Source organism: Heterodontus francisci, chromosome 13 (genome assembly GCF_036365525.1).
Source record: "Heterodontus francisci isolate sHetFra1 chromosome 13, sHetFra1.hap1, whole genome shotgun sequence".
NCBI classification, from domain to species: domain Eukaryota; kingdom Metazoa; phylum Chordata; class Chondrichthyes; order Heterodontiformes; family Heterodontidae; genus Heterodontus; species Heterodontus francisci.
This window is the reverse complement of record NC_090383.1, coordinates 54,184,610-54,256,698: the sequence shown is the minus strand read 5'-3', so window position 1 is coordinate 54,256,698 and position 72,089 is coordinate 54,184,610. Positions and strand designations below refer to the sequence as shown.

General features: G+C 44.1%; 1 protein-coding gene across 1 annotated transcript; it reads left to right on the top strand.

Annotated features, from left to right (window-relative positions):
- The first annotated feature begins 11,955 nt into the window (after window positions 1–11,955).
- LOC137376711 (chitin synthase chs-2-like) lies at window positions 11,956–62,480 on the top strand. Its single transcript, XM_068045686.1, has 19 exons — window positions 11,956–12,018; window positions 12,707–12,886; window positions 21,833–22,869; window positions 24,947–25,036; window positions 30,436–30,609; window positions 32,125–32,194; window positions 33,682–33,927; window positions 36,027–36,128; window positions 37,050–37,191; window positions 40,556–40,756; window positions 41,348–41,632; window positions 43,389–43,568; window positions 51,675–52,026; window positions 54,410–54,453; window positions 56,222–56,286; window positions 56,459–56,569; window positions 57,191–57,408; window positions 57,491–57,572; window positions 59,677–62,480. Exons 1-19 carry the CDS (start codon window positions 11,956–11,958, stop codon window positions 59,695–59,697), a joined length of 3,663 nt encoding a protein of 1,220 aa, XP_067901787.1. The 3' UTR covers window positions 59,698–62,480.
- Window positions 62,481–72,089: the final 9,609 nt, after the last annotated feature.

The window sequence follows — 72,089 nt, the reverse complement described above, 5'->3', positions numbered from 1 at the left end:
TCACAGAGAAACCAATAAAGACTCACCTCAATGCATGTAGTCTGTCGCCTCCTTTCCATTTATGTTCCATGCCTAGTGCCCAGCTGAACCATGTGCTAGTGCCCATGGGAGATTTAAATGAGGGCTGCGCTTACATTAATATTCCACTAAGGAGGAAGGGGGAAGTCAGCTACTCACAACTGAGGCATATAAATCACTTTTACACAGTGAACATTAATGTCTGAAAACACATGCAGTAGTTTAGAAACAGATTTACCTGGTGTAGGTGTGTTTGGCACAGTCGTATGAGCTCATGCTAAAGAAAACACCATGTGTTTAGAATTGTCTGTGAAAGAAACTGCAGAAATGTTGAAAGACTATAGGACTGTAGGGAAACACATCCAGTGAGGAACTTTTAGGCAGAGGCATGTTGCGAATGTTCAATCCCAGAGAAGTTGCAGCTTTATCTGGAAAAGGTCATACTGTTGATAGGGATGATAAGGCACATATATATATCACAGAATACACTAGAATGGGATGGTTTTTTGTACAGCACGATACGAATTTAAGACTGCGCAGAAATAATTCTCTTGTGTTATTGACCAATCAGCAAATTGGTCAACTGCAAAGCATCTTGACATTTCAAGGTCATTGTGTAAAGATAATTAAAGAGCTGTTTATTCAAGATGCTGCCCCATTCCAGAATCCAGAAACTGACTGCATTTCACATCTGCGGGTCTTCACAGGCATCTCTCCAAAGATATAAGCAGTGTCTACTGCGCAAGCAGTGGCCAACTCTGCAAAAATCAACATTGATGATATTGACAGATCTTACATTGCATACTTCCAAATTCTGTGGCTCTGAATTAGACCTCTGTTCATTTCAACAGTTAAACTGCATGCTATAATTATATGGCTACCTGTAACAGAGTGTTCTTGTGCAAATCTCATACAGAGCGATTCTCCATTGAAATTTTCACTTCATTCATGTAACTGTATTTTTGCGAAATTGATATAAGAACATGACAATGAACATGCGCCTCAAACAGACTTTCATTTTCACAGGGTGGGGGGTGGTGGGGGTGGGGGGGTGGTGTTCTCCAACCCTCGGAATAATGTACTTGGAATGTTGGGAATTAATTGATAATCAACTCCACCAGTGGTAATTTGGTGTAAGGAATTACTGACAAGCACCTTGTTCAGAGCAGGACCCCTATAGGGACTGGACAACATGGTTCCTGGTTTGCCTTATGCCATACTGCAGTATGCTCCAACTGCTGTGTCCTCACTTAAATTTAGAATCAACTCGCTTCCAGTGCATATTGGCCACTGGATCCACAAGTATCAGTTAACACGTTAAATGGTACCAGCGAAGTTGAATTGGTTCCAGTTAAATCAGATGGAAAAAGCTACCTACAACTGGACAACTGACATGCAACAGGTTTCTAGTTCCACTTGCCAGTTAACCCAGTTCCATCCAGTTGCCTCCAGTTTAAAATCAGTTGAGACCAGTTGAAATTTCATTTGAAATTCGGACTGGATCAAACTATTTTTTCCTCCTACTCAATTCCAGAAAGTTAGCCCAGGAACCAGGAACTGGCTGACACATTTTGCTTCAGGCCCTTACAGTCAGCAAACTGAAGAGATTATGATCAGTCAGGACAAACTTTGAATACAGTTTCCCAAAAGTGAAAGAACAACATTTTTCTTGCATTATCTTCCTGTAGTTTTATTTTAAGTAGCATTATAATTGGAACAAGCCATTTGATGACACTGAAGGCAAAATTGCAGATGGCAACTGGGAGTACCACCACGCACAGCTATAACTGTCAAAATACATCAAATCTTTTGACAGCCACAAAAGTCAGAAGATTTCAGAGGAACGCAATGATTATCAAGTGCTGCTTTTTTATAAAAAACTGAGATTAATCAAATTTGATTGGCACTGATTTTAAAGCAGGCTTCAGGCAAATCACTGTGGTAGTGAGGTCCTGCAACAGGTGTTAGGCCCCTTATTTGATGGAAATTTATTATATCTTGATTCAGGCCACTTCCCACAAAGGCTTTCACTTTCTGCATCCATTTTGGGACCTTAGAAGGCCATATGATACCTGTTAAATGGACACTACACAACTCAATTTCTAGGCCAATGATTGCGGCAAATGTGTTATGCCTCAGTAAGTAAGGAAGGGAAGGATCTTGGCTGCCATGACCTCACAGTGATCACCCTTTTTTATTCATTCATGGAATATGGGTATCGTTGGCTAGGACAGCATTTATTGCCCATCCCTAATTGCCCTTGAGAAGGTGCTGCTGAGCCATTTTCTTGAACCGCTGCAGTCCATGTGGGGTAGGTTACACCCACAGTGCTGTTGTGTCACGTTTCTCAGGAGGAGCACGAGTGCTTCTCCCCAGCCCACCAAGCTAACCAGTTTCCACTCCACCTGCAATCGGAATGCCCCCTCCCCACAATTGGAACCCCCACCCCAGGATTGGATGCCTCACCTCGAGATCAGAAACCTTGATCTACCCCTAAACCCACCCCAATCTCTCTGGTCCCTGATCGATTTGTCCGACCTCTGACAAATCTCTCCGCAGCACCCCTGATCTCTCCACTCAGACCCCAATCCATCCACCCCACCACCACCCCAGATGTAACCTTAACCCATGATCTCTCCCTCATTCCCTCCTCTCTGCAGTCTGGTGCCAGAGGCTATCCTGTCGAACAGACAGCCCAGCCTCTCAATACGAGTGTCAAATGGGAAATGGAGTTCAAACATTTGCATCAGTTTGGAAATCTGTCTCTGACAAGTTTCAGAATAACTGGTGTGTGAAATGGAAAAAATGCCACAAATAGGTAGTATCATACAGACTGTTCAAACAGGATGTTTCCTGGCTTGTTTTTTGCAACAACATTTTTCTCATTATGCCTGTGTAGGGAAAAGAGATTCATTTTTCACTCTTAATCTTAACCAATGACTCCTTCTGGAAAGTGCATGTTGCAGCAAGCTTGACTATGTTGCCCAACCTTCCCTCACGGAAGCTTTTCTGAGACTGATGCTGAAATATAGGAGTGGGTTTTAACCCAACCTGCCCAACACAAACGGAATGGGCAGTTTATTGAAATGGTGGGTGTGGTGGTAGCACTGCATTCTCAATGCACTCTTGTCCCTCTACCTTTTAATTCACCTCAAAACAGGCAGATTGGGGCCTTAGCTACATTCAAAAGACTCGGCCTGATGTTATCATTGGCACCATGCAGCTATTTTAGTTGGCAGCAGTCAGCTGAGTAACTAGAAGAGGCCAAGTTAGGTCCCTTAAGTTATTCAGTCTGAGAATTTACTTTGTGGGCCAGGGGTTAACAGGCCTCCCCAAGGGGTCTTATGCCTCCCCAATGCTGGTGGGAAGTGTATCAAACAGGAGATCAGAAATATAGGTTTCCTGGATGTCCTGCCAAATTTACCAGCAGGACCTGATTTAAATTTTTGGACTCCATTTCTTGGGTGACAGCGAGATTGAGAGGTACCAGGCCAAAACCAGAGAGTGGGGAGGGATGGATTGATGGTAGGGCATAACATCTGTTGAGAGATTGGGAGGGGCAGAGAGTTGGTGGGGGTGATGGATTGGCCAAGTGTCGGACAGTTGGGTTGGAGCCAGAGAGATTGGGAGTGTGCTGTGGATATGTCAAGCGGGTCCGATTGGGGGAAAGGTGTCTTATCATGGGGGAGGGGTCCTATCACGGAAGTGTGCATTCTGATTGTGTTGGTGTTTGATCGTGTAGTGCAGAAACAGGTTAGCTTGGTGGACTGTGGGGAAGACCTTTGCTTTTCCTGGCTCACAAACAGTACAGGAATGGCACTTACCTGTTGAATCAGGCTGTTCTCTCCTTCCATCAGCTTCTGGATTTCCCGAGCTGTGGGAAACCTGACCCAGAACCATTAAATTTAAAAGACAACTAAAATCGGACACACACAGCCTTATTAAAATATCTGAATTAGGAACACGCCTCTTATAAGTAGGTTTATCACCTGACTCCCAATTGACCTGAAACGTTAACTCTGCTTCTCTTTCCACAGATGCTGCCAGACTGCTGAGTATTTCCAGCATTTCTTGTTTTTATTTGCCTTCATTAAAACTGGTCATGGGTGGGTTGGAGGTGAGTTGGAGTTGTGTTTCCCATTTTTGAATTTTTCCCCCCCACCAACCTGGCTGTCCTGGAGGGTTACAGTTCCCTCCCTTTATTTGTTAATTTTTGATTTTTCTTTTGATGTTGCCAGATGTTGCATCTGCCTTTGTGCTATTTATTGTGGGGCTCCTGCACACACTCCTCAATTTCTGACAAGGTATAATTGAGAATTTCCCCTTCCATTGTTTTTGGGCAGTCGGTTGATCACACTCAACTCTACTTCTCCACTTTTCTTTTTTGTTAGACTACATGACTGAAATCAAATCATGGATGACCCAAAATGTTCTTCAACCAAACATTGGGAAATTTTACTCAGCCCCTGCCCAACATCCACAAACTTATTACTGACCTTATTTCACTCCTAAGCAGTGTGCTCAGGCTCCATTAGAGAGCATGCAATCTTGTCTTGGTCATTCAGAGGGTTGTGAATCTTTGGAATTCTCTACCCGGAGGGTTGTGGGTGCTTCATTGTTGAGTTTATTCAAGGCATCTGATGGATAGAATTTTGGGGCTGGATTTGGTTCTCCCCCAGGCGTTGGGGTCCATGGGGCATGGCGATGGGGGGGGGGGGTGGGGGGTGGCTGGTGGGTGCCTGAAGATGCCTCCAGGAAAGGGCTGCCACACACTTTGATGCCGGGAGGGCCTAGCCCAATATTACTGGCGGCGGCTAGGCCTCATGATGGCCCCCTGCCGCTTGACAATGGGACCCCCATTTACATGTCTAAATAAATTAAAATGAATGCATTAATGAAACTTACATTGTCGCCTGAGTTCCCGTTCCGATCTTCGGTCTGGTGGCCAGCACTCCCATGCCTTCAAATCCCTATCTGGGGAAATGAGACACCACACTAGTGGGGAGGGGGGACGAGGTAAGTTTCTCAGTGCTGTGGGGGTGTGGAAATGGGGTCAAAGTTACATTTTTGGTGTAGGGGATGGTGGGAATGGTTATAGTTTAAAGCTTATTCAGTTTTGGGGGTGGGAGGTGGTGGAAGGTCAGGTGGACAAGGTAAGTGTTTTGGGGGGAGAGGGCAAATAATTAATTAAGTTGTTATTGGGGGGTTGGGAGAGGGGCAGAAGAAATGTCTTTTTATTTACCATAGTTTTAAATATTTACATTTCCAGGTAGGGCTCAAAGCCCATTAAAAATGGCGTCAGCATCTGCACACAGGCAGCTGATGCCATTTCTGGGGATGGACAGCCCACCCCCTCCATGTGATCAGTGGGAGGGGGAGGGGGAACGGGGCAGCCCGCCCCAGCTATTATAATGAGCCGCCGCACAGAAGATTGCGGCGGCTCCGCGACATGTGGTCAGCGCCCCGTTCTCTTTGCCCGCCAGAAAATTCAGCCCTTGGTCTCTCAGGAAAGCCAGGATTATGGGATACTGGAGTTGAGGCAGAAGATCAGCCATTGTCTTATTGAATGGCAGAGCAGGCTTGAAGGTTTGTATGGTCTACTCTGCTTCTATTTCTTATGTTTTTATTTCACGCTCAATTCCAATTCTATAATCAAAGCAAAATACTGCGGATGCTGGAAATCTGAAATAAAAATCGAAAGTGCTGGAAAAACTCAGCAAGTCTGGCAACATCTGTGGAGACAGAGCTAAATGAACCCCAGTATTGCTTCAAACGTTTCCCCTTTATTCTTACTCCTTTTCTGTCTCTACCTGCATGTGTGTTTATCACATATGTATGTTAGCATGGTAGTGTCATGTATTCATAGTAGTTTTAACCGAATTGGAGTTTTAAGGTTAATAAACTCACATCTTTCTTGTTTAAATCTAAGAAAATCTGTCTGGTTGATTTCTTTGCCTTACAATTGGAGAGCAATGAACAAGGATTCACTGAGGGGGAGCTAAAAATACAGTGTTATTAAAAATTAAACCCTGTTACGGTCAAACCAGGCAAAGGCTGATTGGGAACCCCAGACCCCTTTCTCAACTGGTCGTAACACAAGGGTATCAAGCGATATGGATCAAAGTGGGGTTAATGGAGGTGAGGTAAGGATCAGCAATGATCTCACTGAATGGCAAAACAGGCTCGAGGGGCTGAATTGGCCTACTCCTGTTCTTATGTTTCAGGCACTCCTCTGTACCTTCTAGTCACAATTATCTTGGCACAAGCTTTGGAGGAGGTCCCTTGCTTCCTCCCTTCCTCAAAGTGTTATAGAGGGAACCTGCAAAGAAGATTAAAAATGTATGAAACAAATAAAACCTTTTGAAATAATTCAAGACAGCCTCACATGTTGGGGGAATACAGACTTGTGCTTTTGTCCTAATTGTTTGTATTTTGTCCTAAAATCAGGAACAGAATAAATGAACCAACTTTAGAATAAACATTTATACTGTATAAGCATCATTTAATTGCAGAATGAAATATTTCCTGTCGCTAGTTGGGTGTAACAGCTCATGTTGCGTAACCTACACCTATGCTTCAAGGATTTTTAGCAAGTTAATCAAGCAAAGACAGATTAAAGTCATTTAAAGAGTGTGAGCTGCTTTGACATCCTCTACATGCTCTTATGGCTCCTCCTGAATTTAACAAGAGGGTTAAAACAAAATGCAAACATTGGGCTGGATTTTAAGTACCTGCTGCCGAGAGCGGCGGCCGACGAGAAAGACAGCGGCCCGCACACATGAGCTGCTCCTGCCATGCCGCCGCGATCTCCCATACTGTGGCTCATTTAAATACCCGGTCGGCCCGCCACCACCCACCCCCACCCCAAATCACACGGAGGGGCGAGCTCTCCGATGCTGGCAATGGCATCAGCTGCCTGTGTGCAGGTACTGGCACAATTTTTAAAGGGCAGTCAGCCCTGCTGGTGAATTTAAATTTTTAAAGGGAAACACCTACCCCACTGTTCAAATCAAAATTCTATCGTCCCTTTCCCACCCCCACAATAACAATAAAATTAAGTATCTGCCCTTTCCTCCCCAAACACTCACCTTTCAAATATGACCTTCCCCCCTCAAACTGAAGAAAGTTCACACTTCTCCCCTTTCCACCATCCCCTACACTAATCATAAAGTTTGACCCCATTTCCCATTCTCCACCCCCCACTACCCCCAGAACTAAAAATCTCACGCTCCCCCCTTCCCCACCCATGCGGCGCCTGCTTTCCCCAGATGGGGAAGTGAAGGCACAGGAGTGTTCGCCGCCACTCTGAAGATTGCGGCCCGACCTTTAGATCGCAGTTAAGTGTATTTAAATGTATGCATTTAATTAATTACCATATGTTAATCCAGGTACCGTCGCCCAGCGGCTGGGAGGGGCGGGGTGGGGGGCCCGACACCAGGAGGGCCGCTGCCGGAATGATCGTCCAGCCCAGCCGCCCTGCCACAGAGCCTGATGTCAGGAGCCCTGCAACATCCAGCCCATTATTTTTCATTGTAATTCTAAACTTGTGGTCGCAATGCAGTATGCAATGGAGAACTGTGAAAAACAGTATTTATTTCAATCATGAAAGAGATTTTGGTAACATTGTTATGAGTGAGATATCTGATCTTTCTAACTTGTAGAATCAATTCTTCAGTTGCCCTTTATTTATTTTGTCCACTGTTTGGATCTAGAGGTTAACAAACAGGTCAGTGCTATGAATTTGTTATAGTGGCTGGGCCAACAACTGTGAAAAATGGTGTCACACATCAGCTACTTAATTTATACAAAGAAACAAGTAAAAAGGCATTGTGTAGCAACCTGGCTAAAGCTTCACGAAACCCACTCAGCCAAGGCAAGTGAATTCAACAAACAAACATTCCGAAAACTCAAGCTCTGGATTTCAGATTAATGATAGACATCAAATGGTGAACTGGGTGACTACTTGTTGAAACTGTTACCAAAGAAATCTGTGCAATTTCAGTGAAGATATACTTCTAATCTTAGTCAGGTTACTTAGTGCCCCCCACTGGCATTGAGTGTGTATTTATAATTATTGCAAACAACCATTAAATATTCGAATAAGTAAAACATTCTAATAATTAAGGAAATGGTAAGAAATCTTTTCTCTGTAGCTGTAGCTGGTTATGTAAATTGGTTCACTTCAAAAAAACTATCTTTGGCATAGCTGATAAAATAGGTGTGGCTGAATATGTAAAATGAACACCACACCTATAAGGAAAAATTGAAATATATAGTCATTCAGTGTGTTTAGCTTACTCGAGCTGAATACCCATATAGATAACATTTCTCAGCTAACTGTTGAAACAAAATGGAGAGTAAAGATCAGGATATCAATGAGGCGAAAAGAATGTACAGAAACAGGTAAATCATTTTTAATTTCACTACTGTGATATTAATTTATTATTTCCAAAAATGATACACAGATAGGCATATAAATAATTCTGTAAAATATTTGAAATGTGATTTGGCATTTGGCCACTAAATATTTGATAGTAAATATCAGGTTTTATAGCTGGTTTGGTAAATTAAAAAGTAATTGTAGATTTTAGAGCACCATGTCTGTCTATTTGAAACAATACATTTTGCTACCAGGTGGAGTTGAAAGTTTTGGATGCATTGTGTGAAGGGGAAATGTCTGTATGTAAAAATACTAAGGAATAGAAAAACTGCCAAACAATATGAAAGAAATCCCTTTACAATAGCAAAGTTACAAAAGACCCTAATATTTGGTTATGTGATGATTGGTTTTCTTTTGAAATTAAATTAATTGCAATGAATTTTGTTAAGTTAAATACTGTTGTTCAAGAATGTAATAGATGCTCTACTGTAAAGACATTCTGATTTGCACTGTTCATCTTAATGTCTCCTGTGCTTCAGCTATTAATAGTCATCATAATTTCATATATATGAAATGTTATGTAAAAATATTAGGCAATTTTACCGAAAACAAAAATTACCAAACCTTAAAATTACAGTGACTAATCTTCAAAGACCAATGTACAGCAGGGGCAATATGACATATATATTTTTTAAATTTAGTTTCAGGAAAACATGGGATCCCTTTCTGCTTAAAACAGTAAATGATGAAGAAGAAGTCACTGGGATATTTGTGCGGTTCCTGCAGTATATAGTCTGCTTTATCTTTGGAGTTTGTGTGCTGGGATTTATCTTTCTCAGCAAGGTCAGTAAATGCTTGAAAAAACAGTACTGGAAATAAAAGTAACCTTTGAATTGCTTAGTTTTTTATTTAATGTTGCAAACCGTTGACTAAGTTTGTTAAACAACAGTATTATGGTGCATTTTTTGCTACAGATCTGTGGATGATAATATGAAAAAGATCTTGTATTTATATAGCACCTTATCGAACCCCAGGGTGTCCCAAAGCACTTTACAGCCAATGAAGTGCTTTTTGAAGTACACAAGTAAAAATGAAATAAATGGCACTTCCAATCCAGCCCACCATTATTTATGCGCAAATCAGACAGAAGCTTCGGGTGAGCAGTTCAGATGCACAGTTAAACGTGAAAATCCAGAAGTTGTCATCTAAGATGCACTGCTGTGCCATAAGCTGCTTGAAAATGGAATCTCGTCATCTGACTCCCCATTGAAATGCATTAAATGGCATAACATTTCTGCACTGATATTGAAGATGCAAATTAAACTCCCACAGAAAGTTAGTACCCATTTTAATGGCATGGAAAATCTTAATGATTGCCAAATAACTTCTCTGTCACTGCAAATTAACTTTTACAAGTGTGGAGTCTCTTTCCTTCAGTTTTAAATTATTGTTGGAGATTTAAAATATCAGATTTACTTTAAATTTTAATTAACTTTTCTTGCTGTCTCTTTATTCATTCTTTCTTTCCCTCTCTTTTGTTTTCTATACCAGATTTGACATTGCATTCATTATTCGAACTTACACTTCCTGGTTCAGCCTCCATGCTGTACATTAACAATTCTTTAATCTAATTGGTGAAGGAGATACACAGTTGCTTGCCCTGTTTGCATAGTTCCCAGGTTGCCTGGAAAGGGCATTGCACCGTTTCCATCTCCCACTAACAACAACTTGTCACGCAAAAGCACATGGAAATTAAATGGGTGAGGGCAAATCTGACTAACAGCAGGTGCCGTTCATTAACTGATTAAATTCTGGTCCTCACATACTTACAATCAAACCCCAACCCCCCCTTTATGAACTTTATGATTTTCAAGATCTTCCTTGCATAATTGTATATGATATTCTCAAGGAATAACTAATGTAGTCATAATATAATGGGATCTCATTGAAATTGAGCATCATATAAAATATACATGCTTTGACTTAGATAACAGGAAATCTCAAAAAAAGAAAAATAACTTATATTTATAAAATGTCTTTCAGGACTTCAATTAACTGCAAAGTGCTTCACAACCACTGGAGTACCTTGAAGTGTAGTTGCTGTTGTAATGTAAGAAATATAGAAGCCCATTTGTGCACAGCCAGGTCCCAAAAACAGCAAAATGATAATAACCACATAATCCTTTCACCATGATGTTGGTTGAAGGATAAAGATTGGCAAGGACAATGGGTAGAAATATTCTTCTCTTCTTGTAATAGTAGTCATGCCCAACAAAGACATAACATATTTCTACTTTTATCCTAACTTTGTTCAATGTAGACTCTTTGAAAGTGACTTTTCTTTTAAAAAAAAGTGGACACTGTGCTGAAAGAGATAGCCACTGAAGCTCAAATGACATGGCCAGTGTATTCAAACACCGCTTTGCTGTCTCAAAAGGACAAAAGGTGTTGACTACACCCATCCTGAAATCATCAAGCGACATTCCTGAATTGAATTGTTTTCTTCTGAGACAATGAGGTGTGAAATAGCCACATCTTAACAGAATGATACTCAACTAGAAATCAATAGATAACAATGGATTCTACATCCAGGTCCATTGTGTGGTCACACCAGAGAAAAAGGCCATGTGTTGAATAACAGAAATGCTAATATGATGAACTGTGACCTTAAAAGGTAATCCTTAGGAGTGAGAGAAAGAGACAGAGAGAGAGAGAGATCACAGCAACCTCACAGAAGACAGCCTAACCAGGGGCTGTGGAAAGATCCAGCCTAAACAAGAAAAATCTCTGCTGCTAATTCTACCATTTAACTTGGTGCAGCTGAGAACTGAATGTGACTGCCACCACCAGTCTAAAATCTTAACCACCAGAAATCTACAACACCTCAGCAAGGTCAAGACTACAAACATCAGGCCTGCACCTTTATAAGAAACTGTCCTATTTAGAAGATTCAACAGGTTTACCATAAACCACCAGCACTGACCACACCTTGAACTCTTACCCTTTACCTTTTATCAATCTTCTCTTGAGAGTGCATGTGAGAGTGAATGTGTGCATGAGTGGTCTTGCAAACATTTTGGGAATGAATATTGTTCAATAAGTTGTTAATTGTCTGGTTTTAACTGACAAGAAAGCCTGTTATTTATCTATTTCTTTGATCCAAAGACAGTCAGGAGCTAGCTCATCATTTTAAACAAAACACGACTGTGGTCAGTTGGGAGGTGAACAGTGGGAACTACCCACACCCCTTACCACCTATCTATAACATAGTACTATGGGATTATTTACATCCACCTTGGGAGAGCAAACATCTTGTCCTGAAATCTCATCTGAAAATCAGCACCTCCATCAGTGCAGCACTCCCTCAGTACAGCATTGGAGTATCAATCTAGATTTTGTACTCAAGTCTCTGGAGTGGGAATTGAATGCACAACATTCTGAGTCAGAGGCAAAAGTGCTACTAACTGAGCCTGCTATTAACTGGCACCTAAGGAAAAGTAAACAGATCTCCAGCCCACTAGCCAATAAGGCCCAGGGGTAAAATCTTTGTGCTCGGTATGGTCTCTAGGTTCATTCCCATTTTGGTGCCAATCTCAAATGCTCATGAGGAAGAAAACATAGTACAGTTGTGTCAATGGCTTTCAATGCTCCTGAGCTAGCTTGGGAGAGTAACAATTGGTTGCTATTCTTGCTATTGATTGTTATTCAGTAACCTCTGTTAGAGAATGAGTGTGCAGATGTTAGTTGAAGGCAAGGCTAGGCTGAGCTATATACCCTCTCCAATTAAGTAAGCTATGAAGACATAAAGGCTCCAACATTCCTTGGTGCCTGCAGTGCACTCCTGATGTAAGTTGTCCTGCAGTACAGAGCAAACTCAGAATTTGAGCAGAACCCAAATTTGCCAGGTCTCAGTCTGGTCCCCAGCAATTGGCATCCAATCCAAACCTGGCTTATGACAGTGAATCATGCAGGACTGAGTGGAGAGATTTCCAGACTAGGAATTTCCTCATCACTAGGGTCCCTTCTACCCAGCAACCTGATGCTGTGATGAACTTGAGATAAAGGTCAGCTAAGAGGAGAAGTGGAAGCCTTTGTTGTCTCCAGGCTTGGAGTCCCAGCATAGAAGATGCCGGAAATTGTTCCATTATCTTTCACTGATTAGCCTCCTTATAAAGGGAGCTCATCATTTTTGATGCTGTACCTACTGTGGTAGTATCTTGTGAAATAAGAGCAACCATTTTGTACTTTTTTGCCATATTGAAGTGAGTGATGTCAGTATTGAGAAACATACACTTTTATTTTTTGCAGACCAGCCTTCTCTTATTGATCAGCACTTCAAACACTCAATCACCTTTTGCAAATAAGCCTTTCACTTACCTTGTCTTAGCTTGTGCATTACTGGTGCCTAATGTTCTGGCATTTGTCAAGGCCTTATGGAAAACATCATTTGGATCATCCAATGCTCCCCCCCTGAGTATTCTAGGAATGGTAAGCTGAACCTCCGATTCCTTAGTTTTCATTATTTAAAAAAAAAAATTCCGCGGTCATTTTCAGGTTTTCTTAAAAGAAAAATCTTGGAGAGAAACCAATGCTATTTTTCAATCTAGAATTTTGGGGACAAAGCTTATTTATCAATCACTTAGCATAGTTTTGTTTTTAGAACTTGAAATTATAAAGTAGTAAATGAGAAATACAAATGTTTAATTTATTCATTTTAAAGCGATTAAACTCTCTCTAAAATGACAGGGAGAGGAATTTCAGACGGAAGAATTCAGCACATATCCTCTGGTGTAATTTTATGGTTTTAATCACTCTAAGTGCTTCTTTACTTCAAAGAAAAAAAAATTGTCTAATTTAAATGTTGAAGTTATACAAATATTTTTGTACCTTTCGACGATGTATTGACAAGGGGTTGACACAAAGCAGGAGATTTAAGGAAATAGTAACTATTGATGAATCTGCTTTATCTGAGTGAAAATCAGTAAAACCTGACAAAGGGACAACTTTAATCTTCAGTGCCCTGAGTTCACTCACCTAGGTGTGCTCTTCTTGTAGGAATAACCTACTGTTCCTTTTTAGCTAACTTTTCAAAGTTATTTCTCAAAACACACATTGAAGGCAGAGGCAGAAAGAAAAAAGGTGAGTTGAATATCTAATCTATGATACATTAAATATGACAAGTACACCTCACACTCCTTATTTAGATCTCACCATTCTGTGGTGTGAAGTCCTGCCTGCAGCTGCACATTTCGACCACTAGATGGGGCTTCATAAACTCCCTGGGGTAGAACTTCAGCTCAGGTAGAATCTGATTGGCTGCCCCTTCTACACAGCACCTGATATTTAATTCCATTGACTACAATGAGCTGAAAATGTACCGAAGCAGCCAGCCCAGTGTGAGAGGAGTTTCCCTGTACTATAAAATTCAGAAATTATCCATCAAAACAGATGGAACTAACTGAACATGACCGAAGTATCTTATTCATCAACACGGCCTTTTGGCTAAGATCAAGTGTAGTATCTGTTCTTATCAGTGCTCATTTGATTGAGAAGAGACCATGATCATTGCCTTTTGATCCTGGGGAAGCTTTGAGTAAAATGGCTATAACCAATTTTCGAGCTTCGGGCCAGGGAGTGCGCAACACCGTTCGGGTGGTCGTGAAGGACAAGGAAGGAGATGCACCGGTCGATCGCACCTTCTTCATCAAGAAAATTCTCTTCGATTGCTGCGGATTTCAAGCGACGGACGTCTTCTGCCTGCAGGATTTCCCCAGCAGTGGATACTTCGACGTGACGTTCCGGAACGTGGCGGGATGCATCAAGCTCCTGAAGGCGTTCAAGGAGAAAGGGGACCGGGCGCCACTGTCGATCCTCACAGCGGAGCCGCTCTTCACGCTTCCGTCACAACGGGACCGGGTGGTGACGATTCACCTCTACAACTCCCATGTTCCGGTGGTGGATGTACTCACCTTTCTCGCCAGGTACGTCGAGGTGGCCGGCAGCAGCACTGATGTCAAGGACCCCTTTGGCATCTGGACCAGCAAGCGGCAGGTCAAGGTGACCTTGAAGGTAGATCCCAGTGGAGCCATCATCCACCCTCCCTCCAGCTTCGCTATCGGGGGAAGTCGAGGCTTCTTGGTCTACGTTGGGCAGCCCAGAGTTTGCCGCACCTGTGGCAAATCTGGTCAGATGGCAGCCAACTGCAGCATGGTTGTTTGCAAGAACTGCAAGGAGGAAGGCCATCAGACCAAGGACTGTAAGCAGACTAAGTGTTGCAACTTGTGCGGTGCGGCAGGCCATCTCTACAAGACTTGTCCAAAACGTTGCCTCAGCTATGCTCAGGCGGCAAGGTCCAAGGAAAGGCCGGGAGAAGGTTCGACGAAGGCATCCGCTGTTCGAAAGGAGACCAGCAACCTTCTCCGCAGTGAGGAACTTCAACCTGAGAAGGAAGGGGAGGCGGCTGAAACCAACGACCCAGCACCTACCCAGCGCCCGGAAACCCCTCCTCCACAGACAGAATCAATGGAGGAGGAGGCAGCAGATGGACAAACAGGTCAGTGGCAAGTGGTCCAGAGGAAAACCACAAAGAAAAAACATCCCAAAGCCACCACCCAAACCAATGGCAAGAGGAGGCTCTCTTCTGAATCAGACTGCAACAACTCCTCTTCACTGGACGGGGAAATGCTGGAACGACAGCCCCTTCAAAAGAGGCGGCAGAACTCCGAGATGGATGATAAAGCATCCCAGCCCCCGGGCACTGGAAGCTGTGATGGGCCCAGCGTGCCCCAACCCCAATGCCCCACACGTAACGAAGTGGCCAACGCATCTCAGCTCTGTGACACCGGGAGCAAAGACACGTCTGGCGCACCTGAGCTCCGGGAGACCGGGAGCTGTGATGTTTTCGAGGAGGAACAGATGGAAGCAGCTGAGGACAACCCAATCCTCTCTGCCTACAAGATCCCCCCGATGTCACCCGAGCGGCACAAACCCTGCATGAAAAATCAGGAGGGGTTTCTGAGCCCAACCAACGTGAAACTGCTTGCGCATACGATGGGTATGCAGGAACATCCCGAAGGGGAAGGACTGGGACTAGCGAGGACAAATGGTATGGGAAGCAACAACTAATTTTTAGTAAAAAATGGGTGTAAGAATTGCTTCCATTAATGTGCGTAGCATTAAATCGACTACGCGATGTGTTTCAACCTTGGATTACCTTGCCAAGGTCAAAGCTGACCTACTGTTTCTGCAGGAGTGTGGAATACCACACCTCAGCACCTACAGGCAGTGGTCGCGATGGTGGTCCCACGGGCCATCGATCTGGTCGGGGGGTAATGACTGCCGTTCCTCCGGCCTGGGTATTCTGCTGCGGGGAGGTAACTTCACCATCTCCGAAGTTAAGGAGGTGGTGGGCGGCCGCCTCCTCGTAGCAGACGTGATGTACAACAACGCTCCGCTCCGGTTGATCAACGTGTACGCCCCGGTACTACGCAGCGAGCGGCTGACCGTCTTCCAGCAGCTCCCACTGCTGCTGGCGACGTCCAGGCCGGTCATCCTAGGCGGTGACTTCAACTGCATCATCGATGCGGCTGGACGATCCGGCAGTGACGACAGCAAACTGGACGCTACGTCCAGATTCCTAGTAGAAACAGTTAAGGATGCCAAACTGCACGACGTCTTCAGCAAACCTGCAGACGGAGCGCAGCGCAGATACACATGGTCAAGATCGGACGGGTCTGCCCGTTCCAGGATTGACTTCCTGTTTGTGTCCCGTGCTGTCATGGTCGGATCCACCGACGTCAAGCCGGTGTTCTTCTCCGACCACTGCCTCTTACTGGCCGACTGTCACTTACAGGACGACCAGCGGGTTGGCAGAGGGACGTGGAAGCTCAATGCGACACTGCTGACCCCAGAGAACGTTGAGGAACTCAAAAGGGATTACAAAGGTTGGAGGACCGTGAAACCCCTCTTTGAGTCTCCAGTTCACTGGTGGGAAGCGATAAAGGAGAACATCAAGAGGTTCTTCATCCACAAAGGTGTTCAGAAGGCGAGAGAGAGACAGAGGGAACTGTCCCGACTCCAGAAAATTATGCAAAATCTACTCCGGTTGCAGTCAATGGGGGTCGAGGTCAAGGAGGACCTCCAAGAGGTGAAGAGCCAGCAGGTCTCGCTCTTTGCCAAGGAGGCCTCCAAGATCATCTTCCGGTCCAGAGTCCGCTCCATCGAGCAGGATGAGACGTGCTCGCGTTACTTCTTCCAAAAGGTACACAGAGAGAGCTCTGTTATCAGCAGCCTGAAGGAAGAAGATGGCTCGGTAACGTCTTCGCAGTCCGACATACTAAGGATCAGCAAATCCTTTTATGCTGGGCTGTATGACGCGAAGCCCACAGACAGCAGAGCCTCCCAGTCCTTCCTGTCATCTATCACAGAGGTCCTAGATGACAGCAGGAGGGAGAGACTGGACAAGCCGCTAATTCTGGACGAGCTGACACAGGCCGTCGAGTCTTTCGAGACGAGTAAAACCCCCGGGAGCGACGGCTTACCGGTCGAGTTGTACTCGGCCCTGTGGGACTGGGTCGGCCCGGACCTGCTGGAAGTATACGAGAGTATGCTCCTGGCCGGCAGCATGTCAGAGACCATGAGAAAAGGCATCATCACCCTCATTTACAAGCAGAAGGGGGAGAGGGCAGAAATCAGAAATTGGCGGCCCATCTCACTGCTTAATGTTGATTACAAGATTCTGTCCAAAGTCATAGCCAGTCGAGTCAAGTCTGCTCTGGAGTTGGTGATTCACCCCGATCAGACCTGTACTGTACCCGGCAGGAAGATCTCTGATAGTCTCGCGCTACTCAGGGATACGATCGCCTACGTACGGGACAGGAGGGTGGACACCTGCCTCATCAGCCTGGACCAGGAGAAGGCTTTTGACAGGATATCGCACACCTACATGATGGACGTGCTTTCCAAAATGGGGTTTGGGGAGGGAATCTGCAATTGGATCCAACTGCTCTACACAAACATCAGTAGCGCAGTGTCAATCAACGGGTGGGAATCTGAAAGTTTCCCGATCAAATCTGGAGTCAGACAGGGCTGTCCTCTGTCCCCGGTCTTGTTTGTTTGCTGTATTGAACCCTTTGCTGAGTCTATTAGGAAGGATGCGAGCATAAGAGGGGTGACAATCCCAGGCAGCGGAGGCACTCAGGTCAAAACCTCCCTGTACATGGATGACGTCGCCGTCTTCTGCTCGGATCCGCTGTCCGTGCGCAGACTGATGAGCATCTGCGACCAGTTCGAACTGGCCTCGGGAGCCAAAGTTAACCACGGCAAGAGCGAGGCCATGTTCTTTGGGAACTGGACTGACCGATCCTTTGTCCCCTTCACCGTCAGGTCAGATTACCTGAAGGTGCTGGGGATATGGTTCGGAAGTGCCGGGGCGTGCACCAAAACATGGGAGGAGCGAGTAGCCAAGGTACGACAAAAGTTGGGCATGTGGGGGCAGCGATCTCTCTCCATTGTGGGTAAGAACCTGGTCATCAGGTGCGAGGCGCTCACGTTGTTGCTCTACGTGGCGCAGGTCTGGCCCATACCCCACTCCTGCGCCGTGGCAGTCACCCGAGCCATTTTCCGCTTCGTCTGGGGATCTAAAATGGACCGGGTCCGGAGGGACACGATGTTCAAATCTCTGGACATGGGCGGGAAAAATGTCCCCAACGTGGCCCTCATCCTGATGACCACCTTCGTGTGCGGCTGCATCAAGCTATGTGTAGATCCCCAGTACGCAAACTCCAAGTGTCACTACGTGCTGAGGTTCTATCTGTCCCCGGTGTTGCGAAGGATGGGCCTGGTCACATTGCCGCGGAACGCACCATGCAGTTGGGCGGCGCCGTACCACCTATCCTTCGTGGAGCAGTTTCTGCGGAAAAACACCTTTGACCACCGGTCCATCAGGCAGTGGTCTGCACGGAATGTCCTCAAGGCCCTACGGGAAAAGGAAACGGTGGATCCTGTCGGATGGTTCCCCGAGCAGACCGTCAAAGTCATTTGGCGGAATGCCTCATCACCAGAACTTTCAAACAAGCACCAAGACGTAGCTTGGCTGGTGGTGAGAAGGGCCCTCCCCGTCAGATCCTTCATGCACACCCGAAGTCTCGCCCCCTCCGCACAGTGCCCCCGCGTTGGCTGTGGTGGGGAAGAGACGGTCGCCCACCTCCTCCTGGCATGTGCCTTTGCAAAGCAGGTGTGGAAAGAGATGCAGTGGTTTTTGTCAAGGTTCATCCCAAGCAGCTCTGTAACACAGGAGTCTGTGCTCTACGGGCTGTTCCCAGGGACGCACACCGAGACAAACATCAACTGCTGCTGGAGGACTATCAATTCGGTGAAAGACGCCCTTTGGGCTGCCCGAAACTTGCTGGTCTTCCAGCGCAAAGAGTTGTCCACCACCGAATGTTGCAGACTGGCACATTCCAAGGTCCAGGACTACGTGCTGAGGGACGCACTAAAGCTTGGGGCAGCCGCAGCAAAGGCTCAATGGGGAAAGACCACAGTGTAAGGTTCCCCCACCAAGCTGGACTGAGGGGCTGGAACCATGGAAAGCCCCTCGAACTGTATCGTTAATATTCTCAATTGCTGTAAATGTAAAACTGTAATTGACATGACAATTGTGAAACGGAAGGGTTGGGAAGAAACTCATGACATTATTGAAAGAAACTGATCTCTTTTGCAATGTTTGTATTTTGTCGTGCTGTTTGGAAACTGTTTGGCAATGTAATTTTTACAGATTTTTATGAATAAAGTATATTTTGGAAATAAAAAAAAAAAATCAACACTTTAAGATGGCTCGGTAACGTCTTCGCAGTCCGACATACTAAGGATCAGCAAATCCTTTTATGCTGGGTTGTATGACGCGAAGCCCACAGACAGCAGAGCCTCCCAGTCCTTCCTGTCATCTATCACAGAGGTCTTAGATGACAGCAGGAGGGAGGGACTGGACAAGCCGCTAACTCTGGACGAGCTGACAAAGGCCGTCGAGTCTTTCGAGGCGAGTAAAACTCCCGGGAGCGACGGCTTACCGGTCGAGTTGTACTCGGCCCTGTGGGACTGGGTCGGCCCGGACCTGCTGGAAGTATACGAGAGTATGCTCCTGGCCGGTAGCATGTCAGAATCCATGAGAAAAGGCATCATCACCCTCATTTACAAGCAGAAGGGGGAGAGGGTAGAAATCAGAAATTGGCGGCCCATCTCACTGCTTAATGTTGATTACAAGATTCTGTCCAAAGTCATAGCCAGTCGAGTCAAGTCTGCTCTGGAGCTGGTGATTCACCCCGATCAGACCTGTACTGTACCCGGCAGGAAGATCTCTGATAGCCTCGCGCTACTCAGGGATACGATCGCCTACGTACGGGACAGGAGGGTGGACACCTGCCTCATCAGCCTGGACCAGGAGAAGGCTTTTGACAGGATATCGCACACCTACATGATGGACGTGCTTTCCAAAATGGGGTTTGGGGAGGGAATCTGCAATTGGATCCAACTGCTCTACACAAACATCAGTAGCGCAATGTCAATCAACGGGTGGGAATCTGAAAGTTTCCCGATCAAATCTGGAGTCAGACAGGGCTGTCCTCTGTCCCCGGTCTTGTTTGTTTGCTGTATTGAACCCTTTGCTGAGTCTATTAGGAAGGATGCGAGCAGAAGAGGGGTGACAATCCCAGGCAGCGGAGGCACTCAGGTCAAAACCTCCCTGTACATGGATGACGTTGCCGTCTTCTGCTCCGATCCGCTGTCCGTGCGCAGACTGATGAGCATCTGTGACCAGTTCGAACTGGCCTCGGGAGCCAAAGTTAACCACGGCAAGAGCGAGGCCATGTTCTTTGGGAACTGGGCTGACCGATCCTTTGTCCCCTTCACCGTCAGGTCAGATTACCTGAAGGTGCTGGGGATATGGTTCGGAAGGGCCGGGGCGTACACCAAAACATGGGAGGAGCGAGTAGCCAAGGTACGACAAAAGTTGGGCATGTGGGGGCAGCGATCTCTCTCCATTGTGGGTAAGAACCTGGTCATCAGGTGCGAGGCGCTCACGTTGTTGCTCTACGTGGCGCAGGTCTGGCCCATACCCCACTCCTGCGCCGTGGCAGTCACCCGAGCCATTTTCCGCTTCGTCTGGGGATCTAAAATGGACCGGGTCCGGAGGGACACGATGTTCAAATCTCTGGACATGGGCGGGAAAAATGTACCCAACGTGGCCCTCATCCTGATGACCACCTTCGTGTGCGGCTGCATCAAGCTATGTGTCGATCCCCAGTACGCAAACTCCAAGTGTCACTACGTGCTGAGGTTCTATCTGTCCCCGGTGTTGCGAAGGATGGGCCTGGTCACATTGCCGCGGAACGCTCCGTGCAGTTGGGCGGCGCCGTACCACCTATCCTTCGTGGAGCAGTTTCTGTGGAAAAACACCTTCGACCACCGGTCCATCAGGCAGTGGTCTGCACGGAATGTCCTCAAGGCCCTACGGGAAAAGGAAACGGTGGATCCTGTCGGATGGTTCCCCGAGCAGACCGTCAAAGTCATTTGGCGGAATGCCTCATCACCAGAACTTTCAAACAAGCACCAAGACGTAGCTTGGCTGGTGGTGAGAAGGGCCCTCCCCGTCAGATCCTTCATGCACACCCGAAGTCTCGCCCCCTCCGCACAGTGCCCCCGCGTTGGCTGTGGTGGGGAAGAGACGGTCGCCCACCTCCTCCTGGAATGTGCCTTTGCAAAGCAGGTGTGGAAAGAGATGCAGTGGTTTTTGTCAAGGTTCATCCCAAGCAGCTCTGTAACACAGGAGTCTGTGCTCTACGGGCTGTTCCCAGGGACGCACACCGAGACAAACATCAACTGCTGCTGGAGGGCTATCAATTCGGTGAAAGACGCCCTTTGGTCTGCCCGAAACTTGCTGGTCTTCCAGCGCAAAGAGTTGTCCACCACCGAATGTTGCAGACTGGCACATTCCAAGGTCCAGGACTACGTGCTGAGGGACGCACTAAAGCTTGGGGCAGCCGCAGCAAAGGCTCAATGGGGAAAGACCACAGTGTAAGGTTCCCCCACCAAGCTGGACTGAGGGGCTGGAACCATGGGAAGCCCCTCGAACTGTATCGTTAATATTCTCAATTGCTGTAAATGTAAAACTGTAATTGACATGACAATTGTGAAACGGAAGGGTTGGGAAGAAACTCATGACATTATTGAAAGAAACTGATCTCTTTTGCAATGTTTGTATTTTTTGGTGCTGTTTGGAAACTGTTTGGCAATGTAATTTTTACAGATTTTTATGAATAAAGTATATTTTGGAAAAAAAAAAATCAACACTTTACTCCAAAGTTTGATTTTTAAGTGCATTGCAACATTATAATTTAACTTTTCTGACTTTTTTGTTCCCCCCGCCCCTTTTCTTGCCAGGTTTGCTTGATCGAAGCAGTTGTTGCTTTTGGCACTTCAGTCCTGGTGCTGGTCTGCATGCCTCACTTTGACATTATAACCAATCTGCACATTTTGAATGGTGTTTGCCTTCTTCCCTCACTTCTACAAGTAGCATTTCAGCTGAAACCCCTCAAACCTTCTATGTTACTCCCACTGGTAGGCTTTGGCTTTGTCTTCCTGGGCCTCTTGCTTTTTATTTTAGCTCACAACCCTCAACAGCATACAGAGGAGGTTAAATACATTCAACCATACGTGGCCCTTGCAATAGTTTCTTTAGTACTAGTATCTTTTAATTGGTGGGAAAACTTTACATTGTACTGTAAAATTGGTGTGATGGAAAATATAAGGGAAAGTTTGCGACACACCAGAAACATCACGTATGTTTGTACCAGTACAATTAGAATTCTAGTTACAGGTGCTGTAGTGGCAGCATGGATTCCAATAAAGGAGTATAACTGGGAAGATGTAAAAACAGTCTCGCAATTTGATGTAAACATTATCTTGAGCCTCTTTGGTGTACAAGTGATTTCTTCTGCTCTTTGCCACTGGTTTGGGGTTCTGGTGTGTAAAATGCATGCAGTCAGACGCAGCTTCATCATGCCTTCCATATTAGCCACTCCAATAGTGCTTTTTGCTTTTTTGATTGTGATGTACGACAGTTCCACTAAATATGGCGAAGCGGCTGCTTTTAACCTGACTGCCCTCTGCCACACTTTAAAAACCTCCAATGATAGCGACGCTCTACAAATCCTGCTTTTAGAAATCCCTCGCAGCCTTTGCAGAGCGCAGGTAATAGTAGATTCCAACAGAGTTGGCTTGGCACTGCTTGGCTCCTTGGCAATATGCTTTTGGCTTGGGCTGTTTTTCTCAACATTCTACGTGTGGGGCCAACACATTCAAAGGATTGAAAGGACATCCCAGCTGTTTGTTCGACGGCTGTACGAAGCAGCCTTCATGGAACAGTCAATGCTGCTCAACACACGGGTCCAGAAAAAGAAAGATGAGAAAATTAAAAGGTACAGTCGTCTGTTATACTTTCTCACTGATCTCTTAAAGATATCTTTCTCCCCAAAGTTATTTTAGAACAAGAGAGCCTGCATGCAATACATTTGACTACACTGTTACGATTCTATTGTGGAGATGGATTTAAGAGCTTGATGCCTTGAGTGACAAAAATAGGTGCCAAGAAATAGGGTGGCACAGTGGTTAGCATTGCAGCATCACAACTCCAGGGACCCGGGTTTGATTCTGGGTACTGCCTGTGCGGAGTTTGCAAGTTCTCCCTGTGACCGTGTGGGTTTTTGCCGGGTGTTCCGGTTTCTTCCCACAGCCAAAAACTTGCAGGTTGATAAGGTAAATTGGCCATTGTAAATTGCCCCTAGTGTAGGTAGGTGGTAGGGAATATGGGATTACTGCAGGGTTAGAGTAAATGGGTGGTTGTTGGTCGGCACAGACTCGGTGGGCTGAAGGGCCTGTTTCAGTGCTGTATCTCTAAATAAATACAAAAAAACAAATCTCATTCCCTTACCCCGAGGGAAATTGTTTTGAACAATTCACAGCTAAGTCTGCAGAGATCTTCTGTGCAACACAGTACTCACAGTGCAGTGCTGGATGACCAGCCTCTTCGTTTTTTTGAAATTACGTCTTTCTGTTCCCCACCAGGCCTGCTGCGGTGACATGGCCTGCTTTAGGGATTGTAACACATCTCCTTGTGTACATTTCTCTAAAAGCACCATCAGAATCGATAGTGAGTAATTTATGAAGTATGGAGCTGGTCGGATGAAAACAATTTCACTCTTCCTCGATAAAATATTGATATTGTGTGAAGCTGTAGACTATCCTGTAATTCAGCTATAACTAATTGTATTTAACCTAATTGCAGCAGACAACTATAAATGACAAATGTAGTGCATTAACGCCAATAAATTTACTTGTTGATGCTAAATAGAACAAATCTTGCATTCTCATCATTTCTAGTGGGAGTTAGAAGATTGAACATATTACAATGTTCCAGTTCATATAAACAGAGCCTGATTTCCTGGTGCCACTTTCTGCTCGCGTGCTGGACAGGTGCAGTGTGCTTGAAGAGCATTGTGCCTGTCCAGTCATACCCATGATACAGGCCTGCCTTCTGTGCAGGGCAGGTATTGGTCCTTGTACTGGTCAGGAAAAAGAGGTGAAGGGACTCGTAGTTGTGGGTCTAGTTGGCAGGCTGGGGGCCTTCTGGCTGCTGTTAAACAGTAACAGCCGAAAGACCCCAATACCAAAGAGGGTTTCCAGTTCTCCAAGGATGTCCTGGAGTTTCCAGGAATTAAAGGTTAATTCCCAGGACATTTCTCGAAGAAACCTAAGAAAAAAATCATAAAGACACTGAAATAATTTTCGTTGAACAGTTTAAAAAAAAAATTGGAGATGGTAAAAAGACTAACAGTCAAGGTTCATCCAATCAAGTAATGGAGAGTCTGTTTGCATTCTATTGGTATGGGAAGGTGGGATGACATGAAGATGGACAGGCCAGACAACCAATGGAGGGAGTGAGGGGTCAAGGTGCTTGGAGATGGGAGGTCATGTGATGAACTCTCCAGGTTACATCCAATGACAGCTGACAACCCTAATACTCAAACATGTGGCAAATGCTTTAACAAATGGCTCCTAATTTTGGGAATCTTCTTTGGCTTTCTGCCAGGACTTTCTGACCATCTGATATGAGGGGCATCCTGACTTAAATACCAGCGTCAGCTTTAACATCTGAATGCTGGGTCTGTGTCTACAGCAGATGCAGGCCCAGCTCATGGGAAGCTCCAAATCTGGGGTTAATGTAAAGTGGGGTAGACGGTTAGGGAGGAACTGGTGTATTAGGGGTCTTCCACCTTTTTCCTTTGTACCTGCGGAGTAGGCATTCCCTGGGGCCAAGCTTAGGAAATTTATCCCCATAAAATGTCTTCCAAATAATTGGAATTTAAAAATAATTTCCTGAAAGTTTAACTGACCCAAATATAATTATATAATCACAGTTTCTAAGAATTCCTAGCATTGTACATTATTTAGAACAAATTTAGTATCAGTAACATATGAAAACAATTTATTGAATAGGAAATCGGACCACGTCATGATATATCTGTGTGCAACAATGTGGCATGAAACAGTGGACGAAATGGGAAAGATCCTTACTTCAATATTCAGGTAAATCCTGTGGAACCAGTTTATGTTATCACTAACATCTAAACCAATATGGAAGTTTCCCTTCAAGGTTTTTAACCAAACAGCTACTGTTCAAACATTGTGTATTCTCTATACAAAGTAATAGTAACAATTAAATGTCATTGCTGAAGGTTGTTTATGTAGGTGAATGCTTTCATCTGGTATGGTGTCAGTTTGTACAACATCTCACCACATTGTGAGGATTTCGAACAATTTCCTTGCACCTGATTTCACCCTGCTGCTGTAACTTTGACAGAAGTGCAGTGACAACCCTGTCTGCAAGTGTAAATCCCTGATCTTTGATTTTGTTTCTGCTTCTTTGAAAGATCTGGAGTGTGTTGGTGTTACAATGCCTTTTAACAGCAGGATGTGGGTTCAGTGATACTTTCTCTCCAATTTTGGTTGTGTTGCTGGGGAATACATCCTGCAAAAACGAGAGAACATCGGCATCCAGGCCCTTGAACAGTTTTTACAGATGTGGCAACTTCATTAATAGGGAGGATTGTCTGCGAGGAGGTGGACTGCCCCAAATTATTGCTTATTATGGTGGGGGAGCAAATTAAAGTTAGAATATTGATCAAGTGGTTAAGCTATTTTTTTCTCTCTGGGAAGTTAGTCCCATCTCCTGTGTGCCTGACTCTAATTGCTGTGCTGCCTTCCGGTCAGATGAATTGCCAGCTCAAAGTTTGCCTCCAGTGCCTCTGTACCAGTCCAACTAAAGGTCTGCCCAGATGTGACTCCTTTGATATTTTTCTCCATTCCACTTATCTCTCAAATCTGTCTTTCATTCTGTGACTTTAAGCATTACTGGGCGAATATTCATTGGTTATCAGTTATTTAGCACGTTTCAGTTGTGGGTTGTTCATTATCCTCCTTCTTTGAGGAGGGAGCCATGTCACCAGGTTCCCCATCAATTTTGTAATGTGATTCTGTGAGACAGAGAGAGTGAGTCAGAGGGGAAACAGTGCTGGAGACCAACAGGTGAAAGCTGGGAGTCAGAGGGAGTGGGCTGCATTTTCATTCCAGAGTTGGGACTCTGACATCAGGACCATTTCTGGGACTTGACCCTGTTCCCTGTCGGTGCTGGAAGTCCAATGGTATTTTGAAGGAGGCAGCCAATTAGTGCCCCGATGGCACGTTCACCGTCTAAATTAGGGGTGGAAGAGTCAGGGTGTCGTCATGGCGTCGTCATGGCAGGCCCAATTTAAAGGGCAACCGGCAGCTATAATTGTGAATGCCAACATCCTGGGCGATGGCAGAAGCCTGAACGCAGTGGAGCAACAGCATGGCATGCATGGTTGGAAAGGCACATGCCTCCCTGGAAATGCTTTTACAGGTGGTGGCAGCTCAGAGGAGCGTCCTGTTTCTGGGGAGCGGCAGGAGGAAGCCAGCCAGTCAGACAAAGCAGGCACGAATGGAGGTCGCTCAGGAGGTGAGCAACTACAATGTGGTCAGCAGGACCTTGGTGCAGTGTAGGAAGCACTTCAACAACCTTCTGAGGTCTGGCGATGTGAGTGCAAAGCTACACCCAGATGACAAGCCTCCAGTTCTGGAGGCACCAGCAAACCGATGAGCTTAGCATGCTGAGGTTGTATAGTGCTCTGGAACAATGAGGACACGTGTGCCCAGGTGCACTGCTGAGCTGTGGGCAATGCTCAGTCCACAAACATTTGTGGAGGAGGTGACACTGGAGCCATGGACATCACATGTGAGTGAGCCGCCAGATGGGGTGACGGAAGCACCATGATCTTAACTGTCTCACTCTTGACTTTGGAGGTAAAAAGTGCACACAATACACGAGAAAGAGATGGCACGATCAGTGAAGTGGCGCAAATTGCTATACTGATGGCCATAGAGGGGGAGGCCTTTGAAATTTACAGGGTGGCAGGTCGGCAGGAAATTGTCGAGCATGAGATGGGTGTCCGTCCAAGACAAGGTGAAAGGATTTTGCCATTTCCATGTGATGGGAATGGAGCGCAGTCCTTGTTTGATGACTCCATGCCACTGCATAATCTGTAATGGGCAGCTGCAGCTCTGCAAAGCAACTACTAACAGAGTAGAGCTTTCCTCACCAAAGTCTTGAGTCTCCCGCAGGGCCAGTTGTGGAGGGGGAGCCTCAACGTACAACTTCAGAGGAGGAAGATGCATTCAAGGCAGCACTGTCACAGCAATCAAGTGCATCATCCACCAGAAACGCTCACCTGAGACACAGCTATGCTCAATTGGGGGGAAATGTAGAGTTGGGGGTCACATACAAGGCAGGTCGTTTTTTTTATTCATTCATGGGTTGTGAGCGTCGCTGGAAGGGCCAGAATTTGTTGTCCATCCCTAATTACCCTTGGGAACATGCTGGTGAGCCACCTTCTTGAGCCACTGCATTCCATGTGGTGTATGTACCGTCACAATGCTGTTTGGAAGCATTTCCAGGTTTTGGACCCAGTGACAGTGAATGAACGTCAAAATAGTTTCAAGTTAGGATGCTGCGTGGCTTGGAGGGGAACTTGCAGATGTGGTGTTTCCATGCATTTGCTGCCCTTGTTCTTCTAGGTAGTAGAGGTCACGGGTTTGGAAGGTGCTGTCGAAGGAGGCTTGGTGAATTGTTGCAGTGCATCTTGTAGATGGTACACACTGCTGCCACTGAGCACTGGTGGTGGCCGGAGTGAATGGTGAAGGTGGTGGATGGGGTGCCAATCAAGCAGGCTGCTCTGTCCTGGATCATGTCAAGCTTCTTGAGTGTTGTTGGAGCTGCACCCATCCAGGCAATTGGAGAGTATTCCATCAGACTACTGACTTGTGCCTTGTAGACAGTGGACAGGCTTTGGATAGTGAGGAGGTGATTTACTTGCCACAGAATTCCCAGCATCTGACCTGCTCTTGCAGTATTTATATGGCTGGTCCAGTTAAGTCTCTGGTCAACAGTAACTCCCAGGAAATTGATGGTGGGGCATTCAGTGATGGTATTGCCATTGTATATCAAGGGGAGAGGGTTAGTTTCTGGTCACTGACCTGAAACATTAAACCTGCTTCTCTTTCCACAGATGCTGCCAGACCTGCTGAGTATTTCCAGAATTTCTTGTTTTTATTTCAGATTTCCAGCATCTGCAGTATTTTGCTTTTATTTTAGGTTCTATCGTCATTGACTGGTACTTGTGTGGCACAAATGTTACTTGCCACTTAATAGCCCAATCCTGAATGTTCTCTAGGTTTTGCTGTATGTGGGCATGGACTGCTTCAGTATCCGAGGAGTCGTGAATGGTACTGAACATTGTGCAATGATCAGCGAACATCCCCACTTCTGACCTTATGATAGCAAGATGCTCATTGATGAAGTAGCTGAAGGTGATTGGGCCTGAAGAACTCCTGCAGCAATATCCTGGGGCTGAGATGATTGGTCTCCAACAATCACAACCATCGTCCTTTGTGCTAGGTATGACTCCAACCAGTGGAGCGTTTCCCCCCGATTCCCATTGCCTTCAATATTGCTTGGGCTTCTATGGTCCCACACTCGGTCAAATGCTGCATTGATAGCAAGGGCAGTCACTCTCACCTCATCTCTGGAATTTAGTTGTTCATATCCATATTTGGGCCACAGCTGGAATGAGGTCTGGAGCTGAGTGGCCCTGGCGGAACCCGAACTGAGTATCGGTTAGCAGGTTATTGCTGAGTAGGTGCTACTTGATAGCACTGTCGATGACACTTTCCATCACTTTGCTGATAATTGATAGTAGACTGATGGGATGCTAATTGGCCGGATTGGATTTCTCCTGCTTTTTGTAGACAGGATGTGCCCGGGCAATTTTCCACATTGTGGGGTGTTGTAGCTCTACTGGAATGGCTAAGCTAGGGGCACGGCTAGTTCTGAAGCACGTCTTCAGGACTTCAGCCAGGATGTTGTCAGGGCCCAAAGCCTTTGCTGTATTCAGTGCCTTCAGCCATTTCTTGATATCATGCAAAGTAAATCAAATTAGCTGAAGACTGGCATCTGTGATCTAGGGATCTTCGCAGGTGGCCCGAGAACGATCATCCATTTGGCAATTCCGGCTGAAGATGGTTGAAAATGCTTCAGCCTTGTCTTTTGCACTGACAATGCTGGACTTCTCCATTGTTGAGGATGAGGATGGTTGTGGAGCCTCCTCCTCTGGTTAGTGGTTTTATTGTCTACCACCATTCACGGCTGGATTTGGCAGGATTGCAGAGCTTTGATCTAATCCATTGGTTGTGGGATCACATTGCTTTGTGTATCGTATGCTGCTTCTGCTGTTTAGCATGTGTGTAGTCCTGTGCTGTAGCTTCACCAGGTTGCCACCTCTTTTTTTTGGTGCTGGTGCTGTTCCTGGCATGCTCTCCTGCACTCCTACCTGAACCATGGTTGATCCCCTGGCTTGATGGTAGTGGTAGAGTGAGGGATATGCCAGGCCATGAGAATACAAATTGTGGTTGAACACAATTCCCATGCTCAGGGTTATGAGTCATGGCCAACGGCAGAACCAGAGAATTTTAGGTGGTAATGGAGGAAGAGCTAGAACCTTGAGGGACAATGGCTGCTTACAGGTGGAGGATCCTTGGGAAAAGGATTTGTGTTTCCTTTCAAGCACATATGGGAAAGGCAACGGGAAACCACCTCATGTAATTTCCCTGAGTCATATTGCTGTTTTGAGGCCACGGACCACGTGCTGGAAGTTGAGATTTGATTGGGCGGCTAGTTTTTTCGGCTGGCATGGACACAGCGGGCTGAATGGCCTCCTTCTGTGCCATAATTTTTCGATGGTTCTATGCTCATTTCTCATGGAAATGAAACAATGGGAGGCTCTGAGGAGCAACTGAAGAGGAAAGTGAAGGATCATGAGGCTTGGAAAAATGAGCCGAAGACCAGCCCTTGGGCAGATCACCATTACCATTACTACTATTCTGTTGCTGCTGATGACCCACAGCACCTCATGGATGCCCAGTTTTGAGCTACTAGCTCTGTTCTGAATCTATCGCATTTAGCACAGTGGTAAGTGCCGCACAACATGATTGGGGGTATCCTCAGTGTGAAGACTGGACTTGGTCTGCTGGTCAGGTAGCCATCAACCTCCACACTCCCTCTGCCTTGGCACTCTGAAGCTGCCTCCTGGAAATAGGCCAGAGGTGAGAACATGCCAGTAGACTGGCACGCTGCCTGGTAGCAAGAGATTGCCAGCATGCCCGCTACCAGTCCCGCCTCCATCTCAGGATGAAAATTAAGCCCAGTGAGCCTGAAGGGAAATAGTGCTGGAAACCAACATGTAAAAGTGGGGAGTCAGAGAGAGCAAGCCTGAGGGAAATTGTGCCAAGACCTACAAGTAAAAGCTTTGGTATTTCTAAAGTTCATTTAGTCAATGTTACCTTTTTTTTTGCAGATTGGACAAATACAAACCAAACTCTTCAAAATTGCATAAAGACAATTTTGACTTTGAAGCGCACGTTTATTTTGATGATGCATTTCATCTCGCCAGTCCAGTTAACAATGTGCAGGAAAGAGTTGTGAATGAGTATGTGAAGAGCCTTGTTTGCACGATAGAGGAAATTTACAGGTATTGAAACTGTCTTGCATTCATTTTGAATTCATGGTCCCTGTATATAAAGCTCATCATAATATCAAGAAGCTACTGACTACCACCTGCATTTAATGTTGGAAAACAAACTCGGAAAATAGATATAAATTCTTGTTACAAGTTTCAGGACTGCCTTAGACATTCTCTTGGGTATAATGATACTCGTGACCCTAAGTACGTGGTGAGGGTTCTTTGTTCAGGTTTGTGCCCATATTGCTTAATAGCTAGTTATGTGGTGAAGTTACCCCAGGTTGTAGCAATAGGACCTCCAAGCATTCTGACCTGGTAATGTATCTTTCACAAGTGGGCATGTACAGTTCACTGCTCTTTCTGAAGGCGGATTGAAACGTTTACTGAATCATTAATCTGCTTAATTTTATAGACAGACAGTGAACATAACAGTCACAACAAATTCCATTTATTTCAATCAATCTCAGTTCTCTCCTTGAAAAATGGGAAAAAAGCCCCATCACTTTTGTGGGCTAATTTACCTGTCTTTAGAATCCCTTTCTTTCTGAACAACATCTAACTGGAAAAGCTGACCTGAATTTTAGCTTCCAACCCCAACCTAAAAATTGCCACTTGCAGTGTAACTGTCCCTGTGTCCCTTTTCCTCTATGTCCTGGCCAGTTACTCTAAGTTCCTTTCCATTTAATAATTCACCAGTAAGTCTCTCAATATCATCAGCTACTTCTCCCTCCTCCCGTTGGGTTATAAGTTTAAAGAAAATATCTTCTGCTATTCTCAAAATTGGAAGAGACCATCCTGGTTAATGGGCCAAGGCTGAGACAATAGACCCTCATTATGTCAGTTTCAAATAGAAAGTGAGCTATGACATTCCATAAATAGGCTCCTTTGGCTTTGATGCACACCTTCAAATCTTGTGGCCCAAGCCGTTTTTAAATCTGTGAAAATTGACTTTGTTCTAAAACACACTTAAACATAACTTGAATCCTTTCAGTGAGAAAAAAAATACCAAAAATCCTAAAACTATGCACTAGATTCTGAGATTTCATTCAAGTACTGAAAAGTCTAAACCAAAGCAAGATGTTTATTATCTAAGTGTGCAGAAATTCATAAAACATAACTTATAATTACAAATGTTGTTCTCTAATATAGTTCAAAATTACAAAATGGATACATTTAATTTATATAGCATTTAAATTAATAATTGTTCAGGTACTAGAACACAAAAATTGCCTGTAATTTCATTATTCTCTGCTTTCTGATAGTATTTTATAATAATGGCTGTTAACTGTATTAACATTTCAACTAAATATTGAATCAGCTAAATATGGCATGATAAAAATGAAAACCACGAGCCTTGCCTACCCTTACAGAAGTATCCACTTAAGATAGCATCATTATCATTACAGCTTTTAAAAACTAAATACTTTAAAAGAATAGGATTAATGAAACAGAAATATTATTCTTTAGTTTGTTTGTGACGACTGATGCCAATTTCATTTTGAAGTTTTGTTTTTGTTTAAGTAGGTGGTATTATTGGTGGGAGGGGGAACATTCCAGAAGGTGTTCAAAGGGACTAGCAAGTAGGACCACAAAGGTAGTAATCTCCAATTTCTCCTGGTGCCACGTGCTACTGAGTATAGTAATCGGAGCACAGAGCAGATGAATGCGTGGATGGAGAGACAGTGCAGGAAGGCAGGACTTAGACTCCTGAAACACTGGGATTGGTTCAGGGAGAGATGGAACCTACGTAGACAGGACAGGTTCTACCTAAATGGTAGTATCATTAGATCATAGTATCATAAGGTTTAAATTAGCTATAGAAAAGGACAAGGAGCAATCTAGAGTTAAAATATTTAATTGGAGGAGGGCCAATTTCAGTGGAGTGAGAACAGATCTGTCCCAGGTAAATTGGAATCAATAATTGGCATCTAAGTGTGAAGTTATCCACTTTGGTAGAAAAAACAGGAAAGGCAGAGTATTCTTAAATGGTAAGAGGTTGGAAAATGTTGATGTCCAAAGGAACCTGGGTATCCTTGTTCATGAGTCAGTAAAAGCTAGCATGCAGGTGCAGCAAGCAATGAGGAAGTCAAATGGTAGGTTGGCCTTCATCGCATGGGGTTTTGAGTACAGGAGTAAAGAGGTCTTGCTGCAATTGTATAGAGCCTTGGTGAGACTGTAGTTGGAGTGTTGTGTACAGTTTTGGCCTCCTCATCTAAGGAAGGATGTACCTGTGCATCGGGAGGTTCACCAGACTAATCCCTGGGATGATGGGATTGTTTTATGAAGAGAGATTGAGGAAACTGGGCCTGTATTCTCTAGAGTTTTGAAGAATGAGAGGTGATCTCGTTGAAACTTACAAAATTCTTACAGGGCGTGATAAGGTGGATGTAGATAGGAAGTTTCCCCCTGGGTCTGAATCTAGAACTAGGGGATTTAGTCTCAGAATAAGGGACAGGCCATTTAAGGCTGAAATGAGGAGGAATTTCTTTGCACAGCGGATGTGAATCTTTGGAATTCTCTACCCCAGAAGGCTGTGGAAGCTCAATCATTGAGCATGTTCGAGACAGAAATCAATAGATATCTGGATACTAATGACATCAAGGGATATGGGGACAGCACAGGAAAATAGCATTGAAGTAGATGATCAGCCATGATCTAATTGAATGGTGGCACAAGCTCGAGGACCTGAATGGTCTACTCCTGCTCCTATGTTCCTAAAACTGTAACAGAACGGTGGGCTGTCTTTAACGAGGACATGGTTTGCGTACAGTCAAAGTAGATTCCAAGGAGGGTGAAAAGTAGGACAACAACTAAAGCCAGAGCTCCCTGGATAACAAGAGAGATAGTGATTAGAGAATAAGATGAAACAGAAAAGAGGTAGTTATGACAGATGTCAGACTGGTGATACCACTAAATATAGAAAGTTCAGAAGGGAAGTAAAACAGGAAATCAGAGAGGCAAAGAAATAGTATTGAAACAGTTTTAGGAGCTGTGTGAACATGCAGTTGCAACGACAAGTATGCTGCAGTTCCATGAGAGTATGTAACATGTATCTGTCACACTGCTGAGGAATAAAATAAGATGGATTCCAATTTCCAGAAGGGACCTGCAATTAAATGTTTGGAATTAAACCTTTTATCATTCAGGATATTTTCACGTGAAAAACAGACTTCCGAGGATGAACAGGAAGATGATGACATGGTAAAGCAAACCATAATGGAGACGCCTTATGGTGGAAGAATTAGCTACACCCTTCCATATGGAAACACGTTCTATGTTCATTTGAAAGACAAGCAGAAAATTCGACACAAGAAGAGATGGTCTCAAGTATGTTTAAATAATGAACACGGCATAAAATTAATGTAGGCCATACAAATAGAAATGTGAAGCAGAAATCATTCCTACGAAATGTGAAACCTGAAGACTGATGCGGCAAGATGTCAAATATATAATTGTCTGGTGCTTTTAAAGTAGAATGTTGCATTGTGCTCTGAGACTATCCTCTCATGTGTTGCACTCCCCTCCTATTTACATCACTGAATCTTTTTTTTCACTTTTGGAAAAGATGAGCTTTTCTTTGTGCAGGAAATATAGTCTGAAGCAGTTTAATAACTTACAGAACTTAAGATTTGCTAAAATACGCCAAAGAAAGTTCTTCACTGAAATATGGCTGACATAAAGATAAACATAACAAATCTAAAATATATTTTTCCACAATGGGCAGTTGCTGTAATTCTCATTGTTTATAATTATATTGACAAATCACTTCCTCTTTAATACAGTCTTAGTACAATACCATGACAGTTTGTGGTAAGTTTTATGGGCATTTTGAATTTCTGTCACTTTGTAAATAAAGAAAATGCTTATTAAGCTTTCCATTTAGGATTGTGCTGCTACCAGTAAGATAATATCCTCTGGCAATAAACCTTCTGGTAAATAATATTGTTGATGGTGTTTTTGTACAGTTCAGTTTAAGTATGTAGCTGCTCAGCTATTGTATTTCCTGGATAACATAGCCCACTAAGAAGTAAACAATAAAAGAGTGTACGATCTGGATAGGTTTAGATATTGTATAAATCGAACTCATAAACTCAAGTGATCCTAACTGGAATATTGAAGATTCAGTGATAATAGTCAAATTATGCCAACTTGAAAAGCATTTGTTTTGACTTGGCATATTTGCACTATACATTCTAAATGTACATTTGTCTGAGGACACTAAAATAAAAGCAAAATACTGAGGATGCTGGAAATCTGAAATAAAAACAAGAAATGCTGGAAATACTCAGCAGGTCTGATAGCATCTGTGGAGAGGGAAGCAGAGTTAACGTTTCAGATCAGTTCCGAAGAAGGGTCACTGACCCGAAACGTTAACTCTGCTTCTCTCTCCACAGATGCTGCCAGACCTGCTGAGTATTTCCAGCATTTCTTGTTTTTATGTCTGAGGACACTGCCATTTTCAATATCATGATGAATCATGGTAAATGCCTTCTAGCAGGCTACAGAGCTATTACAATAAAAGCTGACTTTATGTAAAATCATGGAATCATACAGCGCAGAAGGAGACCATTTAGCCTATGGTGCTTGTGTTAGCTATCTGAAAGAGCTATCGAATTCGTTCCACTTGTTTGCTCTTTCCCCATAGCCTTGCAAATTTTCCTTTCCAAGCATGCAATTCCATTTTGAAAGTTATTATTGAATCTGCTTCCATCAACCGTTCTGGCCATGCATACACAACAACATGCTGCATAAAAAAATATTCACCCTATCGCTCCTCTGGTTCTTTTCTCAATTATCCTTTTATTATTCTGGTCACTTTTTTAGAACAGTGTCCAATTAACGGTGCTTTAGCTGTGGCTCTGATTTCCAGGAGGTTGATTGGGCATGCTGTTGGGAATTTGGGATGCTCAAGGTGTTCAGGGCAGCTGCATGCAGAGGAAATGGTCTGTGCCCAATTTAAAATAGTCAAGTGGTGAGTTGCAACAATAGATTTAGTAGTCTGCAAATGGTTGCCTATTGACACTTGAGATCAAAGCTGCCTTTGGTTCTCAATGTTCATATTAGTAGTAAGTCTCTTTTGAAATCTTGAGGTCTGGTGCACAAAAAGTATTGGAGATCTAAATTTGAAGCCTATTCAGGTATTTTTGGCTCCTGGACTCTGTTAGTAACTTGGTTGGAAACTGGAAAAACTCACCTTCAAAGCAAAAGAGGAGCTTGAGAGGTATTTTGAGATCTGAGCCCATGATCAACTGGATATGAGGCATGTGATTCATCTTTGTGCACTCTGACTCATTTATTTAACATTTCATGAGTTGAATAGCATGACTACAGCAGCAGTAGGGGAATATTCTATGAATTGGCCTGCCCTGTGTATGCTAACATTCTTATATATTTATATCATTTATATATTGTATATTTCTTTTCAGATCATGTACATGTATTATCTGCTGGGATGGAAGTTAAATAGAAAGCACATTACCTTGTCGGGCAAATTTGAAGATGAATCGCCTACTGCAAATGCCTTAAAGGTAAGGGATGAGTTCTGCTCTCTAGTGCCTCAAAATGATGATGTGTGATAGCAGTGTTTAGATACGGAGTGTGTTTCTCTCTGTTTGACATTTTAACTGAGTTATTAATGTCTTTGCATTAGGGGTGAATTCTAACCCAAAAACACCTGGGGTCGAGTCAAGTAAGATGTTAAAATGTTAAAAATTTTAAACCTGACTCCAACCCTCACATATTGGGGTTCAGGGAGATGGGACAAGGAGTGGGCTGCCAACCTTCTCTCAGGAGGCAGATTGGTGATTTAAATATTTTAATGAGGCTGGCAGCTATTAACCCCTCGCTGAATGCATTTCCCAGACTTTTTTGAAAGCTGGTTCGATGAGGACATCTTTGGAGAGAAGTTTTGCAGTACTGCTTGAGGCCAGGAAGTGCACGAATGCTTCCCCCTGCCCCACGCTTACTTTCTTTCCTTGGATCAAGCCCCCCACCATCAGTCCCCTCTCCCTCTTACAAAGATGTCCAAGGTAGGGGATCCCCTCCTGGGATCAGGAATCAGACCCTCCCCACCCTAAGGATTGAACCATCCCATGGGTTCCATCTCTCGCCTGGATTCGGGATCAGACTGCTCCCAGCTCCTGAAACACTCCTTGTAGCAGCTGCATGCTTCTTACCTCCTCACGCGTGCTCATCACCCATCTGGAAGTCAAGTCTTTTATTCAGTCTGACCTCTGGGAGGGGATCCTGTCCAAAACTCTGCCTCCCCCGCCCCCTGCATACCAAACCCATCCCTGTCAATATCAGGGCCTTTATGTCTCTGGTAACTCGAAATATTATACAAACAGGCTAAGCACTTACATGCTTCCATCATGCACAGTAAGCTTCTGACTTTTCTATTCAAGAGCATTATAGATCTCACTTTTTTATGTTTTTATTTTGTCTAAAAGGCTGAGAAGGAAAACACTTACATTCTGGCTTTGGATGGGGACACTGACTTCCAACCCTCAGCTGTGATCTTGTTAGTTGACAGGCTTAGAAGATATCCACATGTCGGGGCTGCATGTGGTAGAATACATCCAACTGGAACTGGTATGAAGTTATCTTTAGCTCTCTACATTAGCTACTTATTTACGTAACTTCACTTTGCAGTATACATAGCACAAAAAAACAGAAGACAGGATCTTAAATTGCTACATATCATTAATATCAATGTGTTTGTGAGATGAAAATAATGGTGCTGCCACTGTCATTTGCAGTTTAAGTAAAAGGTTAAAGCTGTGACTTAAAACAATCAACTCACCAGTTATCTCCACCTACGCAACATAGGACAGTAAATGAGCAAAAACATCAGCTAAAAGATTCTGAAATTCTAAGTTCCATTACAGGTTATTACCTGTTATTTAAAAAGTCCAGTTTTGTGTTTAGGAGAAAGACTGTAAATTATTCAATGCCAGAGCATTTAAATCCTATCTTTTTTTACTTGTATATAATTAATTGCACAATAAATTCAGCTACTGCAAACTTGGAGGCAGATGAGTACGTAGGCAGGGAAATTAACCTGTCAGGATGGCCTAGAGAGGGGCTGGGGTGAGATTTAAATTCCTATAAATGGGAAACTCTTTCCTCCCCTTTGCCCTCTCTTTCCCCCCCCGCCCTCTCTTTTCCCTCCTCGTCCTCTCTTTCCCCCGCTCGCCTTCTCTTTCCCCCCCTGACCCTCTCTCTTCCCCCCTTCGCCCTCTCTCTTCCCCCCCCCTCGCCCTCTCCCTTCCCCCCCCTCGCCCTCTCCCTTCCCCCCCCTCGCCCTCTCTCTTTCCCCCCCTCGCCCTCTCTCTTCCCCCTCCTCGCCCTCTCTCTTTTCCCCCCCTCGCCCTCACCCTCTGTTTTTCCCACCCCCTCGCCACCTCTTCAGCCCCCTGGTTTCTGCCTTCCACTGATGGCCTGTCTGCCTGACAGCTACTCAGCCTTCAATCTGGCTGGATGCCAGATGGTAAATGGAGAAAGGTGGTTCAAATGAGATTCTGTCATTAAATTTGGCAGACCTTCAATGTTCTCTGTATTTCTAGGTTTCTCAGCTACAAAATGCTACAAAACCCGACTCCTTCACAATAAATATTGGGACCTGGATGTTACCCATGTAGTAGGTTCCAGACAATTATCCTTCATCTCCCAAGGAAGTTCCAATTCACAAACAAGTTGCTAACTCTCATGCTAAAAGGGATATATGCAAGCATTATTGCTTGAGCAATTCTTGGAATATTTGCAGGTTAATTTGCTATGAGTATTGAACTGGTTTTTTGTTTTGTGCCTGGTGACAGTAACTCATGGGTAATTCCCTTGCTTATACCAGACTTCACGTAATAGTGAAAACAAACACAACTGCCATCAGGCAATCTACTTCCTGATATTGCCTTTGCTAACAATCTTACCGAGAACTGATTACTTAAAATACAACTGAGAGTGGGCACATGTTTAAGCCTGCACAGGTTCCAACATATTACACAGGTGTGGTGGTCATACACTTGCAGATATTTTTTCAGATTTTCTCCCCACATCATTAGGATGATTCTGGAATCCAGTTAGGAATGGTTAAAGCCAGTAAATGGGAACCTAGGAATTCTGTGGGAAGCAGAATGAAAGCAAGCTGTTGGTGGCCATGTTGTTGCATTGTCAAAAATTAGTGGTTTGCTCAGTGGTAGCACTCTCACTTCTGAATCAGCAGGTTGTGGGTTCAAGACCCACTCCAGAGACTTGGGCACAAAATCTGGACGGACAGTCCGGTGCTGCATTGTCAGAGTCTTTCAGATGGGACATTAAACCATGGTCCCTCTGCCCTCCTGGGTGGACTTAAAAGATCCAATGTCATTATTCGAAGAAGAGAGTGAAGTTTTCCCCAGTGGCTGAATCGACATCAATTAAAAAGATTATTTGGTCATTATCTCATTTCTGCTTGTGGAAATTTGCTGCACACAAATTGACTGCCACATTTCCTGCATTACAACAGTGATTCCACTTGAAAAGTACTTGGTTACCTGTAAAGTGCTTTGCTGAGTTTGTGAAATTTGGTCTATAAATGCAAGTCCTTTCCCTTTCTCCTTTTTATTTTAACATTTTGATTGTGATAGTTGGGCAAGCAGTTGATCCAAATAAAAGAACCGTTTTTTTTTATTGTGAATGTTTTAAAAATGCCAATGGCCCGGATTTTTCAGGCAGTGGCAAAGGAATGGCAATCGCCATTTATTATACTTTGAGCCGCCCAGCTTTCTGTGGGCTTTTGAGCAGCAATTTACAGTATTTAGAGAACATTTTCATCCTGGCAACCTCTACAAGATGTCTGTAGCATGTGTGAGCAGGGCAAGTGAGTCTCTTCAACCAATCAGATTGAAGAATCTTCACTGAGACTTTGTCATTCAAAATCCATAGATGATATGCAATGATGCCTGACTAACTTTGGAGATCAGAGAGTGACAGAGAGGACTGGATTTTACAGGGCCCCCGACGTCGGGCTCCGTGGCAGATGTGGGGAGGGCGGGGCTTGGGCTGGAAGATAATTCCGGCAGCGGCCCCGCCATGGAGCCCGACACCGGGAAGGCCGGGCCCAATTGTCCCGGTGGCGGCGAGGCTCCATGGCAGCCCTCCTGACGCCCAGTGATGGGACCTGCATATAAAAATATGTTAATGAATACGTTAAAATACACTTACCTGCCATGATCTTCAAAGCAGCAGCTGTCACTCTCATGCCTTCAATTCCCCGTCTGGGGAAAGCAGGCACGACACTGGTGGAGAAGGGGGTAGACATAAGATTTTTAGTGTGGGGGATAGGGACAGGATCAAATTATCGTCATTAGTGTAGGGATGATGGGAAGGGGTGAACTGTGATCTTTGTACAGTCGGTGGGGGTGGGTGATGTGGGGGGATGGTCATATGTGTAAGCTAAGTGTTTTGGTGGGGGGGGGGGGTGAAGGGCAGATACTTAATTTTATTGTATTGAGGGTGGGAAAGGGGCAATAGCATTTTATTCGGTACATTGTGGCGGGGGGGGGGAGGGGAAATCTCTTTAAAAATTTAAATTAACCTGCAGGGCTGGCTGCCGTTTAAAAATGGTGCCATGCCTGCACCCAGGCAGCTGACGTCATTGCCGGCGTCAGAGAGCCCGCCCCCTCTGTGATTGGTTGGGGTCTGGGCCGACTGGGGTATTTTAATGAGCTGCCGCACGGGAGATCGGGCGGGCTGCCATTCTTTTTGCCTGCTGCTGCACTTAAAATCCAGCCCAGAGTTTCTCCTCGGGCAGGGTACAGTCCCATGGTAAGGTTGATTGTACGTGGCCTATGGAACACGCAGGCTTGATCAACAAAATGTCTGTCTTTGTTCCATAGTTTCTTATGGTAAGTCACTAAATTTTATAAATATGGCAGAACTGTAAATTGTACATTTTGTAACCTCCTTCCTCTCAAAGGTCCTATGGTTTGGTACCAGAAGTTTGAATATGCTGTTGGTCATTGGCTGCAGAAGACAGCTGAACATGTGTTGGGATGCGTACTGTGTAGTCCAGGATGCTTCAGTTTGTTCAGGGCAGCAGCTCTAATGGATGATAATGTTGTGAAAAAATACACCACCAAAGCAACTGAAGCTCAACATTTTGTCCAATATGATCAAGGTAAAACTAAAGTATGAAATCTGCTGACTTTCACTTCTACAGTGGGCTAGAATTTCCACAGATCTCCCGCCACAACCCTGGCAGGCGATTGGAGGGAATAGTGTAAATGGCTGTTTGTTATTTTGAGGAAGGTTCTGCCGTTCTTCCGTCAAATGTATGGTGGGAGATTGGGCAAGCCCATGTGGTAATTCTACCTCATGTGTATGAGGACATGTCTCGGTAGGACAGGGAAAGCTTTATTTGGAAAAAATAATCAGTGAACTTCTTTCACTAGGAAAAGCTAATGTAACTGAGAGGCGACTACATCAAGTTTCCATAGCCATCGTTCACTGTCACCTTGTAATAATGAGCTACAGTCAGGAACAATCTGTCAAAAAGGACCAATTATACCATATGTGAGATTGTACAATTAGTTTAACCATGCACTAATTGTTTAGTATATGAATCACCTAGGATGCATATTTTACTGAAGGCAGGGATGTTCTTTGTATCAAGAGAATCTCACATTTTTGAATGATTTAAGCGATTGGTCTTAGTATGATGGGCTAGTACGCACCTTTTACAGAAATATGCACCAATCAATTCCAACAGGAGAAGACCGTTGGCTGTGTACATTATTACTACAGCAGGGCTGGCGTGTAGAATACAACGCAGCTTCAGATGCCTACACAAACGCACCACAGGAGTTCAACGAATTCTACAATCAACGACGCCGCTGGGGACCATCGACTTTGGCAAATACAATCGATCTTCTAAACAGTGGAGCACAAACGTCCAGGAAGAACCCCTCAATTTCAAAACTCTACATTCTGTTCCAGATTATTGGAACAGCAGCATCAATTCTGGGTCCTGCCACTGTGGTTTTGATGATAGCAGGTTACTGTGCTTTTCTGTGTCATATGGTGATATTTTCTTGCCTATACTTGGGATAATATACTGCAAACATAGTTATTATTTCATTTCTGCAATATTATCATAAAATAGTATCAGTGCCACAAATGTATCAGTGATTGTATTTAGCTGCACACAAATGAAGCAACACAAGCTTTCTTTGCCCCTAATAGTGAGCGTGCAAGTTTCTGCATCACTGAAGGGTGTGCCGGCACACAGTCATCCACTAATGTGCCGCATCAGGATCTGTCGAAGTAGTAAGATAGTATCTTGCATGCCAGATGGCCTTGGGGTTCTATCGCAGAAATGACACCGTAGCAGGTTTCTGCTGTTTCTGTACAGCCTCACGGAGACACACACCCCAAACTGTCCAACATTCAGAATCACAGCAAAGGTTTTCATTTAAAAAAAATGGTTCTGCAAACCTTGTTTGATTTGCATATAAACACATGAGCAATCCTGTGTTCCCAACAAGAAATGTTGCTTGATTGGAGTGTAAATTGCCTATAAACATGAAGCACTAATTCCTCAGCCCTCCATTCCTGTCGAGCATGGTTCCCAACTGGGAGTGTAGGATTGCCAGTTTACTATGTGGTATGTTGACATACATCAGACTGAAACACGTAATGGTGTCATTTTCACCTGTCGTCATCATCATCGATTTTCATTCTTGCCATACCGACACAATAAACACATTTTCATGCAGTCAGTAAATGCCCACCGAGCACTTGGCAAAGAATTTCACTCACACCAAAGCCATGTATCATGATGTCATACCATTAAGAGCCGATACACATTACTGTAGCAAAGTGAACCAAGTTGACACAACAGTAACAAATTTCACTATACAATAGCTTTAATATAGAAAAACACCCCACAGAGTGTCACAGAGAGGAGGGTGGGGGTGGGGGGGGGGGTGGTGGGGTGGGGTGGTGTGGGTGGTGGGAAATGGACACTAAGCAGCAAAAGTGGAAAAGACAAGGGTGGTGATCGAATCATGGGCCAGAAACTTCCTTCAAGTTGCTCCCACTTTGCCATCTTAATTTTGCCAGAGGTGCAATGAAAGATTTGTTTCCGGTGAAGTTAAGGTGGCCCAGGGTGAGTAACTTTGAGGATATTCCTAACTGGCCTAACACATCTCGAGAAGGCTATACTTGGCATTGGTGAATGAAAAGTAGGAAAGTCTCCAAATATGATATTTCAAATATTGATTAATACTAAATCCCTGGAGCGAAGGAGGCTGAGAAGGGACACGATAGAGGTATATAAAATTGTGATAGGCATAGATAGATAGATAGCCAGAGTCTGTTTCCCATGGTAGGGGTGACTAAAAATGGAGGGCATAGATTTAAGGTGAGAGGGAGGAGGTTTGAAGGAGATCAAAGGGGTAAATTTTTCACACAAAGAATAGTGGGTGTCTGGAATGAGCTGCCTGAGGAGGTGGTGGAGGCAGGAACAGTAGCAACATTTAAGAGGCATCTGGACAGGTACTTGAATGAGCAAGGCATAGAGGGATATGGAATTAATTCAGGCAGGTGGGATTCATATAGATAGGCATTATGGTCGGCATGGATGCGGTGGGCCGAAGGGCCTGTTTCTATGCTGTACGACTCTATGCCTAAAGTCATAAGACTGGTATAAGAATGCTTATTGGATAAATTTGTTCTTTGTTTTATCCCGTCTTAATAATATGTTTTTAATATAATGCAGATAATTTTTAACGAAACATTAACTTTTACAGGAGCATTTACCTTTGTGTTTAAATGGAATGGAAATGTTGCTCTGGCCCTTGGCATCATTCCTCCTGCCATCTACATACTGATCTGTTACAAAGTCAAATCAGATACCCAGATCAATATTGCTGCAGTTTTGAGCATCTTTTATGCCTTTCTAATGATTGCAACAATAATGTCCATCGTCGGTGAGTGTTTCATTAACTACACTTCTAGATTTAGAAATAACATTTATATTTTACAGGAGCTCTCTTTATCAACCCAAACCTTTGAAATTGATCATTTCAGAACTTTGTAATATTGATTACTTTTCAATGTTGATATTCATTTCTTAGTTAATACTGCATGTCATTATTCATCACCATTAGTATCCATATTGAAGATACATAGTGAACATCAAAGCATTCTTTTGACATCTGAAGTTGTCAGATGAGAAACTGGAAAATAACATAAAAATGTGATGCATAGTACTGAAGAACATAGGAACAGGAGTAGGCCATTCAGCCCCTCGAGGCTGTCCTGGCATTCAATTACATCATGGCTGATCTGTTTCTTAATTCCCATCTACTAGTCTTGGTTCCAAACTATTGTGCTCATTTAATAGTGCTCCAAATATCCCTCTTCCCTGTTTTGAGCAATTAAGTTATTTTTGGACTTGCATAAATCAATACTATATCAAAAAAATTAAATATTAAATTAAATATATATATGTATAATTAAATATAAAAAAAAATTAAAAAAATCTCCCTGCCCTCCTGCACGAGGACTACAGACTGTCCAGACAGTGCGGGATTGAACTAGGTCCATATCCGAGGCAAACCACCAGATGGCCCCACGGTTTAGCAAGATATCTCAAGCGATTCTCCAGCAGGGCTGCAAGGAAAAGGCGAGAGGTCCTCTTTCCTAAGGATGGCAAGAAGAGATCCTTGCACCTGATCACGAAAGCCTGAATGGAGATCGCAGAGGAGGTCAGCAGCCATGGGGTCACCCCCGGAACTGGCTCCAGTGCTGCAAGAGAGTCAGTAACCTCTTTCACTTTGCCAAGGTGAGTCCTCCATACCCATCTCCTATTTGGGGCTTGCATATGGCTACATGGGAGGGAATGACCACAAAGGCAGGGGCAAGGTGGTGAGGTATCACCACATCCTGCGACAGGTCACCTTCTTCCAGAGCTCAACCCATTACGTTCCCTGAGAGTGGATGTGGGGAGGAGCAATGTAGGAGATCCCTTCAAGGAATGAGGGGTTGCCACTAGTTCAAGCAGTCTGTTCTCCGTGCAAAGTATAGCTGTGTCCCTTTTTCCTCTTGCAGGAGAAATGGACCCATAACACCAGGGAAATATCAAGGACTGGCGGAGTATATCCTCTGACTCAGAGGAGGAGGCTCTGGAGCTAGCGAAGCCCAGGTGGCCGTGCAATTGCAGATGGTGAGACTGGAGTGTCCACACAAGAGTGAGGGATACTGTGTTCATGTGTCCTCCACCGCACTTCTGTAGATCCACATCACACATGGTTGGCATGGAGAGATCTGAACAACCTAACTCACAAATGTTTGTGTTCTCTCATGCAGGTCATGGCACTTTGGAGGTAAGTGCAACTGTTGGGAATGAGGGCCCTGTCATCGACTTCTGAGGAGGAGGAGGAGCAGTCAGAGGATGCACCGTCACATCATTCCCTGCACCCTCTACCACCGCAGATACATTCGCGTTAGTGGGTATGTGAGAGCATCACACACACACCCGAGCAGCTGATGGAGTCTGTGACAGCCGAGGCCACTGACAGTTGAGGCTACTGACAGTCAGAAGCCTGTGGGTGGCCAGGCCCATGCTGAGCTCCAGGCTGCTGATGAGCCTCTGGTGTTGGCAGCACAGAACGTGCTGGAGCTACAGAGAGAGGGCAACATCTGGCAGAGCTGCCAGAGGTCATGCGCAGTAATGAGCGGATGATGAAGGAGTCCATCCATGCCATGAATGCTCCCATATCTCAGGCATGTAAACACATGGCTTTCTCCATCGATGCTTTGGTGAGCCTCATGGAGAGCCAGATCCCATAGATACATGCAGACTTCTACACCATCAACTTGGCCATGAGCTCAACTCAGCAGTGGTGAGGTGAGAGAAGGACAAGATGCCTGGGGTCTTCTCCAGGTCCTCATTCTTCTCTGATCAGCAGGGAGGTTCAAATGAACCTTGAAAGGGAGGAGCTGACCTCCACGTCTGATGTCTCCCCTCAGGGCGCTCCCGAGTGTGGACAGTGGCACCTCAGCTTCAGTAGCCGCAATGACTGAGGACGCTCCTGCACTTGTACAGCAATCCCTCAGCCAGCCAAGGCTGTCCAGGCTTCATGCAGCCAGGGGATGCCCGCCAAAGTCATTCCAGGCCAAGCGATAGCCCAATTAGCAACCTTCCTCCGCCTCAGCTGCCAACACAGGGGTTGCACTGTATAGAAGCACACAAAAACGTAAAAGGAAGAGCATCGAGACACACTTGGGGCTTCACAGGTGCATTAACTGAAGCCTTTGCAATCGTTTCTGCAATTGTTGTAATAAATAGATTTCAGATTCATTGCTGTGAAAGGCTCATGCTTTCAAAGCTGAATTGTGAGATGCAACCTTACCTTTGCTCCCTCAATGGGCTGGTTTGGTCAGCGTCTCAGATGTGCCAAAGTGTGTGGTTGCTAGGCACCGAAGTGCAATAGGGAAGAGGTGACAGGCAGAATACAGTGAGGTGAAACTTTATTGATTTTGCTTTGAGAGGCCGTTGTGGTGGCAGGAAGCAGGTATGTATGAGATTCTTGCGTGTCTCTCAATGGCCCTCGCCTCTGGTGCAAGGGAAGCAAGATTCAATGGTGCCTGCTCATTAGCCTCCTCCACATCCACTTCATCAGATGAGGAATGGCGATTATGCAGAGCACAGCAGACCACCATATGTGAGACCCTTGCTGGGACAAACTAGAGCGCTCCGCTGGATTGATCGAGGCACTGGAATCTCATCTTCAGTAGCCCAATGGCCTGCTCGATGGTTGCTTGGTTGGAGCTGTGGCAGGTATTATACCTCTCTTCTGCTGCAGTGTGAAGGCTTCTCACTGCTGTGAGTAGTCATGTCTTCAATGGGTAAACCCCTGTCTCTGAGAATCCATCCCTGAAGGCGAGCAGGAGGCCTGAAAAGCTGTGGCACCTGGGACTGTCGAAGTATTTCCAGCATTTCTTGTTTTTATTTCAGATTTCCAGCATCCGCAGTATTTTGCTTTTATGTAGATGTTGTGGTTGCTTCCTGGGAAGTGGGCACTCACCTGCAGGAAATGCTTTCGATGGTCGCAGACCAGTTGGACATTGATGGAATGGAAGCCCTTCCTGTTGATGAAGGCGGTTGGCTGTTCTGAGTGTAACTTGATGGCCAGGTATGTGCAATTGATGACACCTTGCACTTGGAGGAATCCAGCGATGGTGCCGAAGCCGATGGCCCTCTCTGCCTGACTGATATAGTCACCGGCCTTCTTGAACATGACACTGGTCATCATCTTATTGCAGCGGTGGGCTGCTGCCTGAGACAGCCCACACATGTCCCCAATGAATCTTTGGAAAAGCCAGATGCCTACAAGTTGAATGCCATTGTGATCTTCAGACTCACGGGCATTGAAGCCTATTGGCTGCAGCATGTCCTGCAGCATGGCGCATAAGTCAGTGACGGCATCCCTGGAGAGCCACAGTCTTTGCTGACACTGCTGCTCGGACATTGGGAGTTAGCTAAGGCGAGTCTGGTACGCTCTTTGGCACATAGAAGCCCTTCTTGTGTGGCTGGCTGCTGCCGATCTCCTGTTGGAGATTTACGGTTGGGCCCAGCTTGATCCTGGCCCTCCCTCCCTCTGAGCTGCTGCTGCTGTGCAGTACGGTGGTCCACACCGGGGTTTGTAAGACCCATGCCAGCTGACTTTTACCCCTCCGAGTGTTGTACTTCCAAAGACAAACTTGCCTTGGGATCTTCCCATTGCTAGGCCCCTCTGAATATGCACGAATGCCCCTCAGTGCCTACCCTTCCAGAGAGCCCAGTACCTGAGAGTGAGCCCACTCAAGCCTTGCACCCAAGACTGAAGCCACCCTTGCAATATGTCCAGTACCACAGGACGACAATGCCCTTCACTCCCCCATCTTTGCTTATCCACTGCTCCCCATGGCTGCTTTCCCACATGTTACAAAGGCCTTGCCTCGATGCCACCACCTTTAAACCGGCAGGGATGAAGGCACATGGTCCAATGCACTGTTAACTAAATTTAAAGCCCTCCATAAAATTGTATTCACTTCAGTGCAAATGCATTCTAACTAGCTGTTCACCAATTTAAATTGCAGTCCTGCCCCGTTGGGGCAACAGCGCCACGTTTAAAATTTCCCACCACTGAAAAAATCCGCAACCCATGTCATGAGGTTGGGTTTCTGGGCGAACGTGTCCGCCCTAGTTTTTTGGCCCTGCGCCACCGCTCCTGCTCTTGCTGGCTGGATAAAATTCAGCCCTTCCTGTTATTTTATTCATTATCAGTTCCAATTTCCAAAGTTAGAATGGAAACTGCCCATGTGGAGTTGTGAGGATGTAATGGCATCCTGCCAGTGAAAGCACTACAGCATAATGACTTTAAACTGGGGATTGAATTACACCTGTGTGGTCTGCTCCACTTTGCCCTTGCCCTCACTCAAACCTTGATTCACAGGAAGACTACACTTTAGACTTAACTCCCTCGGCTTGTTTTTTGCAGCCGCGGGGTTCCATAAACCAGACCCAAAAGGTGAGGAAATTCCGCCCCTGTCCTTTGGGGGACTGTATCCTATGACACTTGGGCAATTAACTGCCCAGCGCCAGGATCCCCGTCCATTTCAGAATAGGGATCCTGCCTCCAAGAGCTGCTGGCCAATCAGAGGGCCGGCAGCTCAGCAATTCCATCAACGCCACCGAGGGCAGTCATTGGAAGCAGATCAGCCATGGAGACTGGACTGAAGGTCACGGACATGCCAGGGCCACTCGGGCAGGACCCGGTGAGAGGTCTGGTGGGCTACAAAGGCAGGGGGTGGGCGATGCCACAGGGGCAGCCTTTGTGGCAGGGGGCACTCCGTGGACCACAGATTTCCCACAGAAGGGGGATCTCCCAAGCTGCAGGGAGGCCGCCTTGTGTTACTGGACGGCCTTCTCACATGGTGGAGGCACCACCTGCTGCTGGTAAAAAAGGGCCTCGATTGGCCCCTGGGCGGAAGGCCTTCCTTGGCCTTCTCCAACTGGATTAAAGTGGAAACCTTCGGGAAGGTGATGGGCACTTCACCTCCTGCCTTCTCACTCAAATTTATGGGTCCCCTGCCTCCGTTCCGGTCCCTCTATGTGGAATTCCATGGATGTTTGACTACTGAATTTAATAAAATTTTGTCAAATCTTGTAACATCTGATGTTTAGTGGTTAATTTAAATATATTTGTACACAGACGCACCTACACATGAACAAGGAGGGCGTCTGTGCACGTGCACACTGTTATGTCGCAAATCTTAGTTCTTGTAATATTGTGTTTTGTGATATATGCAATTGCCTTTAGCACACAATACAATTTTTATGATAGTCATTAATATATTTTATAATGCTTGGAAGCTAAAACATGAAAACATGAGTACAGGATTGTTTGGTAGTGTCAACACAACCAGATCTTAGTAGGTCTAGTTGCAACTTAATCTCATATTATGTTAGTAGCACTGAACACTCCAACAAGGTACCTTTCCTGTTGTAGTAAGTGAAACATATTGTATAGAATTTGAAGGTTAGGCTTTATTCAATGAAATTTAACTTGTCAATTTTGCTGCTGAAAAAAACAGATATCATGTGAAGCAGCAGTATTAAAAGCAGGGTCAGGTAAAGCCATTAGAAGAGCCTTAAAGAAAATTTGGGTGAGTTCTTTAAACATTTAGGCATGAAAAGGGGACAAAGGATGAATGTCCATTTTTCTCTGCATTCCTAAATGGGTTCCTTTAAGCGGTATTGACAATGAAAACAGCACAAAAGATAGAAAAGTTGTATCAAGGCTGAAACTGGGAGGAGTAATGTTCACAATTTCCTACTTTTTCAAGATCTACTTCCCTCTTTCTGCCTCCTCATCCAGGGAAGAGGAAGAGGTAGAATGAATTAAAGGGAACTTTTGCGTTTAAGTAATGAAACGAATTTGCAGTTGGGGCCTCAGGCCACCCTTTGATGAGAGTTTTTCAGATGGTGTTATTTTTTAAAATCTGCGAATATTTGTTAGTGCTATATATCCTCCCAATTTGCAGACCAGCTGAAGTACATTTTTTTTGCCAATACCGCACTTTAAATGTGTTGCCAATTGCTTCTGTTCTGCTACCTTCTTCTGCTGAGGCCTTTATTAGCGGGTGTAACCATATCAGTATTTAATTACCAAACCAATGGGTGGGATTGTCATAAAATTATTACCCTAAAATGTCAAGATACCTTTCAATTAAAAAGAACAAAGTACCCACTGTGTTTAAGAAGTTGACTGAACAGATGTCATTACAGCAAGAGAACCATTGACTTACAAAGATAAGAATATGAGGGAAAAATTAAACTCTCAGCTGCCCGCTTCATGCTTGAAAAAAGGGGTAGACAGCTGTTAAAAATTGTGGGTGGGAGGTCGGATGGAGGAACACTTTGATTACCCTTTGACACCCTGCCTGTTTTAGGCCGGCCTGTAAATGAGCGAACAGCCTGCCCACCTAAAACAGTGCAAGAAGCTTTATATATGCAAATAGGGATTCTACGTTGTTTGTAGGACCCTGATTGGAATATTCTGGCACAAATAGGTGGAGCATGGCCTAACCAGAGATCCTTAAATAACTAGAAAAGTGGCTTCATGTGAACATAAACTCGTTCTCATACATGATGGATGGTGTCGTCGACAGTGCTATTAAGCAGTGCTTGCTTAGCAATAACCTGCTCAGTGACGCTCAGTTTGGGTTATGCCAGGGTCACTCAGCTCCTGACCTCATTACAGCCTTAGTTCAAAGATGAACAAAAGAGATGATGTGAGAGCGACTGCCCTTGACATCAAGGCAGCATTTGACCAAGTATGGCATCAAGGAGCCCTAGCAAAACTGGAGTCAATGGGAATCCTGGAGAAAATGCTCCACTGGTTGGAGTCGTACCGAGCGCAAAGGGTTGTGGTTGTTGGAGGTCAAACATCTCAGCTCCACAACATCACTGCAGGAGTTCCTCAGGGTAGTGTCCTAGGCCCAACCATCTTCAGCTGCTTCATCAATGACTTTCCTTCAATCATAAGGTCAGAAGTGGGGATGTTTGCTGATTATTCCACTATGTTCAGCACCATTTGCGACTCTTCGGGTACTGAAGCAATCTGTGTAGAAATGCAGCAGGACAATATCCAGGTTTGGGCTGATAAGTGGCAAGTAACATTCGTGCCAGGCAATGACCATCTCCAGCAAGAGAGAATCTAACCATCTCCCCTTGACATTCAGTAGCATTAGGATCAGTGAATCCCCCGCTATCAACATCCCGGGGGTTAGAGTTGACCAGAAACTGAACTGGAGTAGCCATATAAATACCGTGGCTACAAGAGCAGGTCAGAGGCTAGGAATCCTGCAGCGAGTAACTCACCTCCTGACTCCCCAAAGCCTATCCACCATCTACAAGGCACAAGTCAGGAGTGTGATGGCATACTCTCCACTTGCCTGGATGGGTGCAGCTCCAACAACACTCAAGAAACTCGACACCATCCAGGACAAATCAAGCCGGTTGATTGGTACCCCATCCACAAATATTCACTCCCTCCACCACCGATGCACAGTGGCAGCAGTGTGTACCATCTACAAGATGCACTGCAGCAACTCACCAAAGCTCCTGCGACAGTGCCTTCCAAACCCACGACCTCTACCACCTCGAAGGACAAGGGCAGCAGCTGCATGGGAACACCATCACCTGCACGTTCCCCTCCAAGTCACACACCATCCTGACTTGCAACTATATCACCGTTCCTTCACAGACGCTGGGTCAAAATCCTGTAACTCCCTTCCTAACAGCACTGTGGGTGTATCTATCCGTCATGGACTGCAGCGGTTCAAGAAGGCAACTCACCACCACCTTCTCAAGGGCAATTAAGGAGGCAATAAATGCTGGCCTAGCCCGCGACACCCACATCCCATGAATGAATTAAAAAAAAATTCACAACCACTTGTACTATGTCGGCAGAAAAGATGAGTCATAATCTCTTTCTTTACTGTTTGCAGTAAAAATGCTAACATTATGTTATGTGTTTTTTTAGGTGACATAGTCAAAGAAAACACATTTATTACTCCAACTGGCTTGTTCTTCATCTCCATGATGATCCTCTACATCACAACAGCAATGCTGCATCCCCAGGAATTCCCCCTCGTTTTTTACGGACTGCTGTACATTATTTGTATCCCCAGTGGATATTTGCTGTTGCCAATTTACTCCATGGTAAACATGAATAATGTTTCATGGGGCACACGTGAAACAGTCACTCCAAAGACACTGCACAAAAAGAAGCCTCAACAGGTTTTGAAATATGAAAAGAAATGCAAATGCATCTGTTGGGATTTTGAATTTGTAGTAAAAGAGGATAAAAAGGACCGAATTCAATTTGCTGACAGGTAACTTACTTTGAAAACGATTTGTAATATTAAAGGGCAGTATCTCTTGGTGCAGTGTCCATATAAAATTCTAATAGGAGGTAATAGTATCTCCCAGTTCTCTATGTTTGTGATTCTTTTGTTCTGAAATAGGTTTAGTTATTGTTATCTGATACATTTTCTTTAGTTTAAATTGCTTCTCACATTGCCCCTGACAAGCTCACCAGGATGGATGATATAAAGGGCTGGATTTTAAGAGCCTGGCAGCGAGCTCAAAAAATGGAGTCCTGCATGTGTGGGCCGCATGCCAAAGAGCCACAGCGATCTTAAGCATGTTTAGTTTTAGTTTAGAGATACAGCACTGAAACAGGCCCTTCGGCCCACTGAGTCTGTGCCGACCATCAACCACCCATTTATACTAATCCTACACTAATCCCATATTCCTACCACATCCCCACCTGTCCCTATATTTCCCTACCAACTACCTATACTAGGGGCAATTTATAATGGCCAATTTACCTATCAACCTGCAAGTCTTTTGGCATGTGGGAGGAAACCGGAGCACCCGGAGGAAACCCACGCAGACACAGGGAGAACTTGCAAACTCCACACAGGCAGTACCCAGAATTGAACCCGGGTCGCTGGAGCTGTGAGGCTGCGGTGCTAACCGCTGCGCCACTGTATCGCATGGTGGCTCATTTAACTATCTGGGGTGGCCCACTCACCCAATCTCGTGGAGGGGGCGGGCTGTCCGTCCCTGGCAATGGCGTTAGTTGCCTGTGTACAGGCGCTGGCACCATTTATAAAGGGCAGCCAGCCGAGTTGCCCAATTTAAATTTTTAAAGACAGACCTCCACCCAATATTAAATAAATACATTTCTAATGCTTCTTCCTTCCCCTATAACAATTACATTAACTATTTGCACTTTCCTCCCAAAACACTTACCTTTAACATCTGACCTTTACCCCTCAAACTGCATGAAGTTTACAGTTCAATCCTTCCCACCTTCTCCTACACTCATTACATTTATTTGACCTCGTTCCCCCATCCTCGCCGCACTTAAAAACTTACCAACTGCCCTCCCCCACCCCCCCCATCAATATGGCACTGCCTTTCCCCAGACAGGGATCTGAAGGCGCGGGAGTGCCGGCAGAGCTGCGCCGAAGATTGCGACAGGCCCTCAAGATGGGAGATAAGTGTATGTTAATTCATTCATTTTATTGATTTGAATATTTTAATTGCGGTTCCCTCGCCCAGCAATGGGGGGAGCTGCCACGGAGCCTCGCCGCCGGGATAATCGGGCCAGGCCCTCATGTCATTGAGCTCTGTGGCATGCCTCATCTGGAGCCATCATCAGGCCCCCCCTGCCACGGAACCCGACACCTGGGAGAGAACAAGATCCAGCACAGAATCTCGGATCTTCCTGCTCCTTGGGAGAGATCAGTCTTTATCACAGGCCTCTTTATAAAGTTTCTCATGTTCTCTTTGACCTGTGATTCTCTTTACTTGGTATGGGGTGGGCGATTGGGCGGGGTGGGTGGGTGGTGTTGCTGCGTATGGTGTGAATGGCTGGTTGGCTGCTTGGAGACCAAGCTTTGCATGGGCTTGATATGTTAGGTGTTGCCCTGGCTCTGGAGATTGCTAATTGGCGCTGGAGTTTTGGTCCTTCCAGAGACAAAATTTACCCTCCTTAAGTCAATGGGATTCCTTTTGATTGGTTTCATCAATTGAGGTTGGGATCCTGATTGTTCATGGGATTATACTCCTTCAGATATATTTTTGGTTGGGTTTGTGAATGGGAGAGAAAATTCTGTTTTCAAAGGGAGATTCTGACTTTTATTCTTCCATTTTAAAGCATGAGAAAGATTAGCCATATGTTTTCTCATTAAGTGAGATGACAGGCATCCAAGCACACTATCAAAGTGATGCAGGGTTTGCATGAGTAAATTCTTCTTCACATTGTACCAATTAATATTTTATTCAAGTATACTTGAAAGTATCTGTATACATCTAAAGCTTTCTACTCCTTCCCATCACTAACAGCAGTCTTCTCACCGCACTCAGAAATATGGCGCCTGATTTTTAACTCATTCAAAACCCGTCAACTTGTGCAGAGTTAGAACTGCCCCCATGGTCTCCCCCCATTATCCCTAATTTTCCATTCTGTTTTCTGCTGCTGAGAATTCTGGGTATATCTTTGGCATATTTTGTCCCCTGAGGGACTTTCTTCCTTTGATTTGTTTTTATTAGGTCATTGCATTGAATTTTAAAAATTGATGTAGTTCATTTGAGGTTTTTTCTCTGTGTATATTTTATAGATCCTTATTATATTTCTTGATGTCCTATATTCAATCTACTTCAATTTAAAAAAAAAATCAGATTTTTTTGACTTTTTGTTTTCAGTGTAATTGACGATGATGAAGAAATAGAACCCAGAGTCGAAGATAGTGAGTATTAATAAGTTTAGGAAATTGGACTTGTTGCTAATTAACAGGCTGTCCATAAATAAATAAGTAAATGTCCAACACAAGCATAGCTGACGTTACTATTGCAGCATATTTTTAGGCCAGAATTGTTTTCTTCAGGTTTTCCCTCCTCCTTTCCTGGAAACACTGATTCATGTTGTTTACAGTTGCACCTGTGGCACAGACCTTCCATTACCTTGTCCAAGTGCCCTTTTGATCTGTCAGCCAAGACATTCAGCGTCAGCAGGCTATCTGACCATGTCCTTGCTGAGTTCAATACTATGTTTAACCAATGTTAACATAACCCCTGTTCGGCACATAACAGCAATTATGCCCTTCAGGCCCTCATGCTCACTCAGCCATGCTATTAGATAATGACTGATCTGTATCCTAACTCCATTTATCAGCCTTGGTTTCATATCTCTTCATCCCCTTATCTAACAATAATCTATCAATCTCAGTTGTGTCATTTTCAATTGATCTAGCCTCAACAGCTTTTTGGGGGAAGAGTTCCAGATTTCCACTACCTTTCGTTTGAAGATGTGCTTCCTGACTTCTCCCCGAATGGCCTCGCTCTAATTTTAAAGTTATGCCCCTTGTTCTGGACTCCCTTGTTTTCTAGAAGGAAGGAGGATAGTTCCAGTAATTCGGAACAAGAGGCACCATCTGTACATTTTAGCATAAACAACAGAAATACTGGAAATACACTTTAGATCATTCATCATCTTTCAACAGAAAAGAAAGATTATTGATGTTTCATGTGTATCCTTGATCAGAACTGAAGACAGGAAGGTAGATGGACATTTCAGTAAGGTTGGAAAAAATGAAGAGAATAAAAGGAGAGGGGATAGAACCAACAGATTGTGTGGGGGTGGTGGGTAGGTTAATTGAAATGCAAACTTTTTTTTAAAGACAGCAGTTAGATAATAAAAGAAGATCAGAAGTGACACAATGTAAAGACATAAAAGGGCAAATGAACTTGCAAAGAGTGCAGACTGAAAAGTCTACACAACTTGTTGCTTTATCCGTTTACTGATTGGGTTATATTGGGGTTTGTAATGTGCAATAGTGATGGTGGAGGGTGTGGGTGCAAAAGGGACTTATTACCTGGAGTAGCTTTAAAATCTGGATGTTACCCATGGCTCAGTGGCAGCACTGAGTCAAAAAGTTGTGGTTTCAAACCCCAATCTAAACACTCGAGCACACAATCTCGGCTGACACTCCAATGCAGTAGTGAGGGAGTGCTGTATTGTCTGAGGTGGCATCATTCGGATGAGATGTTAAACTTTGGCTCCATCTGCCCTCTCAGGTTGATATAAAAGATCCCATGACACTATTTTAAGAAGAACTGGGGGGTTCTCTCCAATGTCCTGTCCTTTGATCACCTTCACTAAAAACAGATTACCTGATTATTTATCTCATTGCTGTTTGTGAGTCTTTGCTGTGCGTACACTGGCAGCTGTTTCTCCCTCCATTACAATCATTCAAAAAAAGAATTTTGTCAATTGTGCAGCACTTCAGAATGTCCTGAGATTATGAAAGATAGAAATGAAAGTTGTGTCCATGTATTTTTTGAACTGCTGGAAATACACTACCACAGAGACTGATAAGCTTGATTTCTACTATATATTCAAATAGAGTTTTGAGTCTTCAGCAGAATCAAGGTCAAAATGAAAGATATTTTGTTGCTTAACTAACTAGAATGCATTGCTGCTAAGAATGATCTCTTTCTTGCACTTTCATGATGTAGATTGGATAAGCAACTTGCAAGAGCAGTCATTCCATATATTGCTTGTTGAAGAAACACTTGATGAAGTAAGTTGTTGCCTCTGACATTTTTCTTAATTGTGCATTCATTTCACTAAGTAGTAAGAACTCTGTTGTATGTAGTTATTCACTGTAGTACACAGCAAAATATGCCATTCAGATAGACGATTAGAATAAAACATTTTTATTGACCTCAATATTTTATATTTTTTATCTGCAGGCAGAAGAACCATTCTGGAATGACCTCATCAACTTGTATCTTAAACCAATTGAAGAAGATAAAGAGAGACAGGTAGAGACAGCGAAGCAACTGAAATGTCTCAGAAACAAGGTAAACACTGCTTACCATCTGTTCTGAATCTGATCCCTTGTTCAATCCCAAAAGGGGAACTGTGTTGATTTATATTTATGTGGAAGGAGGAAACAAAGGGGGTATAGAAGGCACAGAGAAAGTTGTCAGGTTTCAGGGTCTAACATTAGAAATGGATTGCCAACTTTTCTCATAGTCAGTTTCGCTCTCTGAATATAACAGAACAGCCATTATTTCCACACAGTCTTGTCAATGCTTGAGCATTGTGCAAAATGACTTCTTATTGAAAGAAAGCAAAATGCGTGTGCCATCAAGCTCATGGACTAAAGGATAAATTTTGTGAGGTTTCATTCCCAGGATGAAACCTTGCTCAATAAGACTTTGAATTGGAGAATCAGTGTTGGTGCAGATTAGCACAATCAATGCATACAGTTCCTGTTTTCTCAGTGATTAAAGTAAATCTGGAGCACCCATTGAGCACCTGCACTGATTAATTATGTTAACTTTTGTTCTTGCATGGAGAGAGCTCCAAAAAACTATATGCCAGGAAATGTGTATTCACTCATGTTGAACTGAACGGGAACATTGGTGTTTTGCACCTTATAAAGACATATTATGAATAAACCCTTCCATTCTTTTCAGGCCACTTTTTTGTTCTTCATTATTAATACTCTGTGGATTGTTTCAACATTTTTCCTACAAGCAATTGGTCCTGAGATACACATAAAGATCCCTAAAATCCTCCCAAATGGTACTTTTTCAAAAGATGAAAGTCTAAGCATCGAACCGCTCGGTTTTATGTTCCTGATATCGTTCGCTGGGCTGTTGGGAATTCAGTTCCTCACCATGTTGTACCACAGGTATTAATAAAACAATATTTTATTTTAAAAATGATTAATACAATGTTATAAAAGTGGTAACAATTTTATTTACTTTTTTCAGGATTAACACACTCATCCATTTTATAGCGTACAAAGGAACTGAAATAAAACCTCAACAGAGTGTTGGAAAGTATCACCAAATGGTAAGTCTGACAAATTTCACAATGCATGTTATTGAAAGGCATGAAATTATCTATAATATATTAAAAGTTTTGCATCTAGTGCCAACCTCCTGTATTATTTCCACTTCCTGTCACGCTGCCCTCATGTTACACTTTAGCCACTGTATATTATTTCTTGGTTCAAAGTAAGACAGCAGCAAATCAGAATTGAAGATGCAGGGTATGCACATACTGAAAGCAAAGAAAGTTTCTAGAGGAATCATTAGGTACATCATTCATCACACGCCATGACATCCAAATGTTTGCCCAGAAATAGCAGCCAAAATTGTGGCAAGTTTACTGTGTGTGCATTTATTAATGTGAAAATTGTCCATCAACTTGTGGCAAGGAAGAAATAGCCTACCATCAGCCTTAACAATACAGCAACTTGCCTTCAACATTCCCATGCTTTTCAAGAAATTGCTACATTTGCACAATTGAAACTAGAGTTTAATTTCTACGAGTGGTAAATTGTTCTTAGAGATTTATAATAAAATTTTAAATTTATTTTTTTCTTTCATTTTCCATATGTTTTCCCTCTTAATCCAATCTTTCTTTAACTTTTTTATTTCTTTCTGTATCTGATTTGACTTTAATTCACCATATTTCCATCGTGCCTGTTTGTTTCTCAATCTTAAAAGTGGATTAAGGAGATAGACTATTGGTCCCATCCTTCACCAAGGTCCCAGATGCTCTATTCTCAGCTCACACTTTCAGCAACTTACTGCGCATGAATTTATCAAACTAAAGGATGAGGGAAAATGCCTAACGAACAGAGTAGCCCCGAGATGCCCTGTTGCAGCAAAATCTAAGCTGTTATAATGTTTTATATTCTCAAATTTACCATGAATAGCACATAGAATATGTATTCATTAATAAATATTTATGGGAAGGACAGCAGATTTGGTTAACACATGCTGTGGCTGGCCATGACATACATTTTATTTACAACATTTTTGGTCTGATTCCTTGATCACTACTTTTAATAGATGGAAAACCCAGGTGCAGGACAAAGGAAAATCTCCCATTATACCTAAAGAATTGAAAAAGGCTTTAATATTTAAAGCATTATAGGACTGAGGATGAAGCAGTGGCTATGAGTAAATGATTAGTCACTACATGTCACAGGAGATTCTATTCTGCAAGTTCACTGACCTAGGAAGAGTTATTATTCCATAATTTTTGCCAAATTAATGGTGAGGTGAATGGCACTCACTGTTATTTATATGAAAATGCCACAACAACTTCAAGTGAGGGCAGTTGTGCGGTTAAACGCGGAAATCAAAAGTTGCTGTCTGAGATGTGCCTTTTTGCCTGCCTCTCTCTGCCTCACCACTAAAATACATTGAGAGATATGAAGTTCCTGTATTTGCACCACAGAAACAATGAGAGTTAGAGCTGGTCTGAAGTGATGCAAGGAGCCTGTTTTACAGCCATTTTCAGTCCATGCAAATTTATTTAGCTGTCAAAGATTCTTTAATTATATTCTAGTTGTTACTTATTATCAACCTTTCTGGCACTGAAAATTAACTATTACAAAGATGGAGATTCATTCCTTCAGGTTTTCATTGTTGTTGGACAAATTAAAAATGAGAATTTGAAATTTATTTTAACTTTTCTGTTGCTTTTTTTTCTCTCTCTTAATCCCATCGTTCTATTCCAACACCACCCACCACCCCCACCCCCCCCCCCCCCCACCCCATATTTCTCTTTCTGTACCCGGATTGAATTCAGCCACACTAAATTACACTTTCTTCTCTGTCCTTGCACTACTCTCACAATCCTTCAATCTGATTGGTTAAGCAGATATGCAGTTGTTTGTCCTGTTCACTCGGGTCCCAGATGCTCAGTTTCCCTCGCTGAAAATTATAGTCTCACACTTCCAGCAACTTGCAGCACAAGATATCGTAAAAATTAAATGGGCATTTGCAAGTTTAACCAAAGCAGTTACAGTTAGATTCACTCCTACAGCAAATTTTGCCTCAGTGTAATTTGACTTTTGTTTCTAATGTAAGTGAAAGCAATTTTGGTTTTCAGGCACAAAATCCAGAATGGAAATTGAATATTATTTAATTTTCTTTTTTAGTATAAAGATCATGAAGTTTGACATTGTGCAGAAGGAAAATCACCATAGCTCTAGAAGAATCAAATTGTATCTCGCTAGCTTCAAATTAATGCTATTATTATCTGTTTGAAACACAACTGACAACTACTCAGGGATATTACAGCAAAGATGTGTTGCTCATATTGCAAATCAGAAATGTATTGAATGAGATAGTTATTTTTCAATATATCAACATTAGCCCAACAGTCTCCTAATGCAAATAGGCCTCGAAATTCATTGGCACTGCACCCATTTCACAGATGTAAATGGGCATCTAAGTGCCAATATGGCTGGTAGTGTTGCAAGCACATTCCATTCCTGCCCCACTCACTGTGTCTCTCCCCTCATCCTGGAGTCTGCTTAGCACTTAGGTTGGCATTTAAGCCAGCCGTCCCTCATTTTTCCTGGGATAATCGAACTGTCTCTGAGACTGTGGCTGGTGCCCACAACTCACTGGTTCGGGGAAGCCCGACGATTGGCTGGCTTGGATGACGACCTAAGTAAATTAGGCCAATGGACCAATTGTGTGTTGTTCTGCCACCAGTCTCATTTGGCACGAGCAATGTGTGCTTACACCTCGTTTCAGAAGCCACCCAATTATTGGGCTATAAAATTAGTATTAACATATATTTCAAGTGAATAAACCTTTCTGAAATATTGGACCTATATTGTCAGATCTGATTAATGGTCCCTACATCTAAGCTTATCTTAATATGTAGAGAATAATTTTAATAAGATAATCATCTCCACAAGTTAGGCAGACCAAATAACTCGGGGATGAATAGGTTTTGATCAGCCTCATATTCTACTTATGACACTCACTAAATTGGAGAACTGGGGGGAAAATTCTCTCCACGTGGTATGTATTGCAAAACTGTAACTACATTATTTATAAAACATTGACAATTTTGATACGTATATTGGCTACCAAGGAAACCCTTTTTCAAGGAGGCATGCAGAGTTGCAGCAGTAAGTCTTCATTCCTTCTGTGCTGTTTCTCTTTGTTAACACCCGGCCTACTGATTCCATGCTGGATATGTGTGGTGGGGGCAGGAATCGACCCTTGCATTAGAACATATTTTTCTGTTATGCCAATCAGCTTTATCCAAATCTTAAAAGTGAACAGAATTTGCCTATAGCCAAGAGCTAATCATTATCAGTGGATATATAAAGGGATTATGATACTTCTCTGTTTGTGCAATAACTATCAACTGATACAGCTAAAATGTATATGTGCGAAAGAAGATAAAGATAATTTTTTATTCAAATACATGGGCACACAGACACATACACTATGTGTATCTTGCCAAACATAAGGAATCATTAATGTGCAATTATGATACTTTACAACTGATCATGAATTCATGTATCTCCATACCTTTGCACAAAATGATCAGTTGTTCCAGTCTCTGTTTACAATAATCTTGTGGATGCAAAAGATTTAATGCAAATAAAAATGTTAATTTATGACACAATGAAGTTAGTTATTAAATGCATCATCTATCAAATGTGACCTGTTACTTATTTACATTTTAACTACAATTGTTTGGGATGATTTTTCTGTGCACTTTTCACATTATAAGATGCAGTTGGCTCGGCAGACCAGCATTCTTGATGAACACACATTTCCGATTCCAATATATCAAATTCTTCCATTTTCGGTCTCTGTGCAGAATTTTAAAGCACCAAACACTTCTTGTTCTCTCCAGTTTATAGATTTCCTCCTCTAAACAAAAACACAAAATCCTGCCATGATCATAAGATGTTCCTTATTAACATGCAAATATACGAATTAGGACCAAGAGTAGGCCACTCGGCCCCTCAAACCTGCTCCACCATTCAACAAGATGATGGCTGATCTGATTGTAACCTTAACTCTACATTCCCGCCTACCCCAATAACCTTTCACCCCCTTGCTTATCAAGAATCTATCTACCTCTACCTTAAAAATATTCAAAGACTCTGCTTCCACTGCCTTTTGAGGAAGAGCGTTTCAAAGACTCACGACACTCTGAAAGAAAAGGTTTTTCCTCATCTCTCTCAAGTAGTGACCCCTAGTTCTAGATTCTCTCACAAGGGGAAACATCCACCCTGTCAAGACCCCTCAGTATCTTATATGTTTCAATCAAGTTGCCAATTACTGTTCTAAACTCCAACGGGTACAAGCCTGGACTGTCCACCCTTTCCTCATAAGACAACCTGCCCATTCCAGGTATTAGTCTAGTAAACCTTCTCTGAACTGCTTCTAATACATCTACATCCTTTCTTAAATAAGGAGACCAATACTGTACACAGTACTCCAGATGTGTTCTCACCAATGCCCTGTATAACTGAAGCATAATCTCCCTACTTTTATACTTAATTCCCTTCGCAATGTTCCACTCACAGACTATTGCTCATGCACTTTTAACTGGCAACAAGCAGTGCATTTTAGAAACAGATTTAATTTTATATATACTCTTGTGGGTTTTTGCTTTTAAGATTGATTTATCGACTGTACAGCTAACTGATATACAGTACACATTTTCAAATTGTCTAGATTTGTATATAATTTTCAACTCAGTGTGAACTTGGTCTGAACAATACTCCTTAACAACTTGTGACCTGCTTATTATAATTCTTCAATTGTGCTTTAATTTTTGTTCCATACATATTGATACTAATGTGAAAATGACTGCTATTATAGTGGATTGTTTATGATGCCTGCACTAATAACTGTATTTATGAAATTACATGTTGCATATGACAGGGTGAATGTTTAACCTCATTTTCAAGATCCCTAATCATTGGTGTGTGAAACCTTTGCTTACTTAATAAACTAGTCTTGTTAAATTTAGTATTTCCATTTGATTATTTATTATTGGACCGATATAGGAGACCAGTTTAAATAAGGAATGCACCTTTACAATTCTCAATATTGTCATTAGCATATACAAAGTATGGTCCAGCAGTGTGTTATTAAAGGGTTAACTGTGGGTTTTTGAGAGAATTAACTCCTGCTGCTTTAGCCCTGATATTGCTGATTTCAGCACCAGAAGAAAAATGTGTGTTATAATGCCTCCACAGTGAACTGATCAGCAGAGTGGTAGAAATAAGTGTAAGTCTGAGCAGTGGTTTAATGTATTAAGGGGAGACCTGGATTGACTCCTGGCTGTGGTGGAGATCACATCATATGACAGCTAGGTTCCAAATAAGATAAATTACAGTCAATGTGATCTCCGGGACTAGTTTTGAGCACTTAGAGGGATTAGAGGGGATTTTTCCAGATTTATTTTCTCCCGAATTGACCAATAGTTTTTGAACTGGTCTTTCACCTCCCCCAGGAGACCTTGTGGCACTTATGGGGTGGGCAGTCTCTTGACAGATGTGTAAGGCATCACAACTGTATGGGACAGGCTGGATGGAACAGCTGGTGTTTTCCTGTCAAAGATTTTGTTTGTATGTTCTTATGTACTCCCTGAACAGTGTAATAGCTAAGGATGGAGCATCATAATGAGTCACAGGTTCAAAATTAGCAAGTTTTTCTTCAGATAGTTATCAATACAAGAGCAAAATAGTGTGGATTTTGGAAATCTGAAATAAAGACAGAAAATGCTGAAAATACTCAGCAGGTCTGGCAGCGTCTGTGGAGAGAGAAAAAGAGTTAATGTTTTAGATCAATGACCCTTTGTCGGAACTTTGTCAGAGTGGTCAATACATCATTAATAGACTTGACACTTAATATGTCTGACCAAATGCAGTGCAGAATCAATAAAACCAATAAAAGATTTAAGCAGATAGGTAAAACAGTACAATACAAGCCTGAGGAAGTCACAATCAGATTGTCTAGTTCTTTGGTCAGAACACACCTTGAATACGTTTGGTCACCAAGACACAAGGGATTGGAGAACTGTCGATGTATAGAGAAGGGCCAGAAGGCAAATTCCTAGACATAGAGATCTGAGTTATGAGGAAAGCTTAAAGATACTTAGATTGCACAAATGCATATCAGTTCTTCCCGGCAGTTACATACAAGCGAATTTGGGAATTTGGAATTTTTGAAAAGAAACTTCTGAGAGCTCTGCTTCAAAATACCTGATGTGTGCTCAATGTTACTGTGCCTTTCAGAATCTGAGCATTAATTCAGTCTGTAGCTGCACAGGACATGACAGGACTGAAAAGGTATGCTTGAAATTCCTTCCAGCCTTCTTCCACCTCCTAGTAAGCCTGTCAAAGAAAATAGATGAAAATTAAATCATCATGAATGCTACCTTGGAGGTAGGCATTAACCTGAATTATAGACTGGGGGGTTGAGTGGCCACATGGGTGTCATCAATTACCACAGGTATTTTAGGTAAACCACCATTTCAATGGGATTGGCTGGCTCTAAGGGAGAGGTACATAGTGATGTTGAAGGTAAAGCAATGGTGAAGAAAAATACTTAATTGTTGGAAATTGATCAGGGGTGATCTATACTGTGAGGAGGATTGCTGAGTTATATGAGGACACGGATCTTAGTGAGCCTGCTGTCAAATAAAAGCTGTTCAATCAGCAGGCTCACAATGCATGCGAGCTGACCTGGAATGTGACTCAAATGTTGGGTGGAGGTTATTTCAGTGAATGGTGAAAACAGATGCTAAAACAGTGCTGTACTAATAAGAAATGTTCGTTTGAATGTATAGATTTAGCTCGCAATTTTGGGACTAATTAATGATTTCCATGATTTAAATGTGCCTACAGGCATTAAAATGGACATCTACTGTTCAATAGTCGAGTGCTAATTAAGAGCAATTTGCTGGGATGGTATATGTTGACCTGGACAACATTCAGGCTTGGTTGATAAGTGGCAAATAACAAGCGCACCACACAAGTACTAGGGAATGACAATCTCCTCAGTTGGAGTATTGCTTCAAGTTCTGGGCGCTGCACTTCAGGAAAGATGTGAGGGCATTGGAGAGAGTGCAGAAAAGATTCACGAGAATGGTTCCAGGGATGAGGAACTTCATTTATGAAGATTGATGGAAAAGTTGGGACTATTTTCCTTGGAGAAGAGAAGGCTGAGAGGAGATTTGATAGAGGTATTCAACATCAAGAGGGGTCTGGACAGAGTGGATAGGGAGAAACTGTTCCCACTCGTAAAAGGATTGAGAACAAGAGGGCACAGATTTAAAGTAATTGGCAGAAGAAGCAAAAGTGACATAAGCAATAACTTTTTCATGCAGCAAGTGGTTAAGGTTTGGAATGCACTGCCTGAGAGTGTGGTGGAGGCAGTTTCAATCGAGGCATTCAAAAGGGAATTAGACTGTTGTCTGAAAAGGAAGAATGCGCAGGGTTATGGGGAGAAGGTGGGGAAATGGCATTAGGTGAATTGCTCATTAGGAGAGCCAGTGCAGACATGATAGGCCAAATGGCCTCTTTCTGTGCTGTAACAGTACTGTGATTCTGTGAATAGAGGATCTAACCATCTCCCCTTGACATTCAATGGCATTACCATTGCTGAATCCCACTAGCATCCTAGGGATCACCATTGACCCGAAACTAAACTGGACAAGCCACATATATACTATGGCTACAGGAGGGAGGAATTTCCTTCGTGAGTAAATCACCTGACTCCTCAAAGCCTGTCCACCATCTACAAGATGCAAGTCAGGAGTTTGATGGAATACTGCACACTTTCAGGTATGAGTACAGCTGCAACAGCACTCAATAGGCTTGATACCATCCAGGACAAAGCAGCCTGTTTGACAGGCACCCCATTCAACACCTTAAACATTGACTCCCTCCACCACCGGCTCACAATGGCAGCAGTGTGTACCATCTACAGGATGCATTGTGACCTCTACCACCTAGCAGAACAAAGACAGCTGGTGCAGAGGAACACCATTACCTGCAAGTTCCCTTCCAAGTCACGCACCATCCTGACTTGGAAATATCATCGTTTCTTCACTGTCGCTTGGCTTGAATTCTTGAACTCCCTCCCTACAGCACATGACCTGCAGCACTTTAAGAAAACAGCTCACCACCATCTTCCCAAGGGAAATTACGGATGGGCAATAATGATAGGCTGGCCAGCAATGTCCACATCCCATGAATGAATAAAAAGAACATGAGTGGTCAAGATAATATCCTATCTCACAAGTATACTTCTCAATAACTGCATCACCACCAGCATCAGAACCTCAACACACTTCATCCACCATCTAACTATGCACTGACATTCACACAACTCACACTATTACATCTTTCACAGGCACTACTCATACCTCAGATGCATCTCACAGCTCTTCAACTATGTGAGACATCACTAAAACAACTGCCAATACACACATTCACAATCACCACTTTTTGTCTTCTTGGACAAAATAGTGCAAAACAGAGCTAGGAGGACCTGGCTGGGGGACGGGAAGCACAACAGCATGAAATCACTGCCCTTGAGGAGGCAGTGCTGGTCATGATTGGGCCGCGAGTTGAAGATGCTGTGGCCAGAGGCAGAGCAGGGGACATATTGCCTCGAGGTATGTGGCTACTCCAGGTTGTTTACACCTGCCCCATTATTCCTGATTCCTAAATCCCAAAACCTATGCTCATTCCAAGTTCCATAGGGTCTCAGAAAGAATAGAGGTACCATTACACTACTAGGTGTATTACATATACCATCAAAAAATTGGGAAAGATATAGAGAATCAAATTAACAGGGAAATTACACAGAGGTATAAAAACTATAAAGGAGTGATAATGGGGGACTTTTATCCTAATATAGACTGGCCGAGTATTAGTATAAAGGGCATAAAGTGGGAAGAGTTTCTAAAGTGTGTTCAGGAGAATGTTTTTGATCTGCATGTTTCTGAACCAACAAGGAAGGAGGCTTGCTGAATCTGGTTCTGGGGAATGAGGTGGTTCAAGTGGATCAAGTGCTGGTAGAGGAATATTTAGGGAACAGTGAACATAGGCTGCAATTTTACTCTGCCCCCAGAGAGCGGGTTGGAGGTGGGGCTGGGGGCATAAAATGGAGTGGGAGGCTCGGGGGCCCCTTCCTGACCCACTCCCGCCTCTGCCGCCATTTTACGCGGGGCGGTGGCGAAACCCACCCACCCACCCCAGGCCATTCAAGGCCCTTAAATGACCAGTTGACGGCCACTTAAGGGCCTCCATCCACTGCCACGGGGATTTTACCCTTGGCCGGTCGGGTGGCCCAGGCCTGAGAAAAGCAGCCTGACAAAAGCAGGCAGCTTTCTGATGGCCTGGGAGAGGGGCCCTCATGATCAGGCAGCCTGTGCCTGACGGAGGCCTGCCCCCGATGCCCTAACCACCCCCAACATCCAACACCTCCCCACAACCACCACCCCCCCAATGCCCCAATTGACCACCCTTGCCTCGCCAGGGCCCAGCAATGGACTTACAGTTGTGGAAGATAAATTATGTAGCAATGGTGCCCTGAAGTCCGACAGTGGAGGACAATCACAGACAAGCCATTTTCAATTAGTTGGTGCCAAGCATTCCTCCAAGTTGTGGGCCATCTACATGAAACCCTCTAGTGGTCTTTCTGGTTCTCCGAGTAATGTTGATGCAGTGTAGATGAACGTCCAAAAGGCATTTGATAAAGCACCACATTGATAGACTTGCCAGAAAAGTTGAAACCCATAGAATAAAAGCTACAGTGGTAGCATGGACACAAATGTGGTTGAGTGACAGGAAACAAAGAGCAGTTGTGAACAATTATTTTACAGACTGGAGGAAGGTATACATTGGGGTTCCCCAGGGGTCAGTACCAGGACAACTGCTTTTCTTGATATATATTGATGATCGTGACTTGGGTGTACAGGGCACAATTTCAAAATTTGCAGATCACACAAAACTTGGAAGTATTGTGAATTGTGAGGAGGACAGTGACAGACTTCAAGACAACATAGGCTGGCAGACATGGATAAATGAAATTTAATGCAAGGACGAGCGAAGTGATACATTTTGGTGGGAAGAAGGAGGAGGAGAAGCAATATAAAATAAAGGGTACTATTCTAAAATTCTCGCACCTACACTGTTTTGGGATCTTCTTCTCCCTGCTGCTCTCACATGCGTTCAAGTCTTCAGAAGAAGGAATTTTCCTCCACACAAGATCAGGTGGCAGGTTGTTCAACCTTGCCCATCTAAAAGCGAAGACCAAAGTATGGAAAGTCCTCATCAGGGAACTCCTCTTTGCTGACGATGCTGCATTAACATCTCACACTGAAGAGTGTCTGCAGAGACTCATCGACAGGATTGCGGCTGCCTGCAACGAATTTGGCCGAACCATCAGCCTCAAGAAAACGAATATCAGGGGACAGGACATCAGAAATGTCCCATCCATCAATATCGGCGACCACACCCTGGAAGTGGTTCAAGAGTTCACCTACCTAGGCTCAACTCTCACCAGTAACCTGTCTCTCGATGCAGAATGCAACAAGCGCATGGGAAAGGCTTCCTCTGCTATGTCCAGACTGGCCAAGAGAGTGTGGGAAAATGGCGCACTGACACAGAACACAAAAGTCCAAGTGTATCAAGCCTGTGTCCTCAGTACCTTGCTCTACGTCAGCGAGGCCTGGACAACGTACGTCAGCCAAGAGCGACGTCTCAATTCATTCCATCTTCGCTGCCTCCGGAGAATCCTTGGCATCAGGTGGCAGGACCGTATCTCCAACACAGAAGTCCTCGAGGCGGCCAACATCCCCAGCATATACACCCTACTAAGCCAGCGGCGCCTGAGATGGCTTGGCCATGTGAGCCGCATGGAAGATGGCAGGATCCCCAAGGACACATTGTACAGCGAGCTCGTCACTGGTACCAGACCCACTGGCCGTCCTTGTCTCTGCTTTAAAGACATCTGCAAATGCAACATGAAGTCCTGTGACATTGATCACAAGTCGTGGGAGCCAGTTGCCAGCGATCGCCAGAGAGCCAACTGTGTAACAGCCCCAACAACCAATCTTATCTGCAGCATCTGTGGAAGAGTCTGTCACTCTAGAATTGGCCTTTATAGCCACTCCAGGCGCTGCTTCACAAACCACTGACCACCTCCAGGCGCTTACCCACTGTCTCTCGAGACAAGGAGGCCAAAGAAAGATTCTAAAAGAGGTGCAGGAACAGAGAGACCTGGGGTACATGTGCACAACTTGTTGAAGATGGCAGGACAGGTTGAGAAAATGGTTAAAAAGACAGACAGGATCCTGGGTTTTATAAATAGAGGCAGACAGTACAAAAGCAAGGAAGTTATGATGAGCCTTTATAAAACTGTGGTTTGGTTGCAACTGGTGCATCGTGTCTAAATCTGGGCACCACACTTGAGGAAGGATGTGAAGACTTTAGAGAGGGTGAAGGAAAGATTTACGAGAATGGTTTGGGAGAGGAGGAACTTCAGTTATGTGGATAGATTGGAGAAGCTAGGGTTGTTCTCCTTAGAGAAGAAAAGGTTGAGAGGAGATTTTGTCGAAGTGTTCAAAATCATGCGGGATTGAGACAGAGTGGATAGAGAAAAACTGTTCCCATTGGTGAAAGGGTTGAGAACCAGAAGTCACTGATTTAAAGTGATTGGCAAAAGAACCAACAGTGACGTGAGGCAACACTTTTTTATGCAGTGAGTGCAGTGGAGGCAGATTCAATCGTGGCTTTCAAAAGAGAATTGGATAAGCACCTGAAGAGAAAAATAATTGCAGGACTAAAGGGAAAGGGCAGGAGAGTGGGACTAGCTGAGTTGCTCTTGCTGAGGGCTTGCAAGGACACACTGGGCCAAATATCCCCTTTTTATACTGTAGCCATTCTATGATTCATCACCCATTCTCCTACAGTGATCACACGTGTTGCACTCTAACCCTTCTTGATTTATCATTGCGGGCTCTGAGGAGCAAAATGCACCATCTGCCCTGGAGGAAATGGAAGAGGTGGAAACACCATCTCAGCTTCCAGAGGTATTGGAAGAGCTGGGGGGAAAGGTTTGTTGTGGAGGAGTTATGTGAGGGCCAAGCTTGGTGCAATGGAGAGCCTTCCTGAAAGCTTACATGTTGTGGCTAAGATGGTGGGTGAATTTGTCTCCACCTTGGTTCATGGCTTGTTGCAGAGCCTGGAACCCACCCTTTCTTTCCTGGGGAGAATGGTCAATTCCAGTCAGTGACCTGCGGAGCTCTATATCATGCAGCATCTGATATCTGAGGCTGCAGCTTCTAATGCAGACATTGCAGCTTCCATGGAACGACAAAACGCTGCAACAGAAGACCAAGCAGCTTCATTACAGTAATTGAGTAGTGACGGAATTGATGGTCTTTTTTATTCTGAACTTCATGGGAAGGAGTTGAAAGGATTGAGTGCAGACAATGGACTTCCATTTGTGGAAGGTAAATTATGTAGCAATGGTACCCCGAGGTCTGACAGTGGAGGACAATCTCTTACAAGCCGTTTTCAATTGGTTGGTTCCAAACATTCCTTCCAAGTGCAGGCCATCTACATGGAACCCTCTAGTGGTCTTTCTGGTTCCCCTCTCTTCTTCCTCTTCCTCCTACTCCTCCTCTCCCTCCTCCTTTTCATCATCGCCCTTCTGCTGTGGTGCCTCAGCTTGACCCTCTGCACAATTCCTGTGCTAACGGCTGATCTCTCATGATCATCAGATTGTGAAGCATGCAGTAAATCACTGGGAATTTGGAGATGTTCTCAGCCGAATACTGCAGGACACCTCCTGACTGGTCAAGGCATCTAAAACTCTGCTTGAGGATCCCAATGTTCTGCTCAATGATATTCCTGCTGGCTGAGTGACTCTCATCGTATTAGTGCACAGCTTGTGTCTAGGGGTTTCCTCAGCCATGATATCAGAGGGTCTCCCTTCTCATCCAGTAGCCAGCCATACACATTCATTGGGAGCTGAAAGATCTGTGGGACGGATGACTGTCTCATTATAAAAGCATCATGGCAGCTCTCTGGGTAGCAGGCATTCACCTGCATGATGTCCTGTTACTATTGTACATGAGCTGCATGTTGAGGGAGTAGAACCCTTCTCTGTCTCTGAACACCTCTGAATTTAAACGAGGGGCACACGTGGCCACATGTGTGCAGTCAGTGGTTCCCTGGACCATGGGGAATCCTGCACTCCTACTGAATGATAAACTGTCTATTTCTGGTCTTCTCTGGCAATATAATCATTTCTCAGAACACGTAGAGCCCACACAGGATTGTGATGTATGAGTGATATCACCTGTAGAAGCCTGGAACATTCCAGTAGCATAGAAATTAAGTGCTACTGTGACTTTGCCACAGACAACGCAGTTCTGGCTGTGCTGCAATGTCTGAGTCTTGCTTCCACAAGGCCACAGATCACTGTGGCAATCTCCCTGGTAAAGTGAAGCCTCTTCATGCATTGGTCTTGGTTCATGTGAATGTAGGAGTACTGTTCTCTGAATACCCTGGGTGGGTAAGGACTCCCGTTGAGAACACTGCTCACCGTACTGTCCCTCTCTCCTCCAGCAGCTGGTGCTGCTCTGCCTGGCCTCATTTCCTCCTCCAATTCCTCTCACAGGAGAGAGAGGGGAACACGTAGTAAGATGCCCATGACTAACAAACCTCTTCTCAGGTTGACTCCTGTAAGGTAGAGGAGCATAGCACTCAGTCTTTACAGGTGAAATCCTGAGAGAATTTTCAGGGAACGTGGTGATACCTCATTGTTGAAGACTTGACAGAGTGTCCGCAGAAAGTCTCCTGATGTGTTTCAGAAGTCCTCATCAAATGCAGTGTAGTGTCAGAAAAAACAAAGCCATGCTGAATGACGATTTTAATTCATCAGTTGGAAACCTACATTGAACTTTTAAAACTGGCAGCTAAGATGGCCATCACAATTTGCATTGAAATACTTCACATTCCAAGGCATCGAAGTGGAGACACATGTCTAAATAGCTTGCATTAAGAACAGTAGCTTTGAACAGTTGAGTAAATTATCGGGTATTGCCCTCATTAGCAAGACATTCAAAGCCATCTGGAGCATTCACTAGGGGAGACAAACCTCCAGGGGTAAATATTGAAACAATAAGACCTGAGAGAATTTGGGATTCTTAGACTTTGGACATCATTAAAGTGAACAAAAGAATATACTGAAAAAATCACGTGACAGTCTCCCCAGTCTGTGTGAAAACTTAAGAGTTTCTATAACACACAGCTTTGAGAGCTAATCAGTGCAGGACCCCTGTGGAGCTGTGTGTGCCTCTTTCTCTCTCCCTCTCTCTCTCTCTCCAGGTATCTTCTTTGGCCTCCTTATCTTGAGAGACAATGGATAAGCTCCTGGAGGTGGTCAGTGGTTTGTGAAGCAGCGCCTGAAATGGCTATAAAGGCCAATTCTAGAGTGACAGGCTCTTCCACAGGTGCTGCAGAGAAATTTGCTTGTCGGGGCTGTTGCACAGTTGGCTCTC

Bases quoted from the DNA above. Each gene is read 5' to 3' on its own strand.
- LOC137376711 (XM_068045686.1), top strand. From the start codon at position 11,956: ATGGTCTCTAGGTTCATTCCCATTTTGGTGCCAATCTCAAATGCTCAT. The intron at 33,928-36,026 runs GTATGTTTAAAT...ATTTCTTTTCAG, and splicing joins ACAAGAAGAGATGGTCTCAA to ATCATGTACATGTATTATCT. The intron at 57,573-59,676 runs GTAAGTCTGACA...TTTCTTTTTTAG, and splicing joins TTGGAAAGTATCACCAAATG to TATAAAGATCATGAAGTTTG.